The sequence below is a fragment of the Macaca nemestrina genome, chromosome 6 (assembly GCF_043159975.1).
Source record: "Macaca nemestrina isolate mMacNem1 chromosome 6, mMacNem.hap1, whole genome shotgun sequence".
In the NCBI taxonomy this organism is placed as follows: Eukaryota; Metazoa; Chordata; class Mammalia; order Primates; family Cercopithecidae; genus Macaca; species Macaca nemestrina.
The window spans coordinates 125,937,864-126,009,952 of NC_092130.1; the positions used below are offsets into that span (position 1 = coordinate 125,937,864).

General features: G+C 40.2%; 1 pseudogene; it reads right to left on the reverse strand.

The window, feature by feature from the left end:
- Nucleotides 1-12,477: 12,477 nt before the first annotated feature.
- Nucleotides 12,478-49,591, reverse strand: LOC139363962 (uncharacterized; annotated as a pseudogene).
- Between the last annotated feature and the right edge of the window lie 22,498 nt (nt 49,592-72,089).

Here is a 72,089-nt window from a genome sequence, read left to right on the forward strand (position 1 = left end):
ATATCCCATCTCAGGTTCCCCCAATAGAGTGCTAACAAGGTGACCCATGAAAAGAATCGTGTAACTCTGTGAGATACATTCACACATCCAAAAGTAGTTTCTCAGAAAGTTTCTTCCCAGTTTTTATCTGAGGATATCTCCGTGTCACCATAGGCTTCAATGCACTCCCAAATATCCTGAAGCTGATTAAAGGAAATCAGTGGTAGCAGACTGCTCAATGAAAAGAATGGTGTAACTCTGTGAGATGAATTAACCCATTGCAAAGCAGTTTCTCAGAAAGCTTCTTTCCTGTTTTTATCTGAGGATATTTCCTTTGTCACTGTAAACTTAATTGTCCTAAGAAATATCCCATTGCAGATTCCAAGAATACAGTGTTAGCAATCTGCCCAATGAAAAGAAAAGTGTAACTCTGTAAGACACATTCACACATCAAAAGGCAGTTTCTCAGAAAGTTTCTTTCTAGTTTTTATCTGAGGATATTTACTTTTTCAGAATAGATCTCAATACAGTCCGACATATCTCTTTGCCGATACCATGAAAACAATGTTAGGAAACTGCTTCATGAATAGAAAGATGTAACTCTGCGAAATGAATTCTCACATCTGAAAGAAGTTCCTCAGAAAACTTCTTTGTAGTTTTCATTTGATGATATTTCCTTTGTCAGCATAAGCTTCAATGCGGTCCAAGATATCCCTTCTCAGATTCCCCAAAGACAGTGGTAACAGACTATTCCAAGAAAAGAAAGTGTAACTCTGTGAGATGCATTCACACATAAGAAAGCAGTTTCTCAGAAGGCTTCTTCCTAGTGTTTATCTGAGAATATTTCCTTTTTACCCTATGTCCCAATGTGCTCCCAAATATCTCTTTGCAGATTCCACAAAAACGGTGTCAGCAAAGTGCTTCATGAAGAGACAGGTATAACTCTGTGAGATGAATTCACACTTCACAAGGAAGTTTCTCAGAAAGCTTCTTTCTGGTTTTTATTTGATGATATTTCCATTGTCAGCATAAGCTTCAATGCGATCCAAAATATCCCTTCTCATATTCCCCCAAAATAGTGGTAAGAGACTGCTCCACAAAAGGAAAGTGTAACTCTGTGAGATGAATTCTCACATCAGAAAGCAGTTTATCGGAAACCTTCTTTCAAATTTTTCTCTGGGGATATTTCCTTTGTCTCCACAAACATCAATGCGCTGCAAAATATCCCTTTGCAGATTCCAAGAGAACAGTGTTAGCAGACTGCTCAATGAAAATTACATTGGAACTCTGTGAGATGTATTCACATAACACAAAGCAGTTTCTCAGGAGGCTTTCTTCCAGTTTTTTTCTGACGATACTTCCTTGTCACCATAGGCTTCAATGCGATCCAAAATATCCCTTTGCAAATTCCCCAAAAAGAGTGCTGGCAAAATGATCCATGAAGAGTCGTGTAACATTATGAGATGCATTCGTACATCCAAAGCAGTCTCTCAGAAATCTTCTTTTTTGGTTTTTATCTGAGGATATTTCCTTTGTCCCCATAGACTTCAGTGTTCTCCCATATATCCTAATTCAGGTTCCACGAAAACAGAGCTAGCAAACTGCTGTATGAAAAGAACAGTGTAACGCTGTGTGATGAATTCACACATCACAATGCAGTTTCTCAGAATGCTTCTTTCAAATTTTTATCTGAGAATATTTCCTTTTTCAGCGTAACCTTCATTGCGCTAAGAAATATCCCATTGCAGATTCCAAGAATACAGTGTTAGCAATCTGCCCAGTGAAAAGAAAAGTGTAACTCTGTGAGATATATTCACACATCACAATGCACTTTCTCAGAAAGCTTCTTTCTCGTTTTTATCTGAGAATATTTCCATTTTCACAATAGATCTCAATACAGTCCGAAATATCTCTTTGCAGATACCTGAAAACAGTGTTAGGAAACTGCTTCATGAATAGAAAGATGTAACTCTGTGAAATGAATTTACACATCTGAAAGAAGTTTCTCAGAAAACTTCTTTGTAGTTTTTATTTGATGATATTTCCTTAGTCAGCATAAGCTTCAATGCCATCCAAGATATCCCTTCTCAGCTTCCCCAAACACAGTGGTAATGACTACTGCAAGAAACGAAAGTGTAACTCTGTGAGATGAATTCACACATCCGAAAGCACTTTCTCAGAAGGCTTCTTCCTAGTGTTTATCTGAGAATATTTCCTTTTTCACCATATGTCCCAAAACGCTCCCAAATATCTCTTTGCAGATTCCACGAAAACAGTGTTAGCAAAGTGCTTCATGAAGAGATAGGTATAACTCTGTGAGATGAATTCACACATCACAAGGAAGTTTCTCAGAAAGCTTCTTCCTAGTTTTTATTTGATGATATTTCTTTTGTCAGTATAAGCTTCAATGCGATCCAAAATATCCCTTCTCAGATTCCCCAAAGACAGCGGTAAGGGACTGCTCAATGAAAGGAGAGTGTAAATCTGTGAGATGCATTCTAACATCAGAAAGCAGTTTTTCAGAAACCTTCTTTCTAATTTTTCTCTGAGGATATTTCCTTTGCCTCCACAAACTTCAATGTGCTGCAAAATATCCCTTTACACATTCTAAGAGAACAGTGTTAGCAGACTGCTCAATGAAAATTACATTGCAACTCTGTGAGATGTATTGGCATATCACAAAGCAGTTTCTCAGAAGGCTTCTTTCCAGTTGTTATCAGACGGTATTTCCTTGTCACCATAGGCTTCAAGGCGATCCAAAATATCCCTTTTAAAATTCCCCAAAAAGAGTGCTGGCAAAATGAGCCCTGAAAAGTGTCGTGTTACACTATGAGATGCATTCACCTGTGGTGAAAAAGAAAATATCCTCAGATGAAAACTGGAAAGCAGCAATCTGAGGATCTGCTTTGTGATGTGTGAATTCGTCTCACAGAGTTACACATGTATTTCATGGAGCCGTTTCCTAGCACTCTTGTTGTGGCATCTGAGAAGTGATAATTCGGATCGCTATGAAGACTCTGCAGATGAAGGAAATGTCCTCTCATAAACACTAGAAAGAAGCTTTCTGAGAAACTTCTTTGTTATGTGTGCTTTCATCTCACAGAGTTACACCTTTCTCTTCACGAAGCAGTTTGCTAACACTGTTTTCGTGGAATCTGAAAAGTGATATTTGGGAGCGCATTGAGGGCTACAGTGAAAAGGGATATATCCTCAGATGAAAACTTTAAAGAAGCGTTCTGAGAAACTGCATTGTAATGTGTGAATGCAACTCACAGAGTTACAGTGCTCTTTTCATTGATCAGTTTGCTAACACTCTTTTCTTGAAATCTGCAATGGGATATTTCTTAGCGCAAAGGAGATTACCGTGACACAGGAAATATCTTCCAATTAAAACTAGACAGAAGCTTTCTCAGAAATTGCTTTGTGATGAGTGAGTTCATTTCACAGAGTTACCCCTTTCTCTCCATAAAGCAGTTTCCTAACGCAGTTTTTGTGGAATCTGCAAAGTGATATTTGGGAGCGCATTGAGGCCTGTGGTGAAAAAGGAAATATCCTCACATGAAAACTGAAAAGCAGCGATTTGAGAAACTGCTTTGTGATGTGTGAATTCATCTCACAGAGTTACACATGTATTTCGTGGAGCCGTTTCCTAGCACTCTTTTTGTGGCATCTGAGAAGTGATAATTCTGATCGCTATGAAGACTCTTCAGAAGAAGGAAGTGTCCTCACATAAAAACTAGAAAGAAGCTTTCTGAGAAACTTCTTTCTGATGTGTGGTTTCATCTCACAGAAGTACACCTTTCTGTTCATGAAGCAGTTTACTAACACTGTTTTCGTAGAATCTGAAAAGGGATATTTGGGAGTGCATTGAGGGCTATGGTGAAAAAGGATATATCCTCACGTGAAAACTTTAAAGAAGCGTTCTGAGAAACTGCATTGTGATGTGTGAATGCAACTCATAGAGTTACGGTGTTCTTTTCATTGATCAGTTTGCTAACACTCTTTTCTTGAAATCTGCAATGGGATATTTCTTAGCGCCACGAAGCTTACTGTGACACAGGAAATATCCTCCTATTAAAAGGAGAAAGAAGCTTTCTGAGAAACTGCTTTATGATGTGTGAATTCATCTCACAGATTTACGCGTTCCTCTCCATGAAGCAGTTTCTTAACACTGTTTTCGTGGAATCTGCAAAGTGATATTTGGGAGCGCATTGAGGCGTGTGGTGCAAAAGGCAATATCTTCAGATGAAAACTAGAAAGGTTTCTGAGAAACAGCTATCTGATATGTGAATTCATCTCACAGAGGTACACTGTCCTTTCATGGAGCATTCTGTTACCACTCTTTTTCTTGAGTCTGGGAAGGAATATTTCGGTTCGCTATGAAGACTAGACGGACAAAGGAAATATCCTCAATTGAAAACGTGAAAGAAGCTTTCTGCGAAACTGCTCTGTGATGTGTGAATTCATTTCACAGAGTTAAACCACTCTTTGATGGAGGAGTTTGCTAGCGCCATTTTTGTGAAATCTCAGAAGTGGTATCCTGAATATCTTTGAATCCCACGGTGAAAAATGAAATATCCTCAGATAAAAACTGGAGAGAGGCCTTCTAGGAAACTGCTTTGTCTTGGGTGAATTCAGCTCAGAGAGTGGCATCTTTGTTTTCAGTGAGAAGCTTGCTAATGGTGTTTTGGCAGAATGTGCAATGAGACACACGGGGGTGCTTGGAGACCACAAATAGCCTCAGCTGATAAAAGAAACAAGCTTTCTGAGAAACTGTTTGTGATGTGTGAATTCAACTCACTGACTTAAACCTGTATTTCATGGAGCCGTTTACTAGCCCTGTTTGTGTGGAATCTCAGAAGTGATATTTTGGATCCTTCTGAAGACTCCTCAGACAAAGGAAACATCCTCAGATAAAAACCAGAAAGAAGCTATCTGAGAAACTGCTTTATGATGTGTGAATTCATCTCACAGAGTTACACCTTTCTTTTCATGAAGGGGTTTGCTAACAGTGTTTTCGTGGAATCTGCAAAGTGATATTTGGGAGCGCCTTGAGGCCTGTGGTGACAAAGGAAATATCCTCAGATGAAAACTGGAAAGAAGCGTTCTGAGAAACTGCATTGTGATGTGTGAATGCAACTCACAGACTTACACTGTTCTTTTCATTGATCAGTTTGCCAACACGGTTTTCTTGAAATCTGCAATGGGATATTTCTTAGCGCCATGAAGCTGACGGTGACAAAGGAAATTTCCTCCGATAAAAATGAGAAAGAAGCTTTCTGAGAAACTGCTGTGTGATGTGTGAATTCATCTCACAGAGTTACACATGTATTTCGTGGAGCTGTTTGCTAACACTCTTCTTGTGGCATCTGAGAAGTGATATTTTGAATCGCTAGGAAGGCTCCTCGGACCAAGGAAATATCCTCAGATGAAAACTGGAAAGAAGCTTTCTGAGAAACTTCTCTGTGATGTGTGAATTCATCTCGCAGAGTTACCCCTTTCTCTTCATGAAGCAGTTTGCTAACACTGTTTTCGTGGAATCTGAAAAGTGATATTTGGAAACGGATTGAGGCCTATGGTGGAAAAGGATATATCCTCACATGAAAACTTTAAAGAAGCGTTCTGAGAAACTGCATTGTATGTATGAATGCAACTCACAGAGTTGCAGTGTTCTTTTCATTGATCAGTTTGCTAAAACTGTTTTCTTGAAATCTACAATGGGATATTTCTTAGCGCCATGAAGCTTACAGTGACAAAGGAAATGTCCTCCGATAAAAACTAGACAGAAGCTTTCTCAGAAACTGCTTTGTGATGAGAGAGTTCATCTCACAGAGTTACCCCTTTCTCTCCATAAAGCCGTTTCCTAACGCAGTTTTTGTGGAATCTGCAAAGTGATAGTTGTGAGCGCATTGAGGCCTGTGGTGAAAAAGGAAATATCCTCACATGAAAACTGGATAGCAGCGATCTGAGAAACTGCTTTGTGATGTGTGAATTCATCTCACAGAGTTACACATGTATTTCATGGAGCCGTTTCGTAGCGCTCTTGTTGTGGCATCTGAGAAGTGATAATTCGGATCGCTATGAAGACTCCTGGGATGAAGGAAATGTCCTCACATAAAAACTAGAAAGAAGCTTTCTGAGTAACTTCTTTGTGATGTGTGCTTTCATCTCACAGAGTTACACCTTTCTCTTCATAAAGCAGTTTGCTAACACTGTTTTTGTGCAATCTGAAAAGTGATATTTGGGAGCGCATTGAGGGCTATGGTGAAAAGGGATATATCCTCAGATGAAAACTTTCAAGAGGCATTCTGAGACACTGCATTGTGATGTGTGAATGCAACTCACAGAGTTACGGTGTTCTTTTCATTGATCAGTTTGCTGACACTCTTTTCTTGAAATCTGCAACGGGATATTTCTTAGCGCCATGAAGCTTACCATGACAAAGGAAATGGCCTCCGATTAAAACGTGAAAGAAGCTTTCTGAGAAACTAGTTTATGATGTATGAATCCATCTCACAGATTTACACGTTCCTCTCCATGAAGAAGTTTGCTAACACTGTTTTCGTGGAATCTGCAAAGTGATATTTGGGAACGAATTGAGGCGTGTGTTGAAAAAGGCAATATCCTCAGATGAAAACTAGAAAGAAGGATTCTGAGAAACTGCTATCAGATGTGTGAATTCATCTCACAGAGATACACTGTCCTTTCATGGAGCATTCTGTTACCACTCTTTTTCTTGAGTCTGTGAAGGAATATTTCGGTTCGCTATGAAGACTAGACGGACAAAGGAAATATCCTCAATTGAAAACGTGAAAGAAGCTTTCTGTGAAACTGCTCTGTGATGTGTGAATTCATTTCACAGAGTTAAACCACTCTTTGATGGAGGAGTTTGCTAGTGCCGTTTTTGTGGAATCTCAGAAGTGGTATCTTGAATATCGTTGAATCCCACGGTGAAAAATGAAATATCCTCAGATAAAAACTGGAGAGAGGCCTTCTCAGAAACTGCTTTGTCGTGGGTGAATTCAGTTCACAGAGTGACATCTTTGTTTTCAGTGAGAAGCTTGCTAACAGTGTTTTGGCAGAATGTACAATGAGACACACGGGGGCTCTTGGAGACCACTAATAGCCTCAGCTGAAAAAAGAAACAAGCTTTCTGAGAAACTGTTTGTGATGTGTGAATCCAACTCACTGAATTACACCTGTATTCCATGGAGACGTTTCCTGGCCCTGATTTTGTGGAATCTGAGAACGGATATTTCGAATCGCTTTGAAGACTATATGGCCAAAGGAAATATCCTCGGATAAAAACCAGAAGGAACCAATTTCTCAGAAACTGCCTTGTGATGTGTGAACTCATCTCACAGAGTTACACATGTATTTCGTGGAGCCGTTTGCTAGCTCGGTTTGTGTGGAATCTCAGAAGTGATCTTTGGATAGCTCTGAAGACTCCTCAGGCAGAGGAACAATCCTCAGATAAAAACCAGAAAGAAGCTTTCTGAGAAACTGCTTTGTGATGTGAAAATTCATCTCACAGAGTTACACCTTTCTCCTCATGAAGCAGATTGCTAACAGTGTTTTTGTGGAATCTACAAAGTGATGTTTGTTAGCACATTGAGGCCTACGGTGAAACAGGAAATATCCTTCGATGAAAACTACAAGGAAGCTTTCTGAGAGACTGCTTTATGATGTGTGAGTTCATTTGAGAGAATTACACTTCCCCATCATGGAGCAGTCTATTAGCGCTGTCTTTAGGGAATGTGAGAAGGGCTATATTGGATCGCATGGAGGCCTACGCTGAGAAACGCAATATCTTCAATTAAAAACGTGAAAGAAGCTTTCTGAGAAACTTCTTTGTCATGTGTTAATTCATCTCAGAGAGTTACACCTTAGTCTTCATGGAGCAGTTTGCTAACACTGTTGACGTGGAAACTGCAACGTGACATTTGGGAGCGCCTTGAGGCCTCTGGTGAAAAAGGAAATATCCTCACATGAAAACTGGATAGCAGCGATCTGAGAAACTGCTTTGTGATGTGTGAATTCATCTCACACAGTTACACATGTATTTCGTGGAGCCGTTTCCTAGCACTCTTGTTGTGGCATCTGAGAACTGATAATTTGGATCGCTATGAAGACTCCTCGGACGAAGAAAATGTCTTCATATAAAAACTAGAAAGAAGCTTTCTGAGAAACTTCTTTGTGATGTGTGGTTTCAACTCACAGAATTACACCATTCTCTTCATGAAGCAGTTTGCTAACACTACTTTTGTGGAATCTGAAAAGTGACATTTGGGAGCGCATTGAGGGCTATGGTGAAAAAGGATATATCCTCAGATGAAAACTTTAAAGAAGCATTCTGAGACACTGCATTGTGATGTGTGAATGCAACTCACAGAGTTACGGTGTTCTTTTCATTGATCAGTTTGCTGACACTCTTTTCTTGAAATCTGCAATGGGATATTTCTTAGCGCCATGAAGCTTACCATGAGACAGGAAATAGCCTCCGATTAAAACGAGAAAGAAGCTTTCTGAGAAACTGCTTTATGATGTGTGAATCCATTTCACAGATTTACACGTTCCTCTCCATGAAGCAGTTTCCTAACACTGTTTTTGTGGAATCTGCAAAGTGATATTTGGGAGCTCATTGAGGCGTGTGTTAAAAAAGACAATATCCTCAGATGAAAACTACAAAGAAGTATTCTGAGAAACTGCTATCTGATGTGTGAATTCATCTCACAGAGATACACTGTCCTTTCATGGAGCATTCTTTTACCACTCTTTTCCTTGAGTCTGGGAAGGAATATTTCGGTTCGCTATGAGGACTATACGGACAAGGGAAATATCCTCAATTGAAAACGTGAAAGAAGCTTTCTGTGAAACTGCTCTGTGATGTGTGAATTCATTTCACAGAGTTAAACCACTCTTTGATGGAGGAGTTTGCTAGTGCCGTTTTTGTGGAATCTCAGAAGTGGTATCTTGAATATCGTTGAATCCCACGGTGAAAAATGAAATATCCTCAGATAAAAACTGGAGAGAGGCCTTCTCAGAAACTGCTTTGTTGTGGTGAATTCAGCTCACAGAGTGACATCTTTGTTTTCAGTGAGAAGCTTGCTGACAGTGTCTTGGCAGAAAGTGCAATGAGACACACGGGGGCGCTTGGAGATAACGAATAGCCTCAGCTGAAAAAAGAAAGGATATTTCTGAGAAACTGTTTGTGATGTGTGAATTCAACTCACCGAATTACACCTGTATATCGTGGAGCCATTTGCTAGCCCTGATTTGGGGAATCTGAGAATGGATATTTCGAATCGCTTTGAAGACTATATGGCCAAAGGAAATATCCTCGGATAAAAACCAGAAGGAACCAGTTTCTCAGAAACTGCCTTGTGATGTGTGAACTCATCTCACAGAGTTACACATGTATTTCGTGGAGCCGTTTGCTAGCCCTGCTTGTGTGGAATCTCAGAAGTGATCTTTTGGATAGCTCTGAAGACTCCTCAGGCAGAGGAAACATCCTCAGATAAAAACCAGAAAGAAGCTTTCTGAGAAACTGCTTTGTGATGTGTGAATTCATCTCACAGAGTTACACCTTTCTCTTCATGAAGCAGTTTGCTAACAGTGTTTTCGTGGAATCTGCAAAGTGATATTTGGGAGCACATTGAGGCCTACGGTGAAACAGGAAATATCCTTATATGAAGACTAGAAAGAAGTTTTCTGAGAAACCGCTTTATGATGTGTGAGTTCATTTGAGGGAGTTATACTTTCCCTTCAAGGAGCAGTCTATTAGCACTGTCTTTGGGGAATGTGAGAAGGGCTATATTGGATCGCATGGAGGCCTACACTGAGAAAGGCAATATCTTCAATTAAAAACGTGAAAGAAGCTTTCTGAGAAATTTCTTTGTGATGTGTTAAATCATCTCAGAGAGTTACACCTTAGTCTCCATGGAGCAGTTTGCTAACACTGTTGTCGAGGAATCTGCAACATGATATTTGGGAGCGCCTTGAGGCCTGTGGTGACAAAGGAAATATCCTCAGATGAAAACTGGAAAGAAGCGTTCTGAGAAACTGCATTGTGATGTGTGAATGCAACTCACAGACTTATACTGTTCTTTTCATTGATCAGTTTGCCAACACGGTTTTCTTGAAATCTGCAATGGGATATTTCTTAGCGCCATGAAGCTGACGGTGACAAAGGAAATTTCCTCCGATAAAAACGAGAAAGAAGCTTTCTGAGAAACTGCTGTGTGATGTGTGAATTCATCTCACAGAGTTACACATGTATTTCATGGAGTTGTTTGTTAACACTCTTCTTGTGGCATCTGAGAAGTGATATTTTGAATCACTAGGAAGGTTCCTCGGATGAAGGAAATATCCTCAGATGAAAACTGGAAAGAAGCTTTCTGAGAAACTTCTTTGTGATGTGTGAATTTATCTCACAGAGTTACCCCTTTCTTTTCATGAAGCAGTTTGGTAACACTGTTTTCATGGATTCTGAAAGGCGATATTTGGAAAGGCATTGAGGCCTACGGTGGAAAAGGATATATCCTCATATGAAAACTTTAAAGAAGCGTTCTGAGAAACTACATTGTGATGTGTGAATGTAAGTCACACAGTTGCAGTGTTTTTTTCATTGATCAGTTTGCTAAAACTGTTTTCTTGAAATCTACAATGGGAAATTAATTAGCGCCATGAAGCTTACGGTGACAAAGGAAATGTTCTCCGATAAGAATTAGACAGAAGCTTTCTCAGAAACTGCTTTGTGATAAGTGAGTTCATCTCACAGAGTTACCCCTTTCTCTCCATAAAGCAGTTTCTTAACGCAGCTTTCTTGCAATCTGCAAAGTGATAGTTGTGAGCGCATTGAGGCCTGTGGTGAAAAAGGAAATATCCTCACATGAAAACTGGATAGCAGCGATCTGAGAAACTGCTTTGTGATGTGTGAATTCATCTCACAGAGTTACACATGTATTTCGTGGAGCCATTTCGTAGCGCTCTTGTTGTGGCATCTGAGAAGTGATAATTCTGATCGCTATGAAGACTCCTCGGACGAAGGAAATGTCCTCACATAAAAACTACAAAGAAGTTTTCTGAGAAACTTCTTTGTGATATGTGGTTTCATCTCACAGAGTTACACCTTTCTCTTCATGAAGCAGTTTACTAACACTGTTTTCGTAGAATCTGGAAAGTGACATTTGAGAGCGCATTGAGGGCTATGATGAAAGAGGTTATATATTCAGATGAAAACTTTCATGAAGCGTTCTGAGAAACTGCATTGTGATGTGTGAATGCAACTCACAGAGTTACGGTGTTCTTTTCATTGATCAGTTTACTAACACTCTTTTCTAGAAATCTGCAATGGGATATTTCTTAGTGCCATGAAGCTTACCGTGACACAGGAAATAGCCTCCGATTAAAACGAGAAAGAAGCTTTCTGAGAAACGGCTTTATGATGTGTGAATTCATCTCACAGATTTACGTGTTCCTCTCCATGAAGCAGTTTCCTAACACTGTTTTCGTGGAATCTGCAAAGTGATATTTGGGAGTGCATTGAGGCATGTGGTGAAAAAGGTAATATCCTCAGATGAAAACTAGAAAGAAGAATTCTGAGAAACTGCTATCTGATGGGTGAATTCGTCTCACAGAGATACACTGTCCTTTCATGGAGCATTCTGTTACCACTCTTTTTGTTGAGTCTGGGAAGGAATATTTTGGTTTGCTATGAAGACTATATGGTCAAAGGAAATAGCACAAAGCAGTTTCTCAAAACGCTTCTAACCAGGTTTTATCTGTGGATATTTCCCTTTTCACCACAGCCCTAATGCGCTCCCAAATATCCCATTGCATTTTCCACGAGAACAGTGTTACCAAACGGCTTCATGAACACAAAGGCGAAACTCTGTGAGATGATTTCACAGATCACAAAGAAGTTTCTCAGAAAACTTCTTTCTCATTTTTATCTGAGGATATTTCCTTTGGCTGTACACCCTTCAAAGCGATCCGAAATATCAGTTCTCACATTCCACAAAAACAAAACTAGCAAACAGCTCCAGGAAATAGAGCTGCAACTCAGTATGTTGAATTGACACATCACAAAGCAGTTTCTCAGAAAGCTTCTTTCTACTTTTTATCTGAAGATATTTCCTTTGTCACCTCAACCTTCATTGGGCAGAGAAATATCCCATTGCAGATTTGAAGAAAACTGTGTTAGCAAACTGATCAATGAACTGAAAAGTGTAACTCTGTGAGTTGCATTCACACATCACAATGCAGTTTCTCAGAACGCTTCTTTCCAGGTTTCATCTGTGGATATTTCCTTTTTCACCATAGCCCTAATGCGCTCCCAAATATCCCATTGCAGTTTCCACCAGAACAGTGTTAGCAAACGACTTCATGAACACAAAGGTGGAACTCTGTGAGATGATTTCACAGATCACAAAGAAGTTTCTCAGAAAACTTCTTTCTCATTTTTATCTGAGGATATTTCCTTTGGCTGTATAGTATTCAAAGGGATCCAAAATATAAGGCCTTAGATTCCACAAAACCAGGACTAGGAAAAAGCTCCACGAAATTTCCACCTTTCTGTTCATGTAGCTGTTTGCTAACACTCTTCTCGTGGAATCTGCTAAGTGATATTTGGAAGCGCATTTTGGGCTACATTGAAAAAGGAAATACAACTGGTGTTCTACATGAACAGAAAGTTGGAACTCTGTGAGATGAATGCACTGCTCACATAGAAGTTTCACAGAACGCTTCCTTTCAGTTTTTATCTGAAGATATTTCCTTTTTCCCCGTAACCGTAATGCGCTCCCAAATATCAACATGTAGATTCCAAGAAAAGAGTGTTAGAAAACAGCTACATGAACAGAAAGGTGGAACTCTTTGAGTTGAAATCGGAGATCAGAAAGTCATTTCTCAGAAATCTTCTTTCTCGTTTTTATCTGGGGATATTTCCTTTAGTTGTATACTCCTCCAAGTGATCCGAAATATCGGTTCTCAGATTCTACAAAAACTGGACTAGCAACCAGCTCCATGGAACACAGCTGTAATTCAGTGAGTTGAATTCACACATCACAAAGCAGTTTCTCAGAAAGCTTCTTTCTACTTTTTATCTGAAGATATTTCTTTGGTCTCCATAAGCTTCATTGCGCAAAGAAATATCCCAATGCCGATTTCAAGAAAACTGTGTTAGCAAACTGATCAATGAACAGAAAAGTGTAGCCCTGGAAGTTGCACTCACACGTCACAATGCAGTTTCCCAGAATGCTTCTTTTCAGTTTTTATCTGATGATATTTCCTTTTTCACTGTAGCCTTCAAGGCTCTCCCAAATATCACGTAGCAGATACCACGAGAAGAGTGTTAGCAAACAGCTACATGAACAGAAAGGTGGAACTCTGTGAGATGAATGCACAGGTCACATAGATGTTTCTCAGAACGCTTCTTTTCAGTTTTTATCTGAAGATACTTCCTTTTTCCCTATAACACGCAATGCGCTCCCAAATATCACATAGGAGATTCCACGAGAAGAGTGTTAGCAAACAGCTACATGAACAGAAAGGTGGAACTCTGTGAGATGAACTCAGAGATCAGAAAGTCATTTCTCAGGAATCTTCTTTCTTTTTTTATCTGGGGATATTTCCTTTGGCTGAATACTCCTCCAAGCAATCCGAAATATTGGTTCTCAGATTCAACAAAAACTGGACTAGTAAACAGCTCCATTAAATACAGCTGTAACTCCCTGAGTTGCATTCACGCATCACAAAGCAGTTTCTCAGAAAGCTTCTTTGTACTTTTTATCTGAAGATATTTCCTTTGTCACCGTAAGCTTCATTGGTCAAAGAAATATCCCACTGCAGATTTCAAGAAAACTGTGTTAGCAAACTGATTAATGACTAGAAAAGTGCAACTCTGTGAGTTGAATTCTCACGTCACAATGTAGTTTCTCAGAACGCTTCTTTTCAGTTTTTATCTGAAGATATACCTTTTTTCACTGTAGTCCTCAATGCACACCCAAATATAACTGAGCAGATATCACGAGAAGAGTTTTAGCAAACAGCTACATGAACAGAAAGGTGGAACTCTGTGAGATGAATGCACAGGTCACATAGAAGTTTCCAAGAACGCTTCCATTCAGTTTTTATCTGAAGATATTTCCTTTTTCACTGTAACCCTCAGTGCGTTTCCAAATATCGCTTTGCAGATTCCAGGAGAAGACTGTTAGCAAATAGCTACATGAACAGAAAGGTGGAACTCTGGGAGATGAACTCTGAGACCAAAAAGCCATTTCTCAGAAATCATCTTTCTCGTTTTTATCTGGGGATATTATCTTTGGCTGTATACTCCTCCATAAGATGCGAGATATTCGTTCTCAGATTCAACAAAAACTGTTCTAGCAAACAGCTCCGTGAAATACAGCTGTAACTCTGTGGGTTGAATTTACACATCGCAAAGCCATTTCTCAGAAAGCTTCTTTCTACTTTTTATCTGAAGATATTTAATTTGTCACCGGAACCTTCATTGGGCAAAGAAATATAACACTGCATATGTCAAGAAAACTGTGTTAGCATACTGATCAATGAACAGAAATGTAAACTCTGGAAGTTGCATTCACACGTCACAATGCAGTTTCTCAGAATGCTTCTTTTCGGTTTTCATCTGAACATATTTCCTTTTTCACTGAAGCCCTCATTGTGCTCCCAAATATCACTTAGCAGATAGCACGAGAAGAGTGTTAGCAAACAGCTACATGAACAGAATGGTGGAATTCTGTGAGATGAATGCACAGGTCACATAGAGGTTTCTCAGAATGCTACCTTTCAGTTTTGATCTGAAGATGAATTCACAGATCACAAAGAGTGTTAGCAAATTGCTTCGTCAAGACAAAGTAGTAAGTCGGTGAGATGAATTCACTCATCAGAAAGCAATTTCTGCAAAAGTTTCTTTCTCATTATTATCTGAGGATATTTTCTTTTTCACCATAGGCCTCAATGAGCTCCCAAATATCACTTTGCAGATTCCAAGAAAACAGTGTTAGCAAACTGCTTCATGAAGACTAAGATGCAACTCTGAGATGAAGTCACACATCAGAAAGCAATTTCTGAGAAAGCTTCTTCCTCATCATTATCTGAGGATATTTCCTATTTCACCATAGGCCTCAATGAACTCCTAAATATCACTTTGGAGAATCCTGGAACACAGTGTTAGACAACTGCTTCGTGAAGACTAATTGTAACTCGGTGGGATGAATACACATATCACAAAGAAGTTTCTCAGAAAGCTACTTTCTAGTTTTTATTTGAGGATATTTGCTTTGTCACTGTAAGCTTCATTGGGCTAAGAAATATTCCAATACAGATTTCAAGAAAACAGGGTTAGCAAACCGATCAATGAAAAGGAAAGTGTATTCTGTGAGTTGCATTCACATGTCACAATGCAGTTTCCCAGAACGCTTCTTGCCAGTTTTTATCTGAGGACATTTCCTTTTTCACCATAGCCCTCCATGGGCTCCCAAATATACCTTTGCCAATTCCACCAGAACAGTCTTAGCCAACTGCTTCATGAGGAGAGAGGTGGAACTCTGTGAGATGAATTAACAGATCACAAAGAAGTTTCTCAGAAAGCTTCTTTCTCATTTTTATCAGAGGATATTTCCTTTGGCCCTATAGTCCTCAAAGGGATCCGAATTATCAGTTCTCAGATTCCACAATAACCGGGCTAGCCAACGGCTCCACGACATACTGCTGTAACTCAGTGAGTTGAATTCACACATCATAGAGCAGTTTCTCAGAAAGCGGCTTTCTTCTGGAGCTGATGTTATTTGTGGTCTCGGAGCGCCACCGTGTGTCTTCTTGCAGATTCTGCGAAAACACTCTTAGCAAGCTTCTCAATGAAAACAAGGATGTAAACCTGTGAGCTGAATTCACCCACACCAAAGAAGTTTCTGAGAAGGCTTCTCTGCAGATTAGTCTGAGGTTCTTTCATTATTCACCATGGGATTCAACGATATCCAGGATATCACTTCTGAGATTCCACAAAATCAGTGCTAGCAAACTCCTCCACGAAAGAGTGGTGTAACACTGTGAAATGAATTCACACATCACAAAGCGGTTTCTCAGAAAGCTTCATTCCGGTTTTTCTCGGAGGATATTTCCTTTGTCCTTCTACTCTTCAAACCCATCCGAAATACCAGTTCTCAGAATCCACAAAAACAGGGCTAGCAAACGGCTGCACGAAATAGTGGTGTAACTCTGGGAGATGAAGTCACATATCAGAAAGCAATTTCTCAGAAAGCTTCTTTCACGTGTTTCTCTGAGGATATGTCCTTTGTCACTGGAAGCTGCATAGCGCTAAGAAGTATCCCGTTGCAGATTTCAAGAAAACTGTGTTAGCAAACTGATGTCTGAAGAGAAATGTGTAACTCTGAGAGTTGCATTCAGACATGGCAATGTAGTTTCTCAGAACGCTTCTTTCCAGTTTTTATCTGAGGATATTTCCTTTTTCACCATAGCCCTCAATGAGCTTCCAAATGTCACTATGCAGAATCCACGAAAACACGGTTAGCAAACTGCTACAAGAAGGGAAAAGTGAAACTCTGTGTGATGAAGTCCCTCATCAGAAAGTAATTTCTGAGAAAGTTTCTTTCTCGTTATTATCTCAGGATATTTCCTTTTTCACCATAGGCCTCCCTGAGCTCCCAAATATCACTTTGCAGATTCCACGAAAACACTGATAGCAAACTGCTTCCTGAAGACTAAGTTGTAACTCTGTGAGATGAATTCACATATCACAAAGCAGTTTCAAAGAAAGCTTCTTTCACGTTTTCAATTGAGGATATTTCCTTTAGCTGCGTAGGCCTCAATGCGGTCCAAAATAGCCTTTCTCAGGTTCCTCAAAGACAGTGTTAATCGACTGCCCCACGAAATGTAAGTGTAACTCTGTGAGATGAATTCACATAACACAAAGAAGTTTCTAAGAAAGCTCTTTTCTAGTTTTTATCTGAGGATATCTTCTTTGTCACCGTCAGCTTCATTGCGCTAAGAAGTATCCCCTTGCAGATTTCAAGAAAACAGGGTTAGCAAACTGATGCCTGAGGAGAAATGTGTAACTCTGAGAGTGGCATTCACACATGGCAATGCAGTTTCTCAGAATGCTTCTTTCCAGTTTTTATCTGAGGATATTTCCTTTTTCACCATAGCCCTAAATGAGCTTCCAAATGTCACTATGCAGAATCCACGGAAACAGTGTTAGCAAACTGCTACAAGAAGAGAAAGGTGAAACTCTGTGTGATGAAGTCACATATCAGAAAGCAATTCCTGAGAAAGCCTCTTTCTCGTCATTATCTGAAGATATTTCCTTTTTCACCATAGACTTCAAATAGCTCCTAAATATCACTTTCGAGAATCCAGGAACACAGTGTTAGCCAACTGCTTCGTGAAGAGCGAATTGTAACTCGGTGAGATGAATTCACATATCACAAAGAAGTTTCTCAGAAAGCTACTTTCTAGTTTTTATTTGAGGATATTTGCTTTGTCACCGTAAGCTTCATAGCGCTAAGAAATAACCCAATGCAGATATCAAGAAAACAGGGTTAGCAAAGGGATCAATGAAAAGGAAAGTGTATCTCTGTGAGTTGCATTCACATGTCACAATGCAGTTTCCCAGAACGCTTCTTGCCAGTTTTTAACTGAGGATATTTCCTTTTTCACGATAGCCCTCCATGGGCTCCCAAATATCCCTTTGCCAATTCCACCAGAACAGTCTTAGCCAACCGCTTCATGAGGAGAGAGGTGGAACTCTGTGAGATGAATTCACAGACCACAAAGAAGTTTCTCAGAAAGCTTCTTTCGCATTTTTCTCGGAGGATATTTCCTTTGGCCCTATAGTCCTCAAAGGGATCCGAAATATCAGTTCTCAGATTCCACAATAACCGGGCTAACCAACGGCTCCACGACATACTGCTGTAACTCAGTGAGTTGAATTCACACATCACAGAGCAGTTTCTCAGAAAGCGGCTTTCTTTTTGGAGCTGAGGTTATTTGTGGTCTCGGAGCGCCACCGTGTGCCTTCTGGCAGATTCTGAGAAAACACTCTTAGCAAGCTTCTCAATGAAAACAATGATGTAAACCTGTGAGCTGAATTCACCCACACCAAAGAAGTTTCTGAGAAGGCTTCTCGGCAGATTAGTCTGAGGTTCTTTCATTATTCACCATGGGATTCAACGATATCCAGGATATCACTTCTGAGATTCCACAAAATCAGTGCTAGCAAACTCCTCCACGAAAGAGTGGTGTAACACTGTGAAATGAATTCACACATCACAAAGCGGTTTCTCAGAAAGCTTCATTCCGGTTTTTCTCGGAGGATATTTCCTTTGTCCTTCTACTCTTCAAACCCATCCGAAATACCAGTTCTCAGAATCCACAAAAACAGGGCTAGCAAACGGCTGCACGAAATAGTGGTGTAACTCTGGGAGATGAAGTCACATATCAGAAAGCAATTTCTCAGAAAGCTTCTTTCACGTGTTTCTCTGAGGATATGTCCTTTGTCACTGGAAGCTGCATAGCGCTAAGAAGTATCCCGTTGCAGATTTCAAGAAAACTGTGTTAGCAAACTGATGCCAAAAGGGAAATGGGTAACTCTGAGAGTTGCATTCAGACATGGCAATGCAGTTTCTCAGAACGCTTCTTTCAGTTTTTATCTGAGGATATTTCCTTTTTCACCATAGCCCTCAATGAGCTTCCAAATGTCACTATGCAGAATCCACGAAAACAGTGTTAGCAAACTGCTTCATCATGACAAAATTGTGACTCGGTGAGATGAATTCATTCATCAGAGAGGAATTTCTGAGAAAGTTTCTTTCTCGTTATTATCTCAGGATATTTCCTTTTTCACCATAGGCCTCCCTGAGCTCCCAAATATCACTTTGCAGATTACACGAAAACAGTGTTAGCAAACTGCTTCCTGAAGACTAAGTTGTAACTCTGTGAGATGAATTCACATATCACAAAGCAGTTTCAAACAAAGCTTTTTTCACATTTTTAACTGAGGATATTTCCATTAGCAGTGTAGGCATCAATGCGATCCAAACTATCCTTTCTCAGGTTCCTCAAAGAAAGTGTTAATCGACTGCCCCACCAAATGTAAGTATACCTCTGTGAGATGAATTCACACATCAAAAAAAAGTTTCTAAGAAAGCTTCTATCTAATTTTTATCTGAGGATATCTCCTTTGTCACCGTCAGCGTCATTGCGCTAAGAAGTATCCCGTTGCAGATTTCAAGAAAACTGCGTTAGCAAACTGATGCCTGAGGAGAAACGTGTAACTCTGTGAGTTGCATTCACACATCGCAGTGCAGTTTCTCAGAATGCTTCTTTCCAGTTTAAATCTGAGGATATTTCCTTTTTCACCATAGCCCTCCATGAACGCCCAAATATCACTTTGCAGAATCCAGGAACACAGTGTTAGCCAACTGCTTTGTGAAGACAAAGTTGTAACTCGGTGAGATGAATTCACATATCACAAAGAAGTTTCTCAGAAAGCTACTTTCTAGTTTTTACTTGCGGATATTTGCTTTGTCACCGGAAGCTTCATTGGGCTAAGAAATATCCCAATGCATATTTCAAGAAAACAGGGTTAGCAAACGGATCAATGAAAAGGAAAGTGTATCTCTGTGAGTTGCATTCACATGTCACAATGCAGTTTCCCAGAACGCTTCTTTCCAGTTTTTATCTGAGGATATTTCCTTTTTCACCATAGCCCTCAATGAGCTTCCAAATATCACTATGCAGAATCCACGAAAACAGTGTTAGCAAACTGCTTCGTGAAGACAAAGTTGTAACTCGGTGAGATGAATTCACTCATCAGAAAGCAATTCCTGGGAAAGCTTCTTTCTCGTCATTATCTGAGGATATTTCCTCTTTCACCATAGGCCTCAATGAGTTCCTAAATATCACTTTGCAGATTCCAGGAACACAGTGTTAGCCAACTGCTTCATGAAGACAAATTGTAACTCGGTGAGATGAATTCATGTATCACAAGGAAGTTTCTCAGAAATATACTTTCTTGTTTTTATTTGAGGATATTTGCTTTGTCACCGTAAGCTTCATTGAGCTAAGAAATAACCCAATGCAGATTTCAAGAAAACAGGGTTAGGAAACGGATCAATGAAAAGGAAAGTGTATCTCTGTGAGTTGCATTCACATGTCACAATGCAGTTTCCCAGAACGCTTCTTGCCAGTTTTTATCTGAGGACATTTCCTTTTTCACCATAGCCCTCCATGGGCTCCCAAATATACCTTTGCCAATTCCACCAGAACAGTCTTAGCCAACCGTTTCATGAGGAGGGAGGTGGAACTCTGTGAGATGAATTCACAGATTACAAAGAAGTTTCTCAGAAAGCTTGTTTCTGATTTTTATTGGAGGATATTTCCTTTGTCCCCATAGTCCTCAAAGGGATCCGAAATATCAGTTCTCAGATTCCACAATAACCGGGCTAACCAACGGCTCCACGACATACTGCTGTAACTCAGTGAGTTGAATTCACACATCACAAAGCAGTTTCTCAGAAAGCGGCTTTCTTTTTGGAGCTGAGGTTATTTGTGGTCTCGGAGCGCCACCGTGTGCCTTCTGGCAGATTCTGCGAAAACACTCTTAGCAAGCTTCTCAATGAAAACAATGATGTAAACCTGTGAGCTGAATTCACCCACACCAAAGAAGTTTCTGAGAAGGCTTCTCTGCAGATTAGTCTGAGGTTCTTTCATTATTCACCATGGGATTCAACGATATCCAGGATATCACTTCTGAGATTCCACAAAATCAGTGCTAGCAAACTCCTCCATGAAAGAGTTTTGTAACACTGTGAAATGAATTCACATATCACAAAGCGGTTTCTCAGAAAGCTTCATTCCGGTTTTTCTCGGAGGATATTTCCTTTGTCCTTCTACTCTTCAAACCCATCCGAAATACCAGTTCTCAGAATCCACAAAAACAGGGCTAGCAAACGGCTGCACGAAATAGTGGTGTAACTCTGGGAGATGAAGTCACATATCAGAAAGCAATTTCTCAGAAAGCTTCTTTCACGTGTTTCTCTGAGGATATGTCCTTTGTCACTGGAAGCTGCATAGCGCTAAGAAGTATCCCGTTGCAGACTTCAAGAAAACTGTGTTAGCAAATTGATCAATGAACTGAAATATGTAACTCTGTGAGTTGAATTCACACGTCACAATGCCATTTCTCTGAACGCTTTCTTTCAGTTCTTATCTGAAGATATTTCCTTTTTCAATGTAGTCCTCAATGCGCTCCCACATGTCACTTAGCAGATTCCACGAGAAGAGCTTAGGAAACAGCTACAAGAACAGAAAGGGGGAACTCGGTGAGATGAATGCATAGGTCACTTAAGTTTCCCAGAACGGTTCCTTTCAGTTTTTATCTGAAGATATTTCCTTTTTCACTGTAACTCTCAATGCGCTCCCAAATATCACTTTGCAGATACCACGAGAAGAGTGTTAGCAAACGCTACATGAACAGAAAGTTGGAACTCTGTGAGATGAACTCAGAGAACAGAAAGACATTTCTCAGAATTCTTCTTTCTCGTTTTTATCTGTGGATATTTCCTTTGGCTGTATACTCCTACAAGCGATACGAAATATCGGTTCTCAGAATCAACAAAAACTGGACTAGGAAACAGCTGCATGAAATACAGCTGTAACTCAGTGAGTTGAAATCACACATCACAAAGCAGTTTCCAGAAAGCTTCTTTCTACTTTTTATCTGAAGATATTTCCTTTATCACCATAAGCTTCATTATGCAAAGAAATATCCCACGGCAGTTTTGAATAAAACTGTGTTAGCAACTGATCAATGAACAGAAAAGTGTAACTTTGTGTGTTGCATTCACACATCACAGTGCAGTTTCTCAGAATGATTCTTTTCAGTTTGTATGTGAATATATTTCCTTTTTCACTGTAGCCGTCAATCGGGTCCTAAATATCACTTAGCAGATTCCACGAGAAGTGTGTTAGCGAACAGTTACATGAACAGAAAGTTGGAACTCTGTGAGATGAATGCACAGGTCAGAAAGAAGTTTCTCAGAACGCTTCCTTTCAGATTTTATCTGAAGATATTTCCTTTTTCACTGTAGCCGTCAATGCACTCCCCAATATCACTTAGCAGATTCCACGAGAAGAGTGTTAGCAAACAGCTATAGGAACAGAAAGATGGAACTCTGTGAGATGTATGCACAGGTCTCATAGAAGTTTCTCAGAACGCTTCCTTACAGTTTTTATCTAAAGATGTTTCTGTTTTCACTGTAGCCCTCAATGCGCTCCCAATATCACTTTGCAGATTCCACGCGAAGAGTGTTAGCAAACAGCTACATGAGCAAAAGTAGAACTCTGTGAGATGAACTCAGAGATCAGAAAGACATTTCTCAGAAATCTTCTTTCTCATTTTTTACTTCGGATATTTCCTTTGGCTGTATACTACTCCAAGTGATCCGAAATATCGGTTCTCAGATTCAACAAAAACTGGACTAGCAAACAGCTCCATGAAATACAACTGTAACTCAGTGAGTTGAACTCACTTATCACAAATCAGTTTCTCAGAATGCTTCTTTCTACTTTTTATCTGAAGATACTACCTCTGTCACCATAAGCATCATTGGGCAAAGAAATATCCCACTGCAGTTTTGAAGAAAACTGTGTTAGCAAACTGATCGATTAACCGGAAACTGTAAATCTGTGAGTTGCATTCACAGGTCTAAATGCAGTTTATCAGAACGCTTCTTTTCAGTTTTTATCTGAACATATTTCCTTTTTCACTGTAGCCGTCCATGTGCTCCCAAATATCACTTAGCAGATTCCACAAGAAGAGTGTTAGCAAACAGCTACATGAACAGAAAAGTGGAACTGTGGGAGAGGAATGCACAGCTCACATAGAAATTTCTCAGAACGCTTCCTTTCAGTTTTTTTTGTCGATATTTCCTTTTGCACTGTAACCCTCAACGCGCTCCCAAATATCACTTTGCAGATTCCACGAGAAGAGTGTTAGCAAATAGCTACATGAACAGAAAAGTAGAATTCTGTGAGGTGAACTCAGAGATCAAAAAGACATTTCTCGGAAATCTTCTTCCTCGTTTTTATATGGGGATATTTCCTTTGGCTGTATATTCCTCCAAGCGATCCGAAATATCGGTTCTCAGATTCAACAAAAAATGGACTAGCAAATAGCTCCATGAAATACAGCTGTAACTCAGTGAGTTGAATTGACACTTCCTAAAGCGGTTTCTCAGACAGCTTCTTTCTACTTTTTATCTGGAGATATTTCCCTTGTCACCATAAGCTTCATTGGCAAAGAAATATCTCACTGCAGATTTGAAGAAAACTGTGTTAGCAAAGTGAACAATGAACAGAAAACTGGAAATCTGTGAGTGATTTCAAACGTCACAATGCAGTTTCTCAGAAGGCTTCTTTTCAGTTTTTATCTGAAGATATTTCCTTTTTCACTGTAGCTCTCAATGTGCTCCGAAATATCACTTTGTACATTCCAAGAGAAGAGTGTTAGGATACAGCTACAAGAACAGAAAGGTGGAACTCTGTGAGATGAATGCACAGGTCACATAGAAGTTTCTAAGAATGCTTCCTTTCAATTTTTATCTGAAAATATTTTCTTTTACACTGTAACCCTCAGTGCGCTCCCAAATATCACCTTGCAGATTCCACGAGAAGACTGTTAGCAAATAGCTACATGAACAGAAAGGTGGAACTCTGTGAGATGAACTCAGAGATCAGAAAGTCATTTCTCAGAAATCTTCTTTCTCATTTTTATCTGGGGATATTTCCTTTGGCTGTATACTCCTCCAACTGATCTGAAATATCGGTTCTCAGATTCAACAAAAACTGGACTAGCAAACAGCTCCATGAAATACAGCTGTAACTCAGTGAGTTGAATTCACACATCACAATGCAGTTTCCCAGAAAGCTTCTTTCTACTTTTTATCTGAAGATATTACCTTTGTCACCGTAAGCTTCATTGGGCAAAGAAATATCCCACTTCAGATTTCAAGAAAACTGTGTTAGCAAACTGATCAATGAACAGAAAAGTTTAATTCTGTGAGTTGCATTCACACGTCACAATGCAGTTTATCAGAATGCTTCTTTTGAGTTTTTATCTGAAGATATTTCGTTTTTCACTGTAGTCGTCAATGTCCTCCCAATTATCACTTAGCAGATTCCACAAGAAGATTGTTAGCAAACAGCTAGATGAACAGAATGGTGGAACTCTGGGAGATGAATGCACTGGTCACATAGAGGTTTCTCAGAACGCTTCCTTTCAGTTTTTATCTGAAGATATTTCCTTTTTCAATGTAGCCCTCCATGTGCTCCCAAATATCACTTAGCAGATACCAAGAGAAGAATGTTAGCAAACACCTACATGAACAGAAAAGTGGAACTCTGTGAGACGAAATCAGATATCAGAAAGTCATTTCTCAGAAATCTTATTTGTTGATTTTATGTGGGGATATTTCCTTTGGCTCTATACTCTTCCAAGCAGTTCGAAATATCGGGTCTCAGATTCAACAAAAACTGGACTAGCAAAGAGCTCCATGAAATACAGCTGTAACTTAGTGAGTTGAATTCACTCATTACAAAGCAGTTTCTCAGATAAATTCTTTGTACTTTTTATCTGAAGATATTTCCTTTGTCACCGTAAGCTTCATTGGGCAAAGAAATATCCCACTGCAGATTTCAAGAAAACTGTGTTAGCAAACTGATCAATGAACAGAAAAGTTTAATTCTGTGAGTTTCATTCACACGTCACAATGCAGTTTATCAGAATGCTTCTTTTGAGTTTTTATCTGAAGATATTCCCTTTCTCACTGTAGCCGTCAACGCCCTCCCAATTATCACTTAGCAGATACCACGAGAAGAGTTAGCAAACAGCTACATGAACAGAAAGGTGGAACTCTGTGAGATGAATGCACAGGTCACATAGTAGTTTCTCAGAAAGGTTCCTTTCAGTTTTTATCTGAAGATTCTTCCTTTATCACTGCAACCTTCATTGTACTCACAAATATCACATAGCAGATTCCACAAGAAGAGTGTTAGCAAACAGCTACCTGAACAGAAAGGTGGAATTTTGTTAGATGAATGCACTGGTCACATGGAAGTTTCTCAGAACGCTTCCTTTCAGTTTTTATCTGAAGATAATTCCTATTTCACTAAAACCCTCAGTGCGCTCCCAAATATCACTTTGCAGATTTCACGAGAAGACTGTTAGCAAACAGCTACATGAACAGAAAGGTTGATCTCTGTGAGATGAACTCAGAGATCAGAAAGTCATTTCTCAGAAATCGTCTTTCCCGTTTTTATGTGGGGATATTTACTTTTGCTGTATACTTCTCCATGTGATGCAAAATATCGGTTCTCAGATTCAACAAACAGTGGACTAGCAAACAGCTAAATGAAAAACAGCTGTAACTCAGTGAGTTGAATTCACACATCACAAAGCAGTTTCTCAGAAAGCTTCTTTCTACTTTTTATCTAAAGATATTTCCTTTGTCACCGAAAGCTTCATTGGGCAAAGAAGTATCCCACTGCAGATTTCAAGAAAGCAGTGTAAGCAAACTGATCAATGAACAGAAAAGTGTAACTCTGGAAGTTGCATTCACACGTCACAATGCAGTTTCTCAGAATGCTTCCTTTCAGTTTTTATCTGAAGATATTTCCTTTTTCACTGTAGCCCACAATGCGCTCCCAAATATCACTTAGCAGATACCACGAGAAGAGTGTTAGCAAACAGCTACATGAACAGAATGTGGAACTCTGGGAGATGAAGTCGCACATCACAAAGTAGTTTCTCAGAAAGCTTCTTTCCAGTTTATATGCGAGGTTATTTTTTTTTTTTCACCATTGCCCTCTATTGGCTTCCAAATATCACTTTGCAAATTCCACAAGAACAGTCTTAGTGAACGGCTTGTTGAGGGGAAAGCTGTAACTCTTTGAGATGAATTCACAGAACACAAAGTAGTTTCTCAGAAAGCTTCTTTCGAGTTTTTATCGGAGGATATTTTCTTTTTCACCATAGCCCTCCATAGAATTCCAAATATCACTTTGCAAATTCCACAAGAGCAGTCTTAGCAAAAGGCTTCTTGAGAGGAAAGCTGTAACTCTGTGAAATGAATTCACAAATCACAAAGAAGTTTCTCAGAAAGATTCTTTCTCATTTTTCTCGGAGGATATTTCCTTTGGCCCTATAGTCTACAAAGGGATCCGAAATATTAGTTCTCAGATTCCACGGAAATAAGGCTAGCAAACAGCTCCATGAAATAAAGCTGTAAATCAGTGAGTGGAACTCACATATCACAAAGCAGTTTACCAGATAGCTTCCTTCCAGTTTTTATCTGAGGATATTTTCTTTTTCTCCATAGCCCTCCATGGGCTTCCAAATATCACTTTGCCAATTCCACAAGAACAGTATTAGTGAAAGGCTTCTTGAGGGGAATGCTGTAACTCTGTGAGATGAATTCACAGATCACAAAGAAGTTTCTCAGAAAGCTTCTTTCGCATTTTTCTCACAGGATATCTTGTTTGGTCCAAGAGTCTTCAAAGGGATCCGAAATATCAGTTCTCATATTACACAGAAATAAGGTTAGCAAAGAGCTCCACGAAATACAGCTGTAAATAAGTGAGTGGAAGTCGCACATCACAAAGCAGTTTCTCAGAAAGCTTCTTTCCAGTTTTTCTCTGAAGTTATTTTCTTTTTCACCATAGCCCTCCATTGGCATTCAAATATCACTTTGCAAATTCCACAAGAACAGTGTTAGTGAACGGCTTCTTGATGGGAAAGCTGTAACTCTGTGAGATGAATTCACAGAACACAAAGCCGTTTCTCCGAAATCTTTTTTCCAATATTTATGTGAGGATATTTTCTTTTTCACCATATACCTCTGTGTGCTTCCAAATATCTCTTTGCAAATTCCACAAGAACAGTCTTAGTGAACGGCCTCTAGAGGGGAAAGCTGTAACTCTGGGAGAAGAATTCACAGAAGACAAAGCAGTTTTTCAGAACGCGTCTTTACAGTTTTTATCTGAGGATATTTTCTTTTACACCATAGCAGTTCGTGGACTTCCAAATATCACTTTGCAAATTCCACAAGAACAGTCTTAGCGAAAGGCTTCTTGAGGGGAAAGCTGTAAATCTCTGAGATAAATTTACAGATCACAAAGAAGTTTCTCAGAAAGCTTCTGTCTCATTTTTCTCGGAGGATATTTCCTTTGGCCCTATAGTCTTCAAAGGGATCCGAAATATCAGTTCTCAGATTCCAAAGGAATAAGGCTAGCAAACGGCTCCAGAAATGCTGCTGCAACTCAGTGAGCGGAAGTCACACTTCACAAATCAGTTTCTCAGAAAGCTTCCTTCCAGTTTTTATCGGAGTATATATTTTTTTCACCATAGCCCTCTATAGACTTCCAAATATCACTTTGCAATTTCCACAAGAACAGTCTTAGTGAACGGCTTCTTGAAGGGAAAGCTGTACTTCTCTGAGATGAATGCACAGAACACAAAGCATTTTCTCAGAAATTTTCTTTCCAGTTTTTATCTGAGTATATTTTCTTTTTCACCATAGCCCTCTATGGGCTTAAAAATATCACTTTGCAATTTCCAAAAGAACAGTCTTAATGAACGGCTTCTTGAGGGGAAAGCTGTAACTCTTTGAGATGAATTCACAGATCACAAAGAAGTTTCTCAGAAAGCTTCTTTCTCATTTTTCTAGGAGGATATTTCCTTTGGCTCTATAGTCTTCAAAGGGATCCGAAATATTAGTTCTCAGATTCCACAGAAATAAGGCAAGCAAACAGCTCCACGAAATAGAGCCGTAACTCAGTGAGTGGAACTCACACATCACAAAGCAGTTTCTCAGATAGCTTCTTTCCAGTTTTTATCTGAGGATAATTTCTTTTTCACCATAGGCCTCTAGGGGCTTCCAAATATACCTTTGGAAATTCCACAAGAACAGTCTCCGTGAACGGCTTCTGGAGGGGAAAGCTGTAACTCTGTGAGATGAATTCACAGATCACAAAGAAGATTCTCAGAAAGCTTCTTTCGCATTTTTCTTGGAGGATATTTCATTTGGACCAAGAGTCTTCAAAGGGATCCGAAATATCAGTTCTCAGATTCCACAGAAATAAGGCTAGAAAACAGCTCCATGAAATACTGCTGTAACTCAGTGAGTGGAAGTCACACATCATGAAGCAGTTTCTCAGAAAACTTCATTCCAGTTTTTATCTGAGGATATTTTGTTTTTCACCATAGCCCTCTATGGGCTTCCAAATATCACTTTGCCAATTCCACAGGAACAGACTTAGTGAACGGCTTCTTGAGGGGAAAGCTGTAACTCAGTGAGATGAATTCACAGAACCCAAACTAGTTTCTCAGAAAGCTTCTTTCCAGTTTTTATCTGAGGATATTTTCTTTTTCACCATAGCCCTCCAAGGGATTCCAAATATCACTTTGCAAATTCCACAAGAACAGTCTTAGCGAATGGCTTCTTGAGAGGAAAGCTATAACTCAGTGAGATGAATTTTCAGAACACAAAGCAGTTTCTCAGAAAGCTTCTTTCTAGTTTTTAACTGAGGATAATTCTATTTCTTGGTAGCCCTCAAAGGGCTTCCAAATATCACTTTGAAAATTCCACAAGAACACTCTTAGCGAAAGGCATCTTGAGGGGAAAGCTGAAACTCTGTGAGATGAAATCACATATCACAAAGAAGTTTCTCAGAAAGCTTCTGTCTCATTTTTCTCGTTGGATATTTCCTTTGGCACTATAGTCTTCAAAGGGATCCGAAATATCAGTTGTCAGATTACACAGAAATAAGGCTAGCAAAGAGCTCCACGAAATAGTGCTATAAGACAGTGAGTGGAAGTCACACATCACAAAGCAGTTTCTCAGAAATCTTTCCAGTTTTTATTGGAGGATTTTATTTTTTCACCATAGCCTTCTATGGGCTTCCAAATATCACTTTTCAAATACCACAAGAACAGTCTTAGCGAACGCCTTCTTGAAGGGAAAGCTGTAACTCTGTAAGATGAATTCACAGAACACAAAGCTGTTTCTCAGAAAGCTTTTTTCCAGTTTTTATCTGAGGATATTTTCTTTTTCACCACAGCCCTCCATGGGCTTCCAAATATCACTTTGCATAATCCACAACAACAGTATTAGCGAAAGGTTTCTTGAGCGGAAATCTGTAACTCTGTGAGATGAATTCACAGATCACAAAGCACTTTCTCAGAAAGCTTCTTTCTCATTTTTCGGAAGATATTTCCTTTGCACCAAGAGTCTTCAAAGGGATCCGAAATATCAGTTCTCAGATTCCACAGAAATAAGCCTAGCAAACAGTTCCACGTAATTCAGCTGTAAGTCAGTGAGTGGAATTCACCCATCACAAAGCAGTTTCTCAGAATGCTTCTTTCCAGATTTTATCTGAGGATAATTTCTTTTTCACCATAGCCCTCCATGGGCTTCCAAATATCAATTTGCAAATTCCACAAGAACAGTCTTAGCGAACGGCTTCTTGAGGGGAAAGCTGTAACTCTGTGAGATGAATTCACAGATCACAAAGATGTTTCTAAGAAAGCTTCTTTCGCATTTTTCTCGCAAGATATTTCCTTTGGCAATGTAGCCTCCAAAGGGATACAAAATATCAGTTCTCAGATTCTACAGAAATAAGACTAGCTAACAGCTCCATGGAATACAGCTGTAAGTCAGTGCGTGGAAGTCACACATAGCAAAGCAGTTTCTCAGAAACCTTCTTTTCAGTTTTTATCTCAGGATATTTTCTTTTTCACCTTAGACCTCTTTGGGCTTCCAAATATCACTTTGCAAATTACACAAGAACAGTCTTAGTGAACGGCTTCCTGAGGGGAAAGCTGTAACATTGTGAGATGAATTCACAGAACACAAAGCAGTTTCTCAGAAAGCTTCTTTCCAGTTTTTATCTGAGGATATTTTCTTTTTCAGCAAAGCCCTCCATGGACTTCCAAATATCACTTTGCAAATTCCAAAAGAACAGTCTTAGCGAAGGCTTATGAGGGGAAAGGTGTACTCTGTGAGATGAATTCACAGATCACAAAGATGTTTCACAGAAAGCTTCTTTCTCATTTTTCTCGGAGGATATTTCCTTTGGCTCTAGAGTCTTCAAAGGGATCTGAAATATCAGTTCCCAGATTCCACAGAAATAAGGCTAGCAAAGAGCTCCACGAAATACAGGTGTAACTCAGTAAGTGGAATTTGCACATCACAAAGCAGTTTCTCAGAAAGCTTCTTTCCAGTTTTTATCGCAGGATATTTTCTTTTTCACCTTAGCCCTCTTTGGGCTTCCAAATATCACTTTGTAAATTCCACAAGAACAGTCTTAGCGAACGGATTGTTAAGGGGAACGCTGTAACTCTGTGAGATGAATTCACAGAACACAAAGCAGTTTCTCAGAAAGCTTCTTTCCAGTTTTCATTTCTTTTTCACCGTAGACCTCTATGGGCTTCCAAATATCACTTTGCCAATTCCACAAGAACAGTCTTAGTGAAAGGCTCCTTGAGGGGTGAGCTGTAACTCGGTGAGCTGATTTCACAGAATACAAAGAAGTTTCCCATAAAGCTTCTTTCTCATTTTTCTCAGAGGATATTTCCTTTGGCCCTAAAGTCTTCAAAGGGATCCGAAATATCAGTTCTTAGATTCCACAGAAATAAGGCTAGCAAACAGGTCCACGAAATACAGCTATAACTCAGTGAGTGTAAGTCGTACATCACAAAGCAGTTTTTCAGAAAGCTTCTTTCCAGTTTTTATCTGAGGATATTTTGTTTTTCACAATAGCCCTAGATGGTCTTCTAAATATCAATTTGCAAATTTTACTAGAACAGTCTTAGCAAAAAGCTTCTTGAGGGGAAAGCTGTAACTCCATGAGATGAATTACCAGATCACAAATAAGTTTCTCAGAAAGCTTCTTTCTCATTTTTCTCGGAGGATATTTCCTGTGGCCCTATAGTCTTCAAAGGGATCTGAAATATAAATTCTCAGATTCCACAGAAATAAGGCTAGGAAACAGCTGCAAGAAATACAGCTGTAACTCAGTGAATAGAAGTCAAACATCGCAAAGCAGTTTCTCAGAAAACTTCTTTCCAATTTTTATCCGAGGATATTTTCTTTTTCACCATAGCCCTCTATGGGATTCCAAATACCACTTTACAAATTCCACAAGAACAGTTTTAGTGAACGGCTTCTTGAAGGAAAAGCTGTAACACTGTGAGATGAAATCACAGATCACAATGCAGTTTCTCAGAAAGCTTCTTTCCATTTTTTATCTGAGGATATTTCCTTTTTCACCGCAGGCCTCCATGGGCTTCCAAATATCGCTTTGCAAACTCCACAAGAAGAGTCTTAGCGAAAGGCTTCTTGAGGGGAAAGCTGCACTCTCTGAGAATAATTAACAGATTACAATGAGGTTTCTCAGAAAGCTTCTTACACATTTTTTCTCGGAGGATATTTCCTTTGGCCCTGTAGTCTTCAAAGGGATTCGAAATATCAGTTCTCAGATTCCACAGAAATAAGTCTAGCAAAGAGCTCCACGACATAGAGCTCTAACTCGGTGAGAAGAATTCACAGAACACAAAGCAGATTCTGAGAAATCTTCTTTCCAATTTTTATCTGAGGATATTTTCTTTTACACCATAGCCTTCCATGGGCTTACAAATATCACTTTTTAAATTCCACAAGAACAGTGTTAGCGAACGGCTCCTTGAGAGGAAAGCTGTAACTCTGTGAGATGAATTCACAGAACACAGAGCAGTTTCTCAGAAACCTTCTTTCCTGTTTTTTTTCTGAGGATATTTCCCTTTTCACCATAGCCCTCCATGGGCTTCCTAATTTCACTTTGCCAATTCCAAAAGAACAGTCTTAGCTAAAGGCTTCTTGAGGGGAAAGCTGTAACTCTGTGTGATGAATTCACAGATCACAAAGAAGTTTCTCAGAAAGCTTCTTTTTCATTTTGATCGGAGGATGTTTCCTTTGGCCCTATAGTCTTCAAAGGGATCCAAAATGTCAGTTCTCAGATTCCAGAGAAATAAGGCTAGCAAACAGCTCCACGAAATACAGCTGTAACTCAGTGAGTGGAAGTCACACATCACAAAGCAGTTGCTCAGAAAGCTTTTTTCCAGTTACATCTGACGATAATTTCTTTCTCACCATAGGCCTCTAGGGGCTCCCAAACATCCCTTTGCAAATTCCACAAGAACAGTCTTAGCGAACGGCTTCTGGAGGGGAAAGGTGTAATTCTGTGAGATGAATTCACAGAACACAGAGCAGTTTCTCAGAAAGCTTCTTTCCAGTTTTTATCTGAGGATATTTCCATTTCATTATAGCCCTCCATGGACTTCCAAATATCACTATGCCAATTCCACAAGGACAGTCTTAGCGAAAGGTTTCTTGAGGGGAAAGCTGTAACACTGTGAGATGAATTCACAGATCACAAAGAAGTTTCTCAGAAAGCTTCTTTCTCATTTTGATCGGAGGATATCTCCTTCGGCCCTATAGTTTTCAAAGGGATCCGAAATAACAGTTGTCAGATTCCACAGAAATAAGGCTAGCAAACAGCTGCACCAAATACAGCTGTGCCTCAGTGACTGGAAGTCACACATCACAAACCGGTTGCTCAGAAAGCTTCTTTCCAGTTTTCATCTGAGGATATTTTCTTTTTCACCATTTGCCTCTATGGGCTTCCAAATATCCCTTTGCAAATTCCACCAGAACAGTGTTAGAGAACGGCTTCTTGAGGGGAAAGCTGTAACACTCTAACATGAATTCACAGAACCCAGAGAAGATTACCAGAAAGCTTCTTTCCTGGTTTTATCTGAGGATATTTCCCTTTTCATCATAGCTCTCCATGGGCTTTCAAATATCTCTTTGCAAATTCCACAAGAACAGTCTTAGCGAACGGCTTCTGGAGGGGAAAGCTGTGACTCTGTGAGATGAATTCACAGAACACAGAGCAGTTTCTCAGAAAGCTTCTTTCCAGTTTTTATCTGAGGATATTTTCTTTTTCAGCAAAGCCCTCCATGGACTTCCAAATATCACTTTGCAAATTCGAAAAGAACAGTCTTAGCGAAGGCTTATGAGGGGAAAGGTGTACTCTGTGAGATGAATTCACAGATCACAAAGATGTTTCTCAGAAAGCTTCTTTCTCATTTTTCTCGGAGGATATTTCCTTTGGCTCTAGAGTCTTCAAAGGGATCTGAAATAGCAGTTCCCAGATTCCACAGAAATAAGGCTAGCAAAGAGCTCCACGAAATACAGGTGTAACTCAGTAAGTGGAATTTGCACATCACAAAGCAGTTTCTCAGAAAGCTTCTTTCCAGTTTTTATCGCAGGATATTTTCTTTTTCACCTTAGCCCTCTTTGGACTTCCAAATATCACTTTGCAAATTCCACAAGAACAGTCTTAGCGAAAGGCTTCTTGAGGGGAAAGCTGTAACGCTGTGAGATGAATTCACAGAACACAAAGCAGTTTCTCAGAAAGAATCCATCCAGTTTACATCTGAGGATATTCTCTTTTTCACCATAGGACTCTATGGGCTTTCAAATATCCCTTTGCAAATTCCACAAGAACAGTCTTAGCGAACGGCTTCTGGAGGCGAAAGCTGTAACTCCCTGAGATGAATTCACAAAACACAGAGCACTTTCTCAGAAAGCTTCTTTCTAGTTTTTATCTAAGTATGTTTTCCTTTTCAACATAGCCCTCCATGGGCTTCCAAATATCACTTTGCAAATTCCACAAGAGCAGTCTTAGCGAAAGGCTTCTTGAGAGGAAAGCTGTAACTCTGTGTGATGAATTCACAGATCACAAAGCAGTTTCCCAGAAAGCTTCTTTCTCATTTTGATCGAAGGATATTTCCTTTGGCCCTATAGTCTTCAAAGGGATACGAAATATCAGTTCTCAGATTCCACAGAAATAAGGCTAGCAAACAGCTCCACGAAATACAGCTGAAACACAGTGAGTGGAAGTCACACATCACAAAGTAGTTTCTCAGAAAACTTCTTTCCAGTTTTCATCTGAGGATATTTTCTTTTTTTCATAGGCCTCTGTGGGCTTCCAAATATCTCTTTGCAAATTCCACAAGAACAGTCTTAGCCAACGGCTTCTGTAGGGGAACGCTGTAACTCTGTGGGATGAATTCACAGAACACTGAGCAGTTTCTCAGAAAGCTTCTTTCCAGTTTTTATCTGACGATATTTACCTTTTCACTATAGCCCTTCATGGGCTTCCAAATATCACTTTGCAAATTCCACAAGAACAGTCTTAGCGAAAGGTTTCTTGAGGGGAAAGCTGTAACTCTGTGAGATGAATTCACAGATCACAAGGAAGTTTCTCAGAAAGCATCTTTCTCATTTTGATCAGAGGAGTTTTCCTTTGGCCCTATAGTCTTCAAAGGGATCCGAAATATCAGTTCTCAGATGCCACAGAAATAGGGCTGGAAAACAGCTCCACGAAATACAGCTGTAACTCAGTGAGTGGACGTCACACATCATAAAGCCGTTGTTCAGAAAATTTCTTTCCAGCTTCCATCTGAGGATTTTCTCGTTTTCACCGTAGGCCTCTATGGGCTTCCAAATATCCCTTTGCAAATTCCACAAGAACAGTCTAAGCGTACCGCTTCTGGAGGGGAAAGCTGTAACTCTGTGAGATGAATTCACAGAACACAAAGAAGTTTCTCAGAAAGATTCCTTCCAGGTTTTATCTGAGGATATTTCCCTTTTCACCATAGCCCGCCATGGGCTTCCGAATATCACTTTGCAAATTCAACAATAACAGTCTTAGTGAAAGGATTGTTGAGCGGAAAGCTATAACTCTGTGAGATGAATTCACAGAACACAGAGCAGTTTCTCAGAAAGCTTCTTTCCAGTTTTTATCTGAGGATATTTCCCTTTTCACCATAGCCCTCCATCGGCTTCCAAATATCCCTTTGCAAATTCCACAAGAACAGTCTTAGCGAAAGGCTACTGGAGGGGAAAGCTGTAACTCTGTGAGATGAATTCACAGAACACAAAGAAGTTTCTCAGAATGCTTCTATCTCATTTTGATCAGAGGATATTTCCTTTGGCCCTATATACTTCAAAGGGATACAAAATATCAGTTTTCAGATTCCACAGAAATAATTCTACCAAACAGCTTCACGAAATACAGCTGTAACTCAGTGAGTGGAAGTCACACTCATAAAGCAGTTGCTCAGAAAGCTTCTTTCCAGTTTTCATCTGAGGATATTTTCTTTTTCACCATAGGCCTCTATGGGCTTCCAAATATTCCCTTCCAAATTCCACAAGAGCAGTCTTAGCGAACGACTTCTGGAGGGGAAAGCTGTAAATCTGTGAGATGAATTCACAGAACACCGAGCAGTTTCTCAGAAAGCTTCTTTCCAGTTTTTATCTGAGGATATTTCCCTTTTCACCATAGCCCTCCATCGGCTTCCAAATATCCCTTTGCAAATTCCACAAGAACAGTCTTAGCGAAAAGCTACTGGAGGGGAAAGCTGTAACTCTGTGAGATGAATTCACAGAACACAAAGAAGTTTCTCAGAATGCTTCTATCTCATTTTGATCAGAGGATATTTCCTTTGGCCCTATATACTTCAAAGGGATACAAAATATCAGTTTTCAGATTCCACAGAAATAATTCTACCAAACAGCTTCACGAAATACAGCTGTAACTCAGTGAGTGGAAGTCACACTCATAAAGCAGTTGCTCAGAAAGCTTCTTTCCAGTTTTCATCTGAGGATATTTTCTTTTTCACCATAGGCCTCTATGGGCTTCCAAATATTCCCTTCCAAATTCCACAAGAGCAGTCTTAGCGAACGACTTCTGGAGGGGAAAGCTGTAAATCTGTGAGATGAATTCACAGAACACCGAGCAGTTTCTCAGAAAGCTTCTTTCCAGTTTTTATATGAGGATATTTCCCTTTTCACCATAGCCCTCCATGGGCTTCCAAATATCACTTTGCCAATTCCACAAGAACAGTCTTAGGGAAAGGCTCCTTGAGGGGAAAGTTGTAAAACTGTGAGGTGCATTCATAGATCACAAAGTAGTTTCTCAGAAAGCTTCCTTCTCATTTTGATCAGAGGATATTTCCTTTGGCCCTATAGACTTCAAAGGGATCCGTTTCTCTGAAAGCTTCTTTCCAGTTTTGATCTGAGGATATTTCCCTTTTCACCATAGTCCTCCAGGGGCTTCCAAGTATCACTTTGCAAATTCCACAAGAACAGTCTTAACGAACGGCTTGTTGAGCGGAAAGCTGTAACTCTGTCAGATGAATTCACAGATCACAAATAAGTTTCTCAGAAAGCTTCTTTCTCATTTTCATCGGAGGATATTTCCTTTGGCCCTATAGTCTTCAAAGGGATCCGAAATATCAGTTCTCAGATTCCACAGAAAAAAGGTTAACAAACAGTTCCACGAAATACAACTGTAACTCAGTGACAGGACGTCACACATCACAAAGCATTTGCTCAGATAGATTCTTTCAAGTTTCCATCTGAGGAAAATTTCTTTTTCACCATAGCCCTCCATATGCTTCAAAATATCACTTTGAATTTCCACAAGAACAGTCTTAGCAAACGGCTTCTGGAGGGGAAATCTGTATCTCTGTGAGATGAATTCACAGAACACAGAGCAATTTCTCAGAAAGCTTCTTTCTAGTTTTTATCTAAGTATGTTTTCCTTTTCAACATAGCCCTCCATGGGCTTCCAAATATCACTTTGCAAATTCCACAAGAGCAGTCTTAGCGAAAGGCTTCTTGAGAGGAAAGCTGTAACTCTGTGTGATGAATTCACAGATCACAAAGCAGTTTCCCAGAAAGCTTCTTTCTCATTTTGATCGAAGGATATTTCCTTTGGCCCTATAGTCTTCAAAGGGATACGAAATATCAGTTCTCAGATTCCACAGAAATAAGGCTAGCAAACAGCTCCACGAAATACAGCTGAAACACAGTGAGTGGAAGTCACACATCACAAAGTAGTTTCTCAGAAAACTTCTTTCCAGTTTTCATCTGAGGATATTTTCTTTTTTTCATAGGCCTCTGTGGGCTTCCAAATATCTCTTTGCAAATTCCACAAGAACAGTCTTAGCCAACGGCTTCTGTAGGGGAACGCTGTAACTCTGTGGGATGAATTCACAGAACACTGAGCAGTTTCTCAGAAAGCTTCTTTCCAGTTTTTATCTGACGATATTTACCTTTTCACTATAGCCCTTCATGGGCTTCCAAATATCACATTGCAAATTCCACAAGAACAGTCTTAGCGAAAGGTTTCTTGAGGGGAAAGCTGTAACTCTGTGAGATGAATTCACAGATCACAAGGAAGTTTCTCAGAAAGCATCTTTCTCATTTTGATCAGAGGAGTTTTCCTTTGGCCCTATAGTCTTCAAAGGGATCCGAAATATCAGTTCTCAGATGCCACAGAAATAGGGCTGGAAAACAGCTCCACGAAATACAGCTGTAACTCAGTGAGTGGACGTCACACATCATAAAGCCGTTGTTCAGAAAATTTCTTTCCAGCTTCCATCTGAGGATTTTCTCGTTTTCACCGTAGGCCTCTATGGGCTTCCAAATATCCCTTTGCAAATTCCACAAGAACAGTCTAAGCGTACCGCTTCTGGAGGGGAAAGCTGTAACTCTGTGAGATGAATTCACAGAACACAAAGAAGTTTCTCAGAAAGATTCCTTCCAGGTTTTATCTGAGGATATTTCCCTTTTCACCATAGCCCGCCATGGGCTTCCGAATATCACTTTGCAAATTCAACAATAACAGTCTTAGTGAAAGGATTGTTGAGCGGAAAGCTATAACTCTGTGAGATGAATTCACAGAACACAGAGCAGTTTCTCAGAAAGCTTCTTTCCAGTTTTTATCTGAGGATATTTCCCTTTTCACCATAGCCCTCCATCGGCTTCCAAATATCCCTTTGCAAATTCCACAAGAACAGTCTTAGCGAAAGGCTACTGGAGGGGAAAGCTGTAACTCTGTGAGATGAATTCACAGAACACAAAGAAGTTTCTCAGAATGCTTCTATCTCATTTTGATCAGAGGATATTTCCTTTGGCCCTATATACTTCAAAGGGATACAAAATATCAGTTTTCAGATTCCACAGAAATAATTCTACCAAACAGCTTCACGAAATACAGCTGTAACTCAGTGAGTGGAAGTCACACTCATAAAGCAGTTGCTCAGAAAGCTTCTTTCCAGTTTTCATCTGAGGATATTTTCTTTTTCACCATAGGCCTCTATGGGCTTCCAAATATTCCCTTCCAAATTCCACAAGAGCAGTCTTAGCGAACGACTTCTGGAGGGGAAAGCTGTAAATCTGTGAGATGAATTCACAGAACACCGAGCAGTTTCTCAGAAAGCTTCTTTCCAGTTTTTATCTGAGGATATTTCCCTTTTCACCATAGCCCTCCATCGGCTTCCAAATATCCCTTTGCAAATTCCACAAGAACAGTCTTAGCGAAAAGCTACTGGAGGGGAAAGCTGTAACTCTGTGAGATGAATTCACAGAACACAAAGAAGTTTCTCAGAATGCTTCTATCTCATTTTGATCAGAGGATATTTCCTTTGGCCCTATATACTTCAAAGGGATACAAAATATCAGTTTTCAGATTCCACAGAAATAATTCTACCAAACAGCTTCACGAAATACAGCTGTAACTCAGTGAGTGGAAGTCACACTCATAAAGCAGTTGCTCAGAAAGCTTCTTTCCAGTTTTCATCTGAGGATATTTTCTTTTTCACCATAGGCCTCTATGGGCTTCCAAATATTCCCTTCCAAATTCCACAAGAGCAGTCTTAGCGAACGACTTCTGGAGGGGAAAGCTGTAAATCTGTGAGATGAATTCACAGAACACCGAGCAGTTTCTCAGAAAGCTTCTTTCCAGTTTTTATCTGAGGATATTTCCCTTTTCACCATAGCCCTCCATGGGCTTCCAAATATCACTTTGCCAATTCCACAAGAACAGTCTTAGGGAAAGGCTCCTTGAGGGGAAAGTTGTAAAACTGTGAGGTGCATTCATAGATCACAAAGTAGTTTCTCAGAAAGCTTCCTTCTCATTTTGATCAGAGGATATTTCCTTTGGCCCTATAGACTTCAAAGGGATCCGTTTCTCTGAAAGCTTCTTTCCAGTTTTGATCTGAGGATATTTCCCTTTTCACCATAGTCCTCCAGGGGCTTCCAAGTATCACTTTGCAAATTCCACAAGAACAGTCTTAACGAACGGCTTGTTGAGCGGAAAGCTGTAACTCTGTCAGATGAATTCACAGATCACAAATAAGTTTCTCAGAAAGCTTCTTTCTCATTTTCATCGGAGGATATTTCCTTTGGCCCTATAGTCTTCAAAGGGATCCGAAATATCAGTTCTCAGATTCCACAGAAAAAAGGTTAACAAACAGTTCCACGAAATACAACTGTAACTCAGTGACAGGACGTCACACATCACAAAGCATTTGCTCAGATAGATTCTTTCAAGTTTCCATCTGAGGAAAATTTCTTTTTCACCATAGCCCTCCATATGCTTCAAAATATCACTTTGAATTTCCACAAGAACAGTCTTAGCAAACGGCTTCTGGAGGGGAAATCTGTATCTCTGTGAGATGAATTCACAGAACACAGAGCAATTTCTCAGAAAGCTTCTTAAAAGTTTTATCTGAGGATATTTCCCTTTTCACCATAGCCCACAATGGGCTTCCAAATATCACTTTGCCAATTCCCGAAGAACAGTCTTAGTGAAAGGCTTCTTGATGGGAAAGCTGTAAACCTGTGAGGTGAATTCACAGATCACGAAGAAGTTGCTCAGAAAGCTTCTTTCTCATTTTGATCAGAGGATATTTCCGTTGGCCCTATAGACTTCAAAGGGATCCAAAATATCAGTTCTCAGATTCTGCAGAATTAAGGCCAGCAAACAGCTCCACTAAATACAGCTGAAACTCAGTGAGTGGAAGTCACACATCACAAAGCAGTTGCTCAGAAAGCTTCTTTCCAGTTTTCATCTGAGGATGCTTTCTTTTTCACCCTAGGCCTCTATGGGCTTCCAAATATCCCTTTGCAAATTCCTCAAGAAGAGTCTTAGCGAACGGCTTCTGGAGGGGAAAGCTGTAATATTCTGAGATGAATTCACAGAACACAGAGCAGTTTCTCACAAAGCTTCTTTCCAGTTTTATCTGAGGATATTTCCCTTTTCATCATAGCCCTCCATGGGCTTCCAAATATCCCTTTGCAAATTCCACAAGAACAGTCGTAGCGAACGGCTTCTTTAGAGTAAAGCTGTATTTCTGTGAGATGAATTCACAGAACACGGAGCAGTTTCTCTGAAAGCTTCTTTCCAGTTTTTATCTGAGGATATTTCCCTTTTCTCCATAGCCCTCCATGGGCTTCCAAATATCACTTTGCATATTCCACAAAAACAGTCTAAGCGAAACTCTTCTTGAGGGGAAAGCTGTAACTCAGTGAGATGAATTCACAGATCACAAAGAACTTTCTCAGAAAGCTTCTTTCTCATTTTAATCGGAGGATATTTCCTTTGGCAATATAGTCTTCAAAGGGATCCGAAATATCAGTTCCAGATTCCACAGAAATAAGGCTAGCATACCGCTCCACGAAATACAGCTATGCCTCAGTGACTGGAAGTGACACATCACAAAGCTGTTGCTCAGAAAGCTACTTTCCAGTTTTCCTCTGAGAATATTCTCTTTTCACCATAGGCCTCTATGGGATTCCAAATATCCCTTTGCAAATTCCACAAGAACAGTCTTAGCGAATGGCTTCTGGAGGGGAAAGCTGTAACTCTGTGAGATGAATTCACAGATCACAGAGCAGTATCTCAGAAAGCTTCTTTCCAGTTTTTATCTGAGGATATTTCCCTTTTCACCATAGCCCTCCATGAGCTTCCAAATATCCCTTTGCATATTCCATAAGATCAGTCTTAACGAAAGGCTACTTGAGGGGAAAGCTGTAACTCTGTGAGATGAATTCACAGATCACAGAGCAGTATCTCAGAAAGCTTCTTTCCAGTTTTTATCTGAGGATATTTCCCTTTTCACCATAGCCCTCCATGAGCTTCCAAATATCCCTTTGCATATTCCATAAGATCAGTCTTAACGAAAGGCTACTTGAGGGGAAAGCTGTAACCCTGTGAGGTGAATTCAGAGATCACAAAGAAGTTTCTCAGAAAGCTTCTTTCTCATGTTGATCAGAGGATATTTACTTTGGCCCTATAGACTTCAAAGGGATTCAAAATATCAGTTCTCAGATTCCACAGAAATAATTCTACCAAACAGCTTCACGAAATACAGCTGTAACTCAGTGAGTGGAAGTCACACTCATAAAGCAGTTGCTCAGAAAGCTTCTTTCCAGTTTTCATCTGAGGATATTTTCTTTTTCACCATAGGCCTCTATGGGCTTCCAAATATTCCCTTCCAAATTCCACAAGAGCAGTCTTAGCGAACGACTTCTGGAGGGGAAAGCTGTAAATCTGTGAGATGAATTCACAGAACACCGAGCGGTTTCTCAGAAAGCTTCTTTCCAGTTTTTATCTGAGGATATTTCCCTTTTCACCGTAGCCCTCCATGGGCTTCCAAATATCACTTTGCCAATTCCACAAGAACAGTCTTAGGGAAAGGCTTCGAGGGGAAAGTTGTAAACCTCTGAGGTGAATTCACAGATCACAAAGAAGTTTCTCAGAAAGCTTCTTTCTCATTTTGATCAGAGGATATTTCCTTTGGCCCTATAGACTTCAAAGGGATCAGTTTCTCCGAAAGCTTCTTTCCAGTTTGATCTGAGGATATTTCCCTTTTCACCATAGCCCTCCAGGGGCTTCCAAGTATCACTTTGCAAATTCCACAAGAACAGTCTTAACGAACGGCTTGTTGAGCGGAAAGCTGTAACTCTGTCAGATGAATTCACAGATCACAAAGAAGTTTCTCAGAAAGCTTCTTTCTCATTTTCAACGGAGGATATTTCCTTTGGCTCTATAGACTTCAAAGGGATCCGAAATATCAGTTCTCAGATTCCACAAAAATAAGGCTAGCAAACAGCTCCACGCAATACAGCTGTAACTCAGTGAGTGGAAGTCACACATCACAAAGTAGTTGCTCAGAAAGCTTGTTTCCAGTTTTTATCTGAGGATAATTTCTTTTTCACCATAGGCCTCTAGGGGCTTCCAAATATACCTTTGGAAATTCCACAAGAACAGTCTCCGTGAACGGCTTCTGGAGGGGAAAGCTGTAACTCTGTGAGATGAATTCACAAATCATAGAGCAGTTTCTCAGAAAGCTTCTTTCCAGTTTTTATCTTAGGATATTTCCCTTTTCACCATAGCCCTCCATGGGCTTCCAAATATCACCTTACCAATTACACAAGAACAGTCTTAGCGAAAGGCTTCTGGAGGGGAAAGCTGTAATTTTGTGAGATAAATTCACAGATCACAAAGAAGTTTCTCAGAAAGATTCTTTCTCATTTTTTCATAGGATATTTCCTATGGCCCTATAGTCTTCAAAGGGATCCGAAATATCAGTTCTCAGACTCCAGAGACATACGGCTAGTAAACAGCTCCACGAAATACAGCTGAAACTCAGTGAGTGGAAGTCACAAATCACAAAGCAGTAGCTCAGAAAGCTTCTTTCCAGTTTTCATCTGAGGATATTTTATTTTTCTTCATAGGCCTCTGTGGGCTTCTAAATATCTCCTTACAAATTCGACAAGAACAGTCTTAGCGAACGGCTTCTGTAGGGGAAAGCTGTAAATCTGTGGAATGAATTCACAGAACACATAGCAGTTTCTCTGAAAGCTTCTTTCCATATTTTATATGAGGATATTTCCCTTTTCACCATAGCCCTTCATGGGCTTCCAAATATCACTTTGCCAATTCCACAAGAACAGTCTTAGCGAAAGGCTTCTTGAGTGGAAAGATGTAACACTGTGACATGAATTAACAGAACTTCTTTCTCATTTTGATTGGAGAATATTTCCATTGGCCATATAGTTTTAAAAGGGATCGGAAATATCAGTTCTCAGATTCCACAGAAATAAGGCTAGAAAACAGCTCCACGAAATACAGCTGTAACTCAGTTAGTAGAAGTCACATATCACAAAGCAGTTGCTCATAAAATTTCTTTCCAATTTCCATCTGAGGATATTCTCGTTTTCACCATAGGCCTGTATGGGCTTCCAAATATCCCTTTGCAAATTCCACAAGAACAGTCTTAGCGAACGGCTTCTTGAGCGGAAAGCTGTAACTCTGTGAGACGAATTCACAGAACACAAAGCAGTTTCTCAGAGAGCTTCTTTCCAATGTTTATCTGAGGATATTCCCTTTTCACCATAGCCCTCCATGTGCTTCCAAATATCACTTTGCAAATTCCACAAGAACAGTCTTACCGAAAGGCTTCTTGAGGGGAAAGATGTAACTCGGTGGGATGACTTCACAGATCACAAAGAAATTTCTCAGAATGCTTCTTTCTGATTTTGATCGTAGGATATTTCCTTTGGCCCTATAGTCTTCAAAGGGATCCGAAATATCTGTTCTCAAATTCCACAGAAATAAGGCTAGCAAACACATCCACAACATACAGCTGTAACTCAGTGAGTGGAAGTCACACATCACATAGCAGTTGCTCAGAAAATTTCTTTCCAGTTTCCATCTCAGTATATTCTCATTTTCACCATAGGTCTCTATGGGCTTCCAAATATCCCTTTGCAAATTCCACAAGAACAGTCTTAGAGAACGGCTTCTTGAAGGGAAAGCTGTAACACTCTGAGATGAATTCACAGAACACAGAGCAGTTGTCCAGAAAGCTTCTATCCAGTTTTTATCTGAGGATATTTCCCTTTTCACCATAGCCCTCAATCGGCTTTCAAATATCACTTTACAAATTCCACAAGAACAGTCTTAGCGAAAGGCTTCTTGAGGGGAAAGCTGTAAGGATGTGCGATGAATTCACAGAACTAAAAGCACTTTCTCAGAAAGCTTCTTTCTAGTTTTTATCTGAGTATATTTTCCTTTTCACCATAGCCCTCCATGGGCTTCCAAATATCACTTTGCCAATTCAAAAAGAACAGTCTTAGCAAAAGGCTTATTCAGGGGAAAGCTGTAACTCTGTGAGATGAATTCACAGATCACAAAGCAGTTTCTCAGAAAGCTTCTTTCTCATTTTGATCGGAGGATATTTCCTTTGGCCCTATAGTCTTCAATGGCATCCGAAATATAAGTTCTCAGATTCCACAGAAATAAGGCAAGCAAACAGCTCCACGAAATACAGCTGAAACACAGTGAGTGGAACTCACACATCACAAAGCAGTTGCTCAGAAAACTTCTTTCCAGTTTTCATCTGAGGATATTTTCTTTTTTTCATAGGCCTCTGTGGGCTTCCAAATATCTCTTTGCAAATTTCACAAGAATAGTCTTAGCGAACGGCTTCTGGAGGGGAACGCTGTAACTCTGTGGGATGAATTCACAGAACACAGAACAGTTTCTCAGAAAGCTTCTTTCCAGTTTTCATCTGACGATATTTACCTTTTCACAATAGCCCTTCATGGGCTTCCAAATATCACTTTGCAAATTCCACAAGAGCAGTTTTAGCGAAAGGCTTCTTGAGGGGAAAGCTGTAACTCTGTGAGATGAATTCACAGATAACAAGGAAGTTTCTCAGAAAGCTTCTTACTCATTTTGATCGGAGGATATTTCCTTTGGCCCTATAGTCTTCAAAGGGATTCGAAATATCAGTTCTCAGATTCCACAGAAATAAGGCTAGAAAACAGCTCCACGAAATACAGCTGTAACTCAGTGAGTGGACGTCACACATCACAACCGTTGCTCAGAAAATTTCTTTCCAGATTCCATCTGAGGATATTCTCATTTTCACCGTAGGCCTCTGTGGGCTTCCAAATATCCCTTTGCATGTTCCACAAGAACAGTCTTAGCGAAGCGCTTATGGAGGGGAACGCTGTAACTTTGTGAGATGAATTCACAGAACAAAAAACAGTTCTCAGATTCCACAGAAATAAGGTTAGCAAAGAGCTCCACGAAATACAGCTGTAACTCAGTGAATGGATGTCACACATCACACAGCAGTTGCACACATAGCTTCTTTCCAGTTTTCATCTGAGGATATTTTCATGTTTACCATAAGCATCTATGGGCTTCCAAATATGCCTTCGTAAATTCCACAGGAACAGTCTTAGGCAATGGCTTCTGGAAGGGACAGCTGTAACTCTGTGAGATGAATTCATAGAACACAGAGCAGTTTCTCAGAAAGCTTCTTTCCAGTTTTTATCTGAGGATATTTCCCTTTTCATCGTAGCCCTCCATGGGCTTCCTAATATCACTTTGCCAATTCAAAAAGAACAGTTTTAGCGAAAGGCTTCTTGATGGGAAAGCTGTAACTCTGTGAGATGAATTCACAGATCACAAAGAAGTTTCTCAGAAAGCTTCTTTCTCATTTTGATTGGAGGATATTTCCTTCGGCCCTATAGTCTTCAAAGGGATCCGAAATATCAGTTTTCAGATTTGTCAGAAATAAGGCTATCAAACAGCTCTATGAAATACAGCTGTAACTCAGTGAGTGGACGTCACACATCACAAAGCTGTTGCTCAGAAAATTTCTTTCCAGTTTTCATCTGACGATATTTTCTTTTTCGCCATAGGCCTCTAGGGGCTTCCAAACATCCCTTTGCAAATTCCACAAGAACAGTCTTAGCGAACGGCTTCTTGAGTGGAAAGCTGTATTTCAGTGAGAGGAATTCACAGAACACAGAGCAGTTTCTCAGAAAGCTTCTTTCCAGTTTTTATCTGAGGATATTTCTCTTTTCATCATAGCCCTCCATGGGCTTCCTAATATCACTTTGCCAATTCAAAAAGAACAGTTTTAGCAAAAGGCTTCTTGAGGGGAAAGCTGTAACTCTGTGAGATGAATTCACAGATCACAAAGAAGTTTCTCAGAAAGCTTCTTTCTCATTTTGATTGGAGGATATTTCCTTTGGCCCTATAGTCTTCAAAGGGATCCGAAATATCAGTTTTCAGATTCGTCAGAAATAAGGCTATCAAACAGCTCTACGAAATACAGCTGTAACTCAGTGAGTGGACGTCACACATCACAAAGCAGTCGCTCAGAAAACTTCTTTCCAGTTTTCATCTGACGATATTTTCTTTTTCGCCATAGGCCTCTAGGGGCTTCCAAACATCCCTTTGCAAATTCCACAAGAACAGACTTAGCGAACGGCTTCTTGAGGGGAAAGCTGTATTTCTGTGAGAGGAATTCACAGAACACAGAGCAGTTTTCCAGAAAGCTTCTTTACAGTTTTTATCTGAGGATATTTCCCTTTTCACCATAGCCCTCCATGGGCTTCCAAATATCCCTTTGCAAATTCCACAAGAACTGTCTTGGCGAACGGCTTCTGGAAGGGAAAGCTGTAACTCTGTGAGATGAATTCACAGAACACAGAGCAGTTTCTCAGAAAGCTTTTTTCCAGTTTTTATCTGAGGATATTTCCCTTTTTACCATAGCCCACTATGGGCTTATAAATATCACTTTCCAAATTCCATAAGAACAGTCTTAGCGAAAGGCTTCTTGAGGGGAAAGCTGTAGCTCTGTGAATGAATTCACAGATCACAAAGAAATTTCTCAGAAAGCTACTTTCTCATTTTGATAAGAGGATATTTCCTTTGGCCCTATAGTCTTCAAAGGGATCCGAAATCTCAGTTCTCAGATTCCACAGAAATAAGGCTAGCCAAGAGCTCCACGAAATACAGCTGTAACTCAGTGAGTGGAGGTCACTCATCACAAAGCAGTTGCTCAGAAAATTTCTTTCCAGTTTCCGTCGGAGGATATTCTCGTTTTACTATAGGCCTCTATGGGCTTCAAAATATCCCTTTGCAAATTCCAGAAGCACAGTCTTAGCGAACGGCTTCTGGAGGAGAAAGCTGTAATTCTGTGAGATAAATTCACAGAACAAAGAGCAGTTTCTCAGAAAGCTTCTTTAGAGTTTTTCTCTGAGGATATTTCCCTTTTCACCATAGCCCTCCTTGGGCTTCCAAATATCACTTTGCAAATTCCACAAGAACAGTCTTAGTGAAAGACTCCTTGTGGGGAAAGCTGTAAGTCTGTGAGATGAATTCATAGATCACAAAGAAGTTTCTCAGAAAGCTTCTTTCTCATTTTGATCGAAAGATATTTCCTTTGGCCCTGTAGTCTTCAAAGGGATCTGAAATATCAGTTCTCAGATTCCACAGAAATAAGGCCAGCAAATAGCTCCACGAAATACAGCTGTAACTCAGTGAGTGGAAGTCACACATCACAAAGCAGTTGCTCAGAAAGCTTCTTTCCAGTTTTCATATGACGATAATTTCTTTTTCACCATAGGCCTCTAGGGACTTCCAAACATCCGTTTGCAACTTTCACAAGAACATCTTAGTGAACGGCTTATGGAGGGGAAGCTATAACTCTGTGAGATGAATTCACAGAACACAGAACAGTTTCTCAGAAAGCTTCTTTCCAGTTTTTATCTGAGGATATTTACCTTTTCACCATAGCCCTCCATGGGCTTCGAAATATCACTTTGCAAATTCCACAAGAACAGTCTTAGCGAAAGGATTCTTGAGGGGAAAGCTGTAACTCTGTGAGATGAATTCACAGAACACAGAGCAGTTTCTCACAACCTTTCTTTCCAGTTTTTATCTGAGGATATTTCCCTTTTCACCATAGCCCTCCATGGGCTTCCTAATATCACTTTCCCAATTCCAAAAGAACATTCTTAGCGAAAGGCTTCTTGAGGGGAAAGCTGTAACACTCTGAGATGAATTCACATGACACAGAGCAGTTTTCCAGAAAGCTTCTTTCCACTTTTTATCTGAGGATATTTCCCTTTTCATCATAGCCCTCCATGGGCTTCCTAGTATCACTTTGCCAATTCAAAAAGAACAGTTTTAGCGAAAGACTTCTTGAGGGGAAAGCTGTAACTCTGTGAGATGAATTCACAGATCACAAAGAAGTTTCTCAGAAAGCTTCTTTCTCATTTTGATCGGAGGATATTTCCTTTGGCCCTATAGTCTTCAAAGGGATCCGAAATATCAGTTCTCAGATTCCACAGAAATAAGGCTAGAAAACAGCTCCACGAAATACAGCTGTAACTCAGTGAATGGAAGTCACACATCACTAAGCAGTTGCACCCAAAGCTTCTTTCCAGTTTAATTTGAGGATATTTTCTTTTTTACCATAGGCCTCTATGGGCTTCCCAATATCCCTTTGCAAATTCCACAAGAACAGTCTTAGCGAACGCCTTCTGGAAGGAAAGCTGTAACTTGGTGAGATGAATTCACAGAACACAGAGCAGTTTTCCAGAAAGCTTCTTTCCACTTTTTATCTGAGGATATTTCCCTTTTCATCATAGCCCTCCATGGGCTTCCTAGTATCACTTTGCCAATTCAAAAAGAACAGTTTTAGCGAAAGACTTCTTGAGGGGAAAGCTGTAACTCTGTGAGATGAATTCACAGATCACAAAGAAGTTTCTCAGAAAGCTTCTTTCTCATTTTGATCGGAGGATATTTCCTTTGGCCCTATAGTCTTCAAAGGGATCCGAAATATCAGTTCTCAGATTCCACAGAAATAAGGCTAGAAAACAGCTCCACGAAATACAGCTGTAACTCAGTGAATGGAAGTCACACATCACTAAGCAGTTGCACCCAAAGCTTCTTTCCAGTTTAATTTGAGGATATTTTCTTTTTTACCATAGGCCTCTATGGGCTTCCCAATATCCCTTTGCAAATTCCACAAGAACAGTCTTAGCGAACGCCTTCTGGAAGGAAAGCTGTAACTTGGTGAGATGAATTCACAGAACACAGAGCAGTTTCTCAGAAACCTTCTTTCCTGTTTTTTTCTGAGGATATTTCCCTTTTCACCATAGCCCTCCATGGGCTTCCTAATATCACTTTGCCAATTCCAAAAGAACAGTCTTAGAGAAAGCCTTCTTGAGGGAAAAGCTGTAACGCTGTGAGATGAATTCACAGAACACAAAAACACAAAGAAGTTTCTCAGAATGAATCTATCCAGTTTTTATCTGAGGATATTCTCTTTTTCACCATAGGCCTCTAAGGGCTTCCAAGTATCCCTTTGCAATTCCACAAGAACAGTCTTAGCGAACGGCTTCTGGAGGGGAAAGCTGTAACTCTCTGAGATGAATTCACATAACACAGAGCAGTTTCTCAGAAAGCTTCTTTCTCATTTTGATCGGAGGATATTTCCTTTGGCCCTATAGTCTTCAAAGGGATCCGAAATCTCAGTTCTCAGATTCCACAGAAATAAGGCTAGGAAACAGCTCCAGGAAATACAGCTGAAACACAGTGAGTGGAAGTCACACATCACAAAGCAATTGCTCAGAAACCTTCTTTGCTGTTTTCAACTGAGGATATTTTCTTTTTAACCATAGGCCTCTATGGGCTTCCAAATATCCCTTTGCAAATTCCAGAGGAACAGTCTTAGCGAACGGCTTCTGGAGGGGAAAGCTGCAGTTCTGTGAGATGAATTCACAGAACAAAGAGCAGTTTCTCAGAAAGCTTCTTTCCAGTTTTTCTCTGAGGATATTTTCCTTTTCACCAGAGCCCTCAATGGGCTTCCAAATATCACTTTGCAAATTCCACAAGAACAGTCTTATTGAAAGATTTCTTGAGGTGAAAGCTGTAAATCTGTGAGATGAATTCATAGATCACAAAGAAGTTTCTCAGAAAGCTTCTTTCTTATTTTGATCGAAAGATATTTCCTTTGGACCTGTAGTCTTCAAAGGGATCCGAAATATCAGTTCTCAGATCCCAGAGAAATAAGGCTAGCAAACAGTTCCGTGAAATACAGCTCTAATTCAGTGAGTGGTATTCAGACATCACATAGCAGTTGCTCAGAAACCTTCTTTCCAGTTTTTATCTAAGGATATTTTCTCTATCACCATAGGCCTCTATAGGCCTCCAAATATCCCTTGGCAAATTCCACAAGAACAGTCTTAGCGAACGGCTTCTGGAGTAGAAAGCTGTAACTCTGTGAGATGAATTCACAGAACACAGAGCAGTTTCTCAGAAAGCTTCTTTCCAGTTTTTATCTGAGGATATTTCCCTTTTCACTATAGCCCTCCATGGGCTTCCAATATCACTTTGCCAATTCCAAAGTAAATTCTTAGTGAAAGGCTTCTTGAGGGGATAGCTGTAACTCTGTAAGATGAATTCACAGATCCCAAAGAAGTTTCTCAGAAAGTTTCTTTCTCATTTTGATCGGAGGATATTTGCTTTGGCCCTATAGTCTTCAAAGGGATCTGAAATATCAGTTCTCAGATTCCACAGAAATAAGGCTAGCAAACAGCTCCACGAAATACAGCTGTAACTCAGTGAGTGGAAATCACACATCATAAAGCAGTTGCTCAGAAAATTTCTTTCCAGTTTCCATCTGACGATATTCTCGTTTCCACGATAGGCCTCTATGCGCTTCAAAATAGCCCTTTGCAAATCCAAAAGAACAGTCTAAGCGAACGGCTTCTGGAGGGGAAAGGTGTAACTCTGTGAGATGAATTCACAGAACACAGAGCAGTGGCTCAGAAAGCTTCCTTCCAATTTTTATCTGAAGATATTTCCCTTTTCACCATAGCCCTCCATGGGCTTTCAAATATCACTTTGCAAATTCCACAAGAACAGTCTTAGTTAAAGGCTTCTTGAGAGGAAAGCTGTAACTCTGTGAGATGAAAAAACAGATCACAAAGAAGTTTCTCAGAAAACTTCTTTCTCATTTTGATCGGAGGATATTTCCTTTGGCCCTATAGTCTTCAAAGGGATCCGAAATATCAGTTCTCAGATTCCACAGAAATAAAGCTGGCAAACAGCTCCACGAAATACAGCTGTAACTCCGTGAGTGGAAGTCACACATCACAAAGCAGTTGCTCACAAAGCTTCTTGATAGTTTTCATTTAAGGATATTTTCTTTTTCACCTTAGGTCTCTAAGGGCTTCCAAACATCCCTTTGCAAATTCCACAAGAACAGTCTTAGCGAACGGCTTCTGAAGGGTAAAGCTGTAACACTCTGAGATGAATTCAAAGAACACAGAGCAGTTTTCCAGAAAGCGTCTTTCCAGTTTTTATCTGAGGATATTTCTCTTTTCAATATAGCACTCCATGGGCTTCCAAATATCCCTTTGCAAATTCCACAAGAACACTCTTAATGAACGGCTTCTGGAGGGAAGCTGTAACTCTGTGAGATGAATTCACAGATCATAAAGAAGTTTCCCAGAAAGCTTCTTTCTCATTTTGATCGGAGGATATTTCCTTTGGCCCTAAAGTCTTCAAAGGGATCCTAAATATCAGTTCTCAAATTCCACAGAAATAAGGCTAGCAAACAGCACCCCGAAATACAGCAAAAACTCAGTGAGGGGAAGTCACACATCAGAAAAAAGTTGCTCAGAAAGCTTCTTTCCACTTTTCATCTGAAGATATTTTTTCATCATAGGCCTCTATGGGCTTCCAAATATCCCCTTTGCAAATTCCACAAGAGCAGTCTTAACGAACGGCTTCTGGAGGGGAAAGCTGTAACTCTGTGAGATGAATTCACAGAACACAGAGCAGTTTCTCAGAGAGCTTCTTTCCAGTTTTTATCTGAGGATATTTCCCATTTCACCATAGCCCTCCATGAGCTTCCAAATATCACTTTGCAAATTCCACAAGAACAGCCTTAGCGAAAGGCATCTTGAGGGGAAAGCTGTAACTCTGTGAGATGAATTCACAGATCATGAAGCAGTTTCTCAGAAAGCTTCTTTCTCATTTTCAATGGAGGATATTTCCTTTGGCCCTATAGTCTTCAAAGGGATCTGAAATATGAGTTCTCAGATGCCACAGAAATAAGGCTAGCAAAGAGCTCCACGAAATACAGCTATGCCTCAGTGACTGGAAGTCACACATCACAGAGCAGTTGCTCAGAAATCTTCTTTCCAGTTTTCATCTGAGGATATTCTCTTTTTCACCATAGGCCTCTATGGGCTTCCAAATATCCCTTTGCAAATTCCACAAGAATAGTCTTAGCGAACGGCTTCTGGAGGGGAAAGCTGTAACTGTGAGATGAATTCAAAGAACACAGAGCATTTCTCAGAATGCTTCTTTCCAGTTTTTATCTGAGGATATTTCCCTTTTCACCATAGCCCTCCATGGGCTTCCAAATATCACTTTGCAAATTCCACCAGAAGAGCCTTAGCGAAAGGCTTCTTGAGGGGAAAGCTGTAACCCTGTGAGGTGAATTCACAGATCACAAAGAAGTTTCTCAGAAATCTTCCTTCTCATTATGATCAGAGGAAATTTCCTTTGGCCCTATAGTCTTCAAAGGAATCCAAAATATCAGTTCTCAGATTCCACAGAAATAAGGCTAGCAAACAGCTCCATGAAATACAGCTGTAACTCAGTGAGTGGAAGTCACATATCACAAAGCAGTTGCTCAGAAAGCTTCTTTCCATTTTTCATCTGACGATATTTTCTTTTTCACCATAGACCTCTATGGGCTTCCAAATATCCCTTTGCAGATTCCGCAAGAACAGTCTTAGCGACCGGCTTCTGGAGGGGAAAGCTGTAACTCTCTGAGATGAATTCACAGAACACAGAGCAGTTTCTCAGAAAGCTTCTTTCCAGTTTTTATCTGAGGATATTTCCCCTTTCACCATAGCCCTCCATGGGCTTCCAAATATCACTTTGCAAATTCTCAAGAACAGTCGTAGTGAAAGGCTTCCTGAGGTGAAATCTGTAACTCTGTGAGATGAATTCACAGAACACAGAGCAGTTTCTCGGAAAGCTTCTTTCCAGTTTTTATCTGAGGATATTTAGCTTTCACCATAGAACTCCATGAGCTTCCAAATATCACTTTGCAAATTCCACAAAAACAGTCTTAACGACTGGCTTCTTGAGGGGAAAGATGTAACTCTGTTGGATGAATTCATAGATCACAAAGAAGTTTCTCAGAAAGCTTCTTTCTCATTTTGATCGGAGGATATTTCCTTTGGCCCTATAGTCTTCAAAGGGATACGAAATATCAGTTCTCAGATTCCACAGAAATAAGGGTAGCAAACAGCTCCACGAAATACAGCTGTATCTCAGTGAGTGGAAGTGCCACATCTCATAGCAGTTACTCAGAAAGCTTCTTTCCAGTTTTCATCTGAGGATATTTTCTATTTCACCATAGGCCTCTATGGGATTCCTAATATCCCTTTGCAAATTCCACAAGAACAGTCTTAGCGAACGGCTTCTGGAGGGGAAAGCTCTAACTCTGTGAGATGAATTCACCGAACACAGAGGACTATCTCAGAAAGCTTCTTGCCAGTTTTTATCTGAGAATATTTCCCTTGTCACCGTAGCCCTCCATGAGCTTCCAAATATCACTTTGCAAATTCCACAAGAACAGTCTTAGCGAAAGGCTACTTGAGGGGAAAGCTGTAACCTTGTGAGGTGAATTCACAGATCACAAAGAAGTTGCTCAGCAAGCTTCTTTCTCATTTTGGTCGGAGGATATTTCCTTTAGCCCTATAAACTTCAAAAGGATCCAAAATATCAGTTCTCAGATTCCACAGAAATATGGCTAGCAAACAGCTTCATGAAATACAGCTGTAACTCAGTGAGTGGAAGTCACACTCACAAAGCAGTTGCTCAGAAAGCTTCTTTCCAGTTTTCATCTGAGGATATTTTCTTTTTCACCATAGGCCTCTATGGGCTTCCAAATATTCCCTTGCAAATTCCACAAGAGCAGTCTAAGCGAACCGCTTCTGGAGGGGAAAGCTGTAACTCTGTGAGATGAATTCACAGAACACAGAGAAGTTTCTCAGAAAGCTTCTTTCCAGTTTTTATCTGAGAATATGTCCCTTTTCACCATAGCCCTCCATGGGCTTCCAAATATCGCTTTGAAATTCCACAAGAACAGTCTTAGCGAAACGCTTCTTGAGGGGAAAGCTGTAACTCTGTGAGATGAATTCAAAGATCACTAAGAAGTTTCTCAGAAAGCTTCTTTCTCATTTTGATTGGAGGATATTTCCTTTGGCCCTATAGTCTTCAAAGGGATCCGAAATATCAGTTCTCAGATTCCATGGAAATAAGGTTAGCAAACAGTTCCACGAAACACAACTGTAACTCAGTGACTGGGTGTCACACATCACAAAGCAGTTGCTCAGAAAGATTCTTTCCAGTTTCCATCTGAGGAAAATTTCTTTTTCACCATAGCCCTCTATAGGCTTCAAAATATCTCTTCGAATTTCCACAAGAACAGTCTTAGCGAACGGCTTCTGGAGGGGAAATCTGTATCTCTCTGAGATGCATTCACAGAACACAGAGCAGTTTCTCGGAAAGCTTCTTAAAAGTTTTTATCTGGGGGGCGGAGCAATATGGCCGAATAGGAGCAGCTCCAGTCTCCAACTCCCATCGCGAGCGACACAGAAAACCGGTGATTTCTGCATTTTCAACTGAGGTACTGGGTTCATCTCACTGGGGAGTGCCGGACGATCGGTGCTGGTCAGCTGCTGCAGCCCGACCAGCGAGAGCTGAAGCAGGGCGAGGCATTGCCTCACCTGGGAAGCGCAAGGGGGAAGGGAGTCCCATTTCCTAGCCAGGGGATCTTAGACACACAAAACCTGGAAAATCGGGTAACTCCCACCTCAATACTGCGCTTTAAGCAAACAGGCACACCAGGAGATCATATCCCACACCTGGCTGGGAGGGTCCCACACCCACGGAGCCTCCCTCATTACTAGCGCAGCAGTCTGTGATCTACCGGCAAGGCAGCAGCGAGACTGGGGGAGGGGCGGCCGCCATTGCTGAGGCTTAAGTAGGTAAACAAAGCTGCTGGGAAGCTCGAACTGGGTGGAGCTCACAGCAGCTCAAGGAAACCTGCCTGTCTCTGTAGACTCCACCTCTGAGGACAGGGCACAGTAAACTAACCAAACGCAGCAGACACCTCTGCAGACGCAAACGACTCTGTCTGACAGCTTTGAAGAGAGCAGTGGATCTCCCAACACGGAGGTTGAGATCTGAGAAGGGACAGTCTCCCTGCTCAAGTGGGTCCCTGACCCCTGAGTAGCCTAACTGGCAGACATCCCCCACTAGGGGCAGTCTGACACCCCACACCTCACAGGGAGGAGTAAACCCCTGAGAGGAAGCTTCCAAAGCAAGAATCAGACAGGTACACTCGCTGTTCAGAAATATTCTATCTTCTGCAGCCTCTGCTGCTGATACCCAGGCAAACAGAGTCTGGAGTGCACCTCACGCAATCCCCAACAGACCTACAGCTGAGGGTCCTGACTGTTAGAAGGAAAACTATCAAACAGGAAGGACACCTACACCAAAACCCCATCAGTACATCACCATCATTAAAGACCAGAGGCAGATAAAACCACAAAGATGGGGAAAAAGCAGGGCAGAAAAGCTGGAAATTCAAAAAATAAGAGCGCATCTCCCCAGGCAAAGGAGCGCAGCTCATCGCCAGCAACAGATCAAAGCTGGACGGAGAATGACTTTGACGAGATGAGAGAAGAAGGCTTCAGTCCATCAAATTTCTCAGAGCTAAAGGAGGAATTACGTACCCAGGGCAAAGAAACTAAAAATCTTGAAAAAAAAGTGGAAGAATTGATGGCTAGAGTAATTAATGCAGAGAAGGTCATAAACGAAATGAAAGAGATGAAAACCATGACACGAGAAATACATGACAAATGCACAAGCTTCAGTAACCGACTCGATCAACTGGAAGAAAGAGTATCTGCGATTGAGGATCAAATGAATGAAATGAAGCGAGAAGAGAAACCAAAAGAAAAAAGAAGAAAAAGAAATGAACAAAGCCTGCAAGAAGTATGGGATTATGTAAAAAGACCAAATCTACGTCTGATTGGGGTGCGTGAAAGTGAGGGGGAAAATGGAACCAAGATGGAAAACACTCTTCAGGATATCATCCAGGAGAACTTCCCCAACCTAGTAGGGCAGGCCAACATTCAAATCCAGGAAATACAGAGAATGCCACAAAGATACTCCTCGAGAAGAGCAACTCCAAGACACATAATTGCCAGATTCACCAAAGTTGAAATGAAGGAAAAAATCTTAAGGGCAGCCAGAGAGAAAGGTCGGGTTACCCACAAAGGGAAGCCCATCAGACTAACAGCAGATCTCTCAGCAGAAACTCTCCAAGCCAGAAGAGAGTGGGGGCCAATATTCAACATTCTTAAAGAAAAGAATTTTCAACCCAGAATTTCATAACCAGCCAAACTAAGTTTCACAAGTGAAGGAGAAATAAAATCCTTTACAGATAAGCAAATGCTTAGAGATTTTGTCACCACCAGGACTGCCTTACAAGAGATCCTGAAGGAAGCACTAAACATGGAAAGGAACAACCGGTACCAGCCATTGCAAAAACATGCCAAAATGTAAAGACCATCGAGGCTAGGAAGAAACTGCATCAACTAACGAGCAAAATAACCAGTTAATATCATAATGGCAGGATCAAGTTCACACATAACAATATTAACCTTAAATGTAAATGGACTAAATGCTCCAATTAAAAGACACAGACTGGCAAACTGGATAAAAAGTCCAGACCCATCAGTCTGCTGTATTCAGGAGACCCATCTCACACGCAGAGACATACATAGGCTCAAAATAAAGGGATGGAGGAAGATTTACCAAGCAAATGGAGAACAAAAAAAAGCGGGGGTTGCAATACTAGTCTCTGATAAAACAGACTTTAAACCATCAAAGATCAGAAGAGACAAAGAAGGCCATTACATAATGGTAAAGGGATCAATTCAACAGGAAGAGCTAACTATCCTAAATATATAAGCACCCAATACAAGAGCACCCAGATTCATCAAGCAAGTCCTTAGAGACTTACAAAGAGACTTAGACTCCCATACAATAATAATGGGAGACTTCAACACTCCACTGTCAACATTAGACAGATCAACGAGACAGAAAGTTAACAAGGATATCCAGGAATTGAACTCATCTCTGCAGCAAGCAGACCTAATAGACATCTATAGAATTCTCCACCCCAAATCAACAGAATATACATTCTTCTCAGCACCACATCATACTTACTCCAAAATCGACCACGTAATTGGAAGTAAAGCACTCCTCAGCAAATGTACAAGAACAGAAATTATAACAAACTATCTCTCAGACCACAGTGCAATCAAACTAGAACTCAGGACTAAGAAACTCAATCAAAATCGCTCAACTACATGGAAACTGAACAACCTGCTCCTGAATGACTACTGGGTACATAACGAAATGAAGGCAGAAATAAAGATGTTCTTTGAAACCAATGAGAACAAAGATACAACATACCAGAATCTCTAGGACACATTTAAAGCAGTGTGTAGAGGGAAATTGATAGCACTAAATGCCCACAAGAGAAAGCAGGAAAGATCTAAAATTGACACTCTAACATCACAATTAAAAGAACTAGAGAAGCAAGAGCAAACACATTCGAAAGCTAGCAGAAGGCAAGAAATAACTAAGATCACAGCAGAACTGAAGGAGATAGAGACACAAAAAACCCACCAAAAAATCAATGAATCCAGGAGTTGGTTTTTTGAAAAGATTAACAAAATTGACAAACCACTAGCCAGACTAATAAAGAAGAAAAGAGAGAAGAATCAAATCGACTCAATTAAAAATGATAAAGGGGATATCACCACCGACCCCACAGAAATACAAACTACCATCAGAGAATACTATAAACACCTCTACGCAAATAAACTGGAAAATCTAGAAGAAATGGATAATTTCCTGTACACTTACACTCTTCCAAGACTAAACCATGAAGAAGTTGAATCCCTGAATAGACCAATAGCAGGCTCTGAAATTGAAGCAACAATTAATAGCCTACCAACCAAAAAAAGTCCAGGACCAGATGGATTCACAGCTGAATTCTACCAGAGGTACAAGGAGGAGTTGGTACCATTCCTTCTGAAACTATTCCAATCAATAGAAAAAGAGGGAATCCTCCCTAACTCATTTTATGAGGCCAACATCATCCTGATACCAAAGCCTGACAGAGACACAACAAAAAAAGAGAATTTTAGACCAATATCCTTGATGAACATCGATGCAAAAATCCTCAATAAAATACTGGCAAACTGGATTCAGCAACACATCAAAAAGCTTATCCACCATGATCAAGTGGGCTTCATCCCTGGGATGCAAGGCTGGTTCAACATTTGCAAATCAATAAACATAATCCAGCATATAAACAGAACCAAAGACAAGAACCACATGATTATCTCAATAGATGCAGAAAAGGCTTTTGACAAAATTCAACAGCCCTTCATGCTAAAAACGCTCAGTAAATTCGGTATTGATGGAACGTATCTCAAAATCATAAGAGCTATTTATGACAAACCCACAGCCAATATCATACTGAATGGGCAAAAACTGGAAAAATTCCCTTTGAAAACTGGCACAAGACAGGGATGCCCTCTCTCACCATTCTTATTCAACATAGTGTTGGAAGTTCTGGCTAGGGCAATTAAGCAAGAGAAAGAAATCAAGGGTATTCAGTTAGGAAAAGAAGAAGTCAAACTGTATCTGTTTGCAGATGACATGATTGTATATTTAGCAAACCCCATTGTCTCAGCCCAAAATCTCCTTAAGCTGATAAGCAACTTCAGCAAAGTCTCAGGATACAAAATTAATGTGCAAAAATCACAAGCATTCTTATACACCAGTAACAGACAAACAGAGAGCCAAATCAGGAATGAACTTCCATTCACAATTGCTTCAAAGAGAATAAAATACCTAGGAATCCAACTTACAATGGATGTAAAGGATCTCTTCAAGGAGAACTACAAACCACTGCTCAGTGAAATAAAAGAGGACACAAACAAATGGAAGAACATACCATGCTCATGGATAGGAAGAATCAATATCGTGAAAATGGCCATACTTCTCAAGGTAATTTATAGATTCAATACCATCCCCATCAAGCTACCAATGAGTTTCTTCACAGAATTGGAAAAAACTGCTTTAAAGTTCATACGGAACCAAAAAAGAGCCCTTATAGCCAAGACAATCCTAAGTCAAAAGAACAAAGCTGGAGACATCACGCTACCTGACTTCAAACTATACTACAAGGCTACAGTAACCAAAACAGCATGGTACTGGTACCAAAACAGAGATATAGACCAATGGAACAGAACAGAGTCCTCAGAAATAATACCACACATCTACAGCCATTTGATCTTTGACAAACCTGAGAGAAACAAGAAATGGGGAAAGGATTCCCTATTTAATAAATGGTGCTGGGAAAACTGGCTAGCCATAAGTAGAAAGCTGAAACTGGATCCTTTCCTTACTCCTTATACGAAAATTAATTCAAGATGGATTAGAGACTTAAATGTTAGACCTAATACCATAAAAATACTAGAGGAAAACCTAGGTAGTACCATTCAAGACATAGGCATGGGCAAAGACTTCATGTCTAAAACACCAAAAGCAACATCAGCAAAAGCCAAAATTGACAAATGGGATCTAATTAAACTAAAGAGCTTCTGCACAGCAAAAGAAACTACCATCAGAGTGAACAAGCAACCTACATAATGGGAGAAAATTTTTGCAATCTACTCATCTGACAAAGGGCTAATATCCAGAACCTACAAAGAACTCAAACAAATTTACAAGAAAAAAACAAACAACCCCATCAAAAAGTGGGCAAAGGATATGAACAGACATTTCTCAAAAGAAGACATTCATACAGCCAACAGACACATGAAAAAATGCTCATCATCACTGGCCATCAGAGAAATGCAAATCAAAACCACCATGAGATACCATCTCACACCAGTTAGAATGGCAATCATTCAAAAGTCAGGAAACAACAGGTGCTGGAGAGGATGTGGAGAAATAGGAACACTTTTACACTGTTGGTGGGATTGTAAACTAGGTCAACCATTATGGAAAACAGTATGGCGATTCCTCAAGGATCTAGAACTAGATGTACCATATGACCCAGCCATCCCATTACTGGGTATATACCCAAAGGATTATAAATCATGCTGCTATAAAGACACATGCACACGTATGTTTATTGCAGCACTATTCACAATAGCAAAGACTTGGAATCAATCCAAATGTCCATCAGTGACAGATTGGATTAAGAAAATGTGGCACATACTCACCATGGAATACTATGCAGCCATAAAAAAGGATGAGTTTGAGTCTTTTGTAGGGACTCGGAAGCAGCTGGAGTCCATCATTCTTAGTAACCCATCACAAGAACAGAAAACCAAACACCGCATGTTCTCACTCATAGGTGGGAACTGAACAATGACATCACTCGGACTCAGGAAGGGGAACATCACACACCGGGGCCAATCATGGGGAGGGGGGAGGTGGGAGGATCCCTTGCATTGGGAGTTATACCTGATGTAAATGACGAGTTGATGGGTGCAGCACAGCAACATGGCACAAGTATACATATGTAACAAACCTGCACGTTATGCACATGTACCCTACAATTTAAAGTATAATAATAATAAATAATTTTTTTTAAAAAAAGGTTTTATTTGAGGATATTTCTCTTTTCACCGAAGCCCACCATGGGCTTCCAAATATCACTTTGCCAATTCCAGAAGAACAGTCTTAGCGAAAGGCTTCCTGAGGGGAAAGCTGTAACTCTGTGAGATGAATTCACAGATCACAAAGAAGTTTCTCAGAAAGCTTCTTTCTGATTTTTATCGGAGGATATTTCCTTTCGCCCAATAGTCTTCAAAGGGATCCGAAATATCAGTTCTCAGATTCCACAGAAATAAGGCTAGAAAACAGCTCCACGAAATACAGCTGTAATTCAGTGAGTGGAAGTCACACATCACAAAGCAGTTGCTCAGAAAGCTTCTTTCCAGTTTTCATCTGACGATATTTTCTTTTTCACCTTGGGCCTCTTTGGACTTCCAAATATCCCTTTCCAAATTCCACAAGAACAGTCTTAGCGAACGGCTTCTGGAGGGGAAAGCTGTAACTCTGTGGGATGAATTCACAGAACACAGAGCAGTTTCTCAGAAAGCTTCCTTCCAGTTTTTATCTGAGGATACTTCCCTTTTCACCATAGCCCTCCATGGGCTTCCAAATATCACTTTGCAAATTCCACAAGAACAGTCTTAGCGAAAGGCTTCTTGAAGAGAAAGCTGTAACTCTGTGAGGTGAATTCACAGATCTCAAACAAGTTTCTCAGAAAGCTTCTTTCTCATTTTGATCGGAGGATAATTCCTTTGGCCCTGTAATCTTGAAAGGTATCCGAAATATCAGTTCTCAGATTCCACAGATATAAGGCTAGCAAACAGCTCCACGAAATACAGCTGTAACTCAGTGATTGGAAGTCACACATCTCAAAGCAGTTGCTCAGAAAGCTTCTTTCCAGTTTTCATCTGAGGATATTTTCTTTTTCACCATAGGCCTCTTTGGGCTTCCAAATATCCCACTGCAAATTCCTCAAGAACAGTCTTAGCGAACGGCTACTGGAGGGGAAAGCTGTAATACTCTGAGATGAATTCACAGATCACAGAGCAGTTTCTCAGAAAGCTTCTTTCCAATTTGTATCTGAGGATATTTCCCTTTTCACCACAGCCCTCCATGGGCTTCCAAATATCCCTTTGCAAATTCCACAAGAACAGTTAGTGAACGGCTTCTCGAGGGGAAAGCTGTAACTCTGTGAGATGAATTCACAGAATACAGACCAGTTTATCAGAAAGCTTCTTTCCAGTTTTATCTGATTATATTTCCCTTTTAACCATAGCCCATCATGGGCTTCCAAATATCACTTTGCAAATTCCACAAGAACAGTTAGTGAACGGCTTCTTGAGGGGAAAGCTGTAACTCTGTGAGATGATTTCACAGATCACAAAGAAGTTTCTCAGAAAGTTTCTTTCTGATTTTTTATCGGAGGATATTTCCTTTGGCCCTATAGTCTTCAAAGAGATCCAAAATATCAGTTCTCAGATTCCACAGAAATAAGGCTAGCAAACAGATCCACGAAATACAGCTGTAATTCAGAGAGTGGAAGTCACACATCACAAAGCAGTTGCTCAGAAAGCTTCTTTCCAGTTTTCATCTGACGATATTTTCTTTTTCACCTTATACCTCTTTTGGCTTCCAAATATCCCTTTCCAAATTCTCAAGAACAGTCTTAGCGAACGGCTTCTGGAGGGGAAAGCTGTAACTCTGCGGGATGAATTCACAGAACACAGAGCAGTTTATCAGAAAGCTTCCTTCCAGTTTTTCTCTGAGGATATTTCCCTTTTCTTTATAGCCCTCCATGGGCTTCCAAATATCACTTTACAAATTCCCCAAGAACTGTCTTAGCGAAAGGCTTCTTGAGGGGAAAGCTGTAACTTTGTGAGATGATGTCACAGAACACAAAGAAGTTTCTCAGACAGCTTCTCTCTCTTTGTTATTGGAGGATATTTACTTTGGCCCTATAGTCTTCAAAGGGATCCGAAATATCGGTTCTCAAATTCCACAGAAATAAGGCTAGCAAACACATCCACGATATACGGCTGTAACTCAGTGAGTGGAAGTCACACATCACAAAGAAGCTGCTCAGAAGATTTCTTTCCAGTTTCCATCTGAGTATATTCTCGTTTTCACGATAGGCCTCTATGGGCTTCCAAATATCCCTTTGACATTTCCACAAGAATAGTCTTAGCGAACGGCTTCTGGAGTGTAAAGCTGTAACTCTGTGAGATGAATTCACAGGTCACAAAGCAGTTTCTCAGAAAACTTCTTTCTGATTCTGATAGGAGAATATTTCCTTTGACCCTATAGTCTTCAAAGGGGTCCGAAATATCAGTTCCCAGATTACACAGAAATAAGGCTAGCAAACATCTCCATGAAATACAGCTGTAACTCAGTGAGTGGAAGTCAGACATCTCAAAGCAGTTGCTCAGAAATCTTCTTTCCAGTTTTCATCTGAGGATATTTTCTTTTTCACCATAGGCCACTTTGGGCTTCCAAATATCCCTTTCCAAATTCCTCAAGAACAGTCTTAGCGAACAGGTACTGGAGGGGAAAGCTGTAAAACTCTGAGATGAATTCACAGATCACAGAACAGTTTCTCAGAAAGCTTCTCTCCAATTTTAATCTGAGGATATTTCCCTTTTCATCATAGCCCGCCATGAGCTTCCAAATATCCCTTTGCAAATTCCACAAGAACAGTCTTAGCGAACAGCTTCTTGAGGGGAAAGCTGTATTTCTGTGAGAGGAATTCACAGAACACAGAGCAGTTTCTCAGAAAGCTTCCTTCCAGTTTTTATCTGAGGATATTTCCCTTTTTCCCATAGCCCTCCATGGGCTTCCAAATATCACTTTGCAATTTCCACAAGAAAAGTCTTAACGAAAGGCTTCTGGAAGGGAACGCTGTAACTCTGTGAGATGAATTCACAGATCACAAAGAACTTTCTCAGTAAGCTTCTTTATCATTTTGATCGGAGGATATTTTGTTGGCCGTATAGTTTTCAAAGGGATCAGAAATATCAGTTCCAGATTCGACAGAAATAAGGCTAGCAAACAGCTCCACGAAATACAGCTATGCCTCAGTGACTGGAAGTCACATATCACAAAGCAGTTGCTCAGAAAGCTTCTTTCTAGTTTTCATCTGAGGATATTCTTTTTTTCACCATAGGACTCTATGGGCTTCCAAATATCCCTTTGCAAATTCCACAAGAACAGTATTAGCGAACGGCTTCTGTAGGGGAAAGCTGTAACTCTGTGAGATGAATTCACAGAACACAGAGCAGTTTCTCAGAAAGCTTCTTTCTAGTTTTTATCTGAGGATATTTCCCTTTTCACCATAGCCCTCCAAGGGCTTCCAAATATCACTTTGCCACTTCCAAAAGAACAGTCTTAGCGAAAGGCTTCTTGAAGGGAAAGTTGTAACTCTGTGAGATGAATTCTCTGCTCTCAAAGAACATTCTCAGAAAGTTTCTTTCTCATTTTCATCGAAAGATATTTCCTTTGGCCCTATAGTCTTCAAAGGAATCCGAAATATCAGTTCTCAGATTCCACAGAAATAAGGCTAGAAAACAGCTCCACGAAATACAGCTGTAATTCAGTGAGTGGAAGTCACACATCACAAAGCAGTTGCTCAGAAAGCTTCTTTCCAGTTTTCATCTGAAGATATTTTCTTTTTTACCATAGGCCTCTATGGGCTTCCAAATATCCCTTTGCAAACTCCACAAGAACAGTCTTCGCGAAGGGCTCCTGGAGGGGAAAGCTGTAACTCTGTGGGATGAATTCACAGAACACAGAGCAGTTTCTCAGAAAGCTTCTTTCCAGTATTTATCTGAGGATATTTCCCTTTTAATTGTAGCCCTCCATGGGCTTCCAAATTTCACTTTGCCAATTCCACAAGAACAGTCTTAACGAAAGGCTTCTTGAGGGGAAAGCTGTAACTCTGTTAGATTACTTCACAGATCACAAAGAAGTTTCTGAGAAGGCTTCTTTCTCATTTTGATCAGAGGATATTTGCTTTGGCCCTATAGTCTTCAAAGGGATCCGAAATATCTGTTCTCAAATCCTACAGAAATAAGGCTAGCAAACAGCTCCACGAAATACAGCTGTAACGCAGTGAGTGGAAGTCACACATCACAGAGCATTTGCTCAGAAAGCTTCTTTCCAGTATTCATCTGAGGATATTTTCTTTTTCACCATAGGCCTCCAGGGGCTTAAAAACATCCTTTTACATTTCCACAATAATAGTCTTAGCGAACGGCTTCTGGAGGGGAAAGCTCTAACTCTGTGAGATGAATTCATAGAACACAGAGGAGTTTCTCAGAAAGCTTCTTTATAGTTTTTATCTGAGGATATTTCCCTTTTCACCATAGCCCTCCATTGGTTTCCAAATATCAGTTTGCAAATTCCGCAAGAACAGTCTTAACGAAAGGCTTCTTTAGGGAAAGCTATAACTCTGTGAGTTGAATTCACAGATCACAAAGAAGTTTCTCAGAAAGCTTCTTTCTCATTTTGATCGGAGGATATTTCCTTGGCCCTATAGTCTTCAAAGGGATCCGAAATATCAGTTCTCAGTTTCTAGAGAAATAAGGATAGCAAACAGCTCCACGAAATACAGCAGTAACTCAGTTAGTGGAAGTCCCACATCACATAGCAGTTACTCAGAATGCTGCTTTCCACTTTTCATCTAAGGATATTTTCTTTTTCACCCTAGGCCTCTATGGGATACCAAATATCCCTTTGCAAATTCCACAAGAACAGTCTAGCGAACGGCTTCATGAGGGGAAAGCTGTAACTCTGTGAGATGAATTCACAGAACACAGAGCAGTACCTCTGAAACTTGTTTCCAGTTTTTATCTGAGGTAATTTCCCTTTTCACCATAGCCCTCCATGGGCTTTCAAATATACCTTTGCAAATTCCACAAGAACAGTCATAGCGAATGGCCACTGGAGCATAAATCTGTAATTATGTGAGAAAAATTCACAGAACACAGAGCAGTTTCTCAGAAAGCTTCTTTCCAATTTTTATCTGAGGATATTTCCCTTTTCACCATAGCCCTCCATGGCTTTCCAAATATCACTTTGCAAATTCCAGAAGAACAGTCTTAGCGAAAGGCTTTTTGAGGGGAGAACTGTACCTCTGTAAGATGAATTCACAGATCACAAAGAAGTTTCTCAAAAAGCTTCTTTCTCATTTTCATCGGAGGATATTTCCTTTGGCCCTATAGTCTTCAAAGGGATCCGAAATATCAGTTCTCAGATTCCACAGAAATAAGGCTAGAAAACAGCTCCACGAAATACAGCTGTAAGTCTATGAGATGAATTAACAGAGCACTAAGCAGTTTCTCAGAAAGCTTCTTTCAAGATTTCATCTGAGGATTTCTTTTTTACACCATAGCCCTCTATGGACTTCCAAATATCACTTTGCAAATTCCACAAGAACTGTCTTAGCGAAAGGCTTCTTGAGGGGAAAGCTGTAACTCTGTGAGATGATTTCACGGAACACAAAGAAGTTTCTCAGAAAGCTTCCTTCTCTTTGTTTTCAGAGGATATTTCCTTTGGCCCAATGGTCTTCAAAGGCATCCGAAATATCTGTTCTCAGATTCCACAGAAATAAGGCTAGCAAAGAGATCCACGAAATACAGATGTAACTCTGTGAGTGGAAGTCACACATCACAAACAGTTTCTCAAAGCTTCTATCCATTTTTTCTCTGAGGATATTTTCTTTTTCACCATAGCCCTCTATGGGCTTCCAAATATCATTTTGTGAATTCCACAAGAACAGGCTTAGCGAGCGGCTTCTTGAGGAGAAAGCTGTAACTCTGTGAGATGAATAAACAGAACACTAAGCAGTTTCTCAGAAAGCTTCTTTCGAGTTTTCATCTGAGGATATTTCCTTTTTCACCGTAGCCCTCTATGGGCTTCCAAATATCACTATGCAAATTCGACAAGAACTGTCTTATCGAAAGGCTTCTTGAGGGGAAAGCTGTAACTCTGTCAGATGATTTCACAGAACACAAAGAAGTTTCTCAGAAAGCTTCTTTCTCTTTGTTATCGGAGGATATTTCCTTTGGCCCTATAGTCTTCAAAGGGATCCGAAGTATCTGTTCTCAGATTCCTCAGAAATAAGGCTAGAAAAGAGATCCACGAAATACAGATGTAACTCGGTGAGTGGAAGTCACACATCACAAAGCAGTTTCTCAGAAAGCTTCTTTCCAATTTTTCCCTGAGGATATTTTCTTTTTCACCATAGCCCTCTATGGGCTTCCAAATATCACTTTGCAAATTCCACAAGAACAGGCTTAGCGAGAGGCTTATTGAGGGGAGGCTGTAACTCTGTGAGATGAATTAAGAGAACACTAAGCAGTTTCTCAGAAAGCTTCTTTCCATATTTCATCTGAGGATATTTCCTTTTTCACCGAGGCCCTCTATGGGCCTACAAATATCACTTTGCAAATTCCACACGAACTGTCTTAGCGAAAGGCTTCTTGAGGGGAAGGCTGTAACTCTGTGAGATGATTTCACAGAACACAAAGAAGTTTCTCAGAAAGCTTCTTTCTCTTTGTTATCTGAGGATATTTCCTTTGGCCCTAGAGTCTTCAAAGGGATCCGACATATCTGTTCTAAGATTCCACAGAAATAAGGCTACCAAAGAGATCCACGAAATACAGATGTAAGTCTGTGAGTGGAAGTTACACATCACAAAGCAGTTTCTCAGAAAGCTTCTGTCCAGGTTTTCTCTGAGGATACTTTCTTTTTCACCATAGACCTCTATGGGCTTCCAAATATCACTTTGCGAGTTCCAAGAGCAGGCTTAGTGAGCGGCTTCTTGAACAGAAAGCTGTAACTCTTTGAGATGAATTAACAGAGAACTAAGCAGGTTCTCAGAAAGCTTCTTTCTCTTTTTTTTTCGGAGGATATTTCCTTTGGCCATATAGTCTTCAAAGGGATCCGAAATATCTGTTCTCATATTCCACAGAAATAAGGCTAGCAAAGGGATCCACGAAATACATATATAACTCTGTGAGTGGAAGTCACACATCACAAAGCAGTTTCTCAGAAAGCTTCTTTCCAGTTTTTCTCTGAGGATATTTTCTTTTTCACCATAGCCCTCTATGGGCTTCCAAATATCACTTTGCGATATCCACACGAACAGGCTTAGCGAGCGGCTTCTTGAGGGGAAAGCTGTAACTCTGTGAGATAAATTAACAGAACACTAAGCAGTTTCTCAGAAAGCTTTTTTCCAGATTTCATCTGAGGATATTTCCTTTTTCAACATAGCCATCTATGGGCTTCCAAATATCACTTTGCAAATCCCACAAGAACTGTCTTAGCGAAAGGCTTCTTGAGGGGAAAGCTGTAACTCTGTGAGATGAGTTCACAGAACACAAAGAAGTTTCTCAGAAAGCTTCTTTCTCATTTTGGTCGGAGGATATTTCGTTTGGTCCTATAGTCTTCAAAGGGATCGAAATATCAGTTCTCAGTTTCCAGAGAAATAAGGCTAGCAAACAGCTCCACGAAATACAGCAGTAACTCAGTTAGTGGAAATTCCACATCACATAGCAATTACTCAGAATGCTGCTTTCCACTTTTCATCTAAGGATATTTTCTTTTTCACCCTAGGCCTCTATGGGATACCAAATGTCCCTTTGCAAATTCCACAAGAACAGTCTAGCGAAAGGCTTCTTGAGGGGAAAGCTGTAACTCTGTGAGATGAATTCACAGAACACAGAGCAGTATCTCCGAAACTTGTTTCCAGTTTTTATCTGAGGTAATTTCCATTTTCACCATAGCCCTCCATGGGCTTTCAAATATACCTTTGCAAATTCCACAAGAAAAGTCTTAGCGAATGGCTTCTGGAGCTTAATGTGTAACTCTGTTAGATAAATTCACAGAACAAAGAGCAGTTTCTCAGAAAGCTTCTTTCCAATTTTTATCTTAGGATATTTCCCTTTTCACCAAAGCCCTCCATGGCTTTCCAAATATCACTTAGCAAATTCCAGAAGAACAGTCTTAGCGAAAAGCTTTTTGAGGGGAGAACTGTACCTCTGTAAGATGAATTCACAGAACACAAAGAAGTTTCTCAAAAAACTTCTTTCTCATTTTCATCGGAGGATATTACCTTTGGCCCTATAGTCTTCAAGGGATCCGAAATATCAGTTCTCAGATTCCACAGAAATAAGGCTAGAAAACAGCTCCACGAAATACAGCTATAAGTCTATGAGATGAATTAACAGACCACTAAGCAGTTTCTCAGAAAGCTTCTTTCAAGATTTCATCTGAGGATTTCTTTTTTTCACCATAGCCCTCTATGGACTTCCAAATATCACTTTGCCAATTCCACAAGAACTGTCTTAGCGAAAGGCTTCTTGAGGGGAAAGCTGTAACTCCGTGAGATGATTTCACGGAACACAAAGAAGTTTCTCAGAAAGCTTCTTTCTCTTTGTTATCAGAGGATATTTCCTTTGGCCCTATAGTCTTCAAAGGGATCTGAAGTATCTGTTCTCAGATTCCACAGAAATAAGGCTAGCGAAGAGATCCACGAAATACAGATGTAACTCTGTGAGAGGAAGTCACACATCACAAAGCATTTTCTCAGAAAGCTTCTTTCCAGTTTTTCTCTGAGGATATTTTCTTTTTCACCATAGCCCTCTATGGGCTTCCAAATATCACTTTGCAAATTCCACAAGAACCGTCTCAGTGAAAGGCTTCTTGAGGGGAAAGCTGTAACTCTGTGAGGTGATTTCACAAAACACAAAGACGTTTCTCAGAAAGCTTCTTTCTCTTTGTTATCGGAGGATATTTCCTTTGGCCCTAGAGTCTTCAAAGGGATCCGACATATCTGTTCTAAGATTCCACAGAAATAAGGCTACTAAAGAGAACCACGAAATGCAGATGTAACTCTTTGAGTGGAAGTCACACATCACAAAGCAGTTTCTCAGAAAGCTTCTGTCCAGTTTTTCTCTGAGGATACTTTCTTTTTCACCATAGCCCTCCATGGGCTTCCAAATATCACTTTGCGAGTTCCGAGAGAAGGCTTAGTGAGCGGGTTCTTGAGGGGAAAGCTGTAACTCTGTGAGATGAATTAACAGAGCACTAAGCAGTTTCTCAGAAAGCTTCTTTCTCTTTTTTTTCGGAAGATATTTCCTTTGGCCCTATAGTCTTCAAAGGGATCGGAAATATCTTTTCTCATATTCCACAGAAATAAGGCTAGCAAAGAGATCCACGAAATACATATATAACTCTGTGAGTGGAAGTCACACATCACAAAGCAGTTTTTCAGAAGGCTTCTTTCCAGATTCTCTCTGAGGATATTTTCTTTTCCACATAGCCCTCTAAGGGTTTCCAAATATCACTTTGTCCAGGTTTTCTTTCAGGATACTTTCTTTTTCACCATAGCCCTCTAAGGGCTTCCAAATATCACTTTGCGAATTTCACAAGAACGGGCTTAGCGAGCGGCTTCTTGAGGGGAAAGCTGTAACTCTGTGAGATGAATTACGAAAACACTAAGCAGTTTCTCAGAAAGCTTCCTTCCAGATTTCAACTGAGGATATTTCCCTTTTCACCACAGCCCTCTATGGGCTTCCAAATATCACTTTGCAAATTCCACAAGAACTGTCTTAGCGAAAGGCTTCTTGAGGGGAAAGCTGTAACTCTGTGAGATGATTTCACAGAACACAAAGACGTTTCTCAGAAAGCTTCTTTCTCTTTGTTATCGGAGGATATTTCCTTTGGCCCTATAGTCTTCAAAAGGATCCGAAATATCTGTTCTCAGATTCCACAGAAATAAGGCTAGCAAAGAGATCCACGAAATACAGATGTAACTCTGTGAGTGGAAGTCACACGTCACAAGCAGTTTCTCAGAAAGCTTCTTTCCAGTTTTTCTCTGAGGAAATTTTCTTTTTCATCATTGCCCGCTGTGGGCTTCCAAATATCACTTTGCGAATTCCACAAGAACAGGCTGCGCGAGCGGCTTCTTAAGGGGAATGCTGTAACTCTGTGAGATGAATAAACAGAACACTAAGCAGTTTCTCAGAAAGCTTCTTTCCAGTTTTCATCTGAGGATATTTCCTTTTTCAACATAGCCTCTATGGGCTTCCAAATATCACTTTGCCAATTCCACAAGAACTGTCTTAGCGAAAGGCTTCTTGGGGGGAAAGCTGTAACTCTGTCAGACGATTTCAGAGAACACAAAGAAGTTTCTCAGAGACTTTCTTTCTCTTTGTTATCGGAGGATATTTCCTTTGGCCCTAGAGTCTTCCAAGGGATCCGAAATATCTGTTGTCAGATTCCACAGAAATAAAGCTAGCAAAGAGATCCACGAAATACAGATGAAACACTGTGAGTGGAAGTCACACATCACAAAGCAGTTTCTCAGAAAGCTTCTTTCCAGTTTTTCTCTGAGGATATTTTTTTTTCACCATAGCCCTCTATGGGCTTCCAAATATCACTTTGCAAATTCCAAAAGAACTGTCTTAGCGAAAGACTTCTTGAGGGGAAAGCTGAAACTCTGTTAGATGATTTCACAGAGCACAAAGAAGTTTCTCAGAAAGCTTCTTTCTCTTTCTTACCGGAGGATATTTCCTTTGGCCCTTTAGTCTTCAAAGGCATCAGAAATATCTGTTCTCAGATTCCACAGAAATAAGGCTAGCAAATAGATCCACGAAATACAGATGTAACTCTGTGAGTGGAACTCACACATCACAAAGCAGTTTCTGAGAAAGTGTCTTTCTAGTTTTTCTCTGAGGATATTTTCTTTTTCACCATAACCCTCTATGAGATTTCAAATATCACTTTGCCAATTCCACAAGAACAGGCTTAGCGAGCGACTTCTTGAGGGGAAAGCTGTAACTCTGTGAGATGATTTCACAGAACACAAAGAAGTTTCTCAGAAAGCTTCTTTCTCTTAGTTATCGGAGGATATTTCCTTTGGCCCTATAGTCTTCAAAGGGATCCGAAATATCTGTTCTCAGATTCCACAGAAATAAGGCTAGCAAAGAGATCCACGAAATACAGATGCAACTCTGTGAGTGGAAGTCACACATCACAGAGCAGTTTCTCAGAAAGCTTCTTTCCAGATTTCATCTGAGGATATTTCCTTTTTCACCATAGCCCTCTATGGGCTTCCAAATATCACTTTGCCAATTCCACAAGAACTGTCTTAACGAAAGGCTTCTTGAGGGGAAAGCTGTATCTATGTGAGATGAAAAAACAGATCACAAAGCAGTTTCTCAGAAGGCTTCTTTCTTTTTGTTATCAGAGGATATTTCCTTTGTCCCTATAGTCTTCAAAGGGTCCCAAAATATCGGTTCTCAGATTCCACAGAAATAAGGCTAGCAAAGAGATCCACGAAATACTGATATAACTCTGTGAGTGGAAGTCACAAATCACAAAGCAGTTTTTCAAAAAGCTTATTTCCAGTTTTTCTCTGAGGATATTTACTTTTTCAACATAGCCCTCTACGGGCTTCCTAATATCACTTCGCTAATTCCACAAGAACAGGCTTAGCGAGCGGCTTCTTGAGGGGAAAGCTGTAAGTCTGTGAGATAAGTTAACAGAACACT